The sequence below is a fragment of the Vulpes vulpes genome, chromosome 4, assembly GCF_048418805.1.
Source record: "Vulpes vulpes isolate BD-2025 chromosome 4, VulVul3, whole genome shotgun sequence".
Taxonomy (NCBI): Eukaryota; Metazoa; Chordata; class Mammalia; order Carnivora; family Canidae; genus Vulpes; species Vulpes vulpes.
Genome location: NC_132783.1, coordinates 22062587 through 22134675, shown reverse-complemented (window position 1 = coordinate 22134675; position 72089 = coordinate 22062587). Strand labels below are relative to the sequence as shown.

General features: G+C 39.0%; 1 long non-coding RNA gene across 1 annotated transcript; it reads left to right on the top strand.

Moving 5' to 3' along the window:
• The first annotated feature begins 11815 nt into the window (after window positions 1–11815).
• Window positions 11816–70773, top strand: LOC140598525 (uncharacterized). The gene is made up of 4 exons (XR_012000963.1): window positions 11816–12095; window positions 13432–13522; window positions 58664–58767; window positions 70639–70773. It is a non-coding gene; the product is annotated as an uncharacterized lncRNA (long non-coding RNA).
• The last annotated feature ends 1316 nt before the right edge of the window (window positions 70774–72089 follow it).

Sequence of the window (72089 nt, the reverse complement as noted above, 5' to 3'; positions counted from 1 at the left end):
AACAGCAGATCTCTCCACAGAGACTGGCAGGCCAGAAAGAGCTGGCAGGATATATTTAGGGTCCTAAATGAGAAAAACATGCAGCCAAGAATACTTTATCCAGGAAAGCTCTCATTCAGAATGGAAGGAGAGATAAAGATCTTCCAAGACAGGCAGGAACTGAAAGAATATGTGACCTCCAAACCAGCTCTGCAAGAAATTTTAAGGGGGCACTCTCAAAATTCCCTTTAAGAAGAAGTCCAGTGGAACAATCCACAAAAACAAGCACTGAATAAATATCGTGATGACACTAAACTCATATCTGTCAATAGTAACTCTGAACGTGAAGGGCTTAATGACCCCATCAAAAGATGCAGGGTGTCAGACTGGATAAAAAACCAGGACCCATCTATTTGCTGTCTACAAGAGACTCATTTTAGACAGAAGGACACCTACAGCATGAAAATGAAAGGTTGGAGAACCATTTACCATTCAAATGCTCCTCAAAAGAAAGCAGGGGTAGCCATCCTTATATCAGATAAACTAAAATCTACTCCGAAGACTGTAGTGAGAGATGAAGAGGGACACTATATCATACTTAAAGGATCTATCCAACAAGAGGACTTAACAATCCTCAATATATATGCCCTGAATGTGGGAGCTGCCAAATATATCAATCAATTAATAACCAAAGTTAAGACATACTAAGATAATTATACACTTATACTTCAATCTAGCGCTTTCTACACTCGATAGGTCTTCTAAACACAACATCTCCAAAGAAATGAGAGCTTTAAATGATACAGTGGACCAGATGGATTTCACAGATATCTACAGAACTTTACATCCAAACTCAACTGAATACACATTCTTCTCAAGTTCACGTGGAACTTTCTCCAGAAGAGACCACATACTGGATCAGAAATCGGGTCAGAACCGATACCAAAAGATTGGGATGGTCCCCTGTGTATTCTCAGACCATAGTGCCTTGAAATTAGAACTAAATCACAACAAGAAGTTTGGAAGGACTTCAAACACGTGGAGTTAAAGGACCATCCTGCTAAAAGATGAAAGGGTCAACCAGTAAATTAAGGAAAATTAAAAAGATTCATGGAAACTAATGAGAATGAAGATACAACCATTCAAAATCTTCGTGATGCAGCAAAAGCATTCCTGAGGGGGAAATACATTGCAATACAAGAATCCATTCAAAAACTGGAAAGGACTCAAATACAAAAGCTAACCTTACACATAAAGGAGCTAGAGAAAAAACAGCAAATAGATCCTACACCCAGCAGAAGAAGAGAGTTAATAAGGATTCGAGCAGAACTCAACGAATTTGAGATAAGAAGAACTGTGGAACAGATCAACAAAACCAGGAGTTGGTTCTTTGAAAGAATTAATAATACAGATAAACCATTAGCCAGCCTTTTTAAAAAGAAGAGAGAGAAGACTCAAATTAATAAAATCATGAATGAGAAAGGAGAGGTAGATCACTACCAACACCAAGGAAATGCCAACGATTTTAAAAACATATTATGAACAGCTATATGCCAATAAATTAGGTAATCTAGAGAACTGGACATATTTCTGGAAAGCCACAAACTACCAAAACTGGAACAGGAAGAAATAGCAAACCTGAACAGGCCAATAACCAGGGAGGAAATTGAAGCGTCATCAAAAACCTCCCAAGACACAAAAGTCCAGGGCCAGATGGCTTCCCAGGGGGATTCTATCAAACGTTTAAAGAAGAAACCATACATATTATACTAAAGCTGTTTGGAAAGATAGAAAGAGATGGAGTACTTCCAAATTCGTTCTATGAGGCCAGCATCACCTTAATACCAAAGCCAGACAAAGACCCCACGAAAAAGGAGAATTGCAGACCAATATCCCTGATGAACATGGATGCAAAAATTCTCAACAAGATAGTAGCCAATAGGATCCAAGAGTATATTAAGAAGATTATTCACCATGACCATGTAGGATTTATTCCTAGGACACAAGGCTGGTTCAACACTCATAAAACAATCAATGTGACTCATCATATCAGCAAGAGAAAACCATGAACCATATGATCCTCTCAATAGATGCAGAGAAAGCATTTGACAAAATACAGCATCCATTCCTGATCAAAACTCTTCAGAGTGTAGGGATAGAGGGAACATTCCTCAGCATCTTAAAAGCCATCTATGAAAAGCCCACGGCAAATATCATTCTCAATGGGGAAGCACTGGGAGCCTTTCCCCTAAGATCAGGAACAAGACAGGGATGTCCACTCTCACCACTGCTACTCAACATAGTACTAGAAGTCCTCGCCTCAGCAATCAGACAACAAAAATACATAAAAGGCATTCAAATTGGCAAAAAAGTAGTGAAACTCTCCCTCTTCACCGATGACATGATACTCTACATAGAAAACCCAAAAGACACCACCCCAAGATTGCTAGAAATCATACAGCAATTTGGCAGTGTGGCAGGATACAAAATCAATGCCCAGAAGTTAGTGGCATTTCTATCCACCAACAATGAGACTGAAGAAAGAGAAATTAAGTTGTCAATCCCATTTACAATTGCACCCAAAAGCATAAGATACCTAGGAATTAACCTAACTAAAGAGGTAAAGGATCTATACCCTAAAAACTATAGAACACTTCTGAAAGACGTTGAGGAAGACACAAAGAGATAGAAAAATATTCCATGCTCATGGATTGGCAGAATTAATATTGTGAAAATGTCAATGTTACCCAGGGCAATTTACACGTTTAAAGCTATCCCTATCAAAATACCATGGACTTTCTTCAGAGAGTTAGAACAAATAATTTAAAATTTGTGTGGAATCAGAAAAGACCCCGAATAGCCCGGGGGAATATATTAAAAGAAAACCATAGCTGGGGGCAGCACAATGCCAGATTTCAGGTTGGACTACAAAGCTGTGGTCATCAAGACAGTGTGGGACTGGCACAAAAACAGACACATAGAACAATGGACCAGAATAGAGAACCCAGAAGGGGACCCTGAACTTTATGGTCAACTAATATTCGATAAGGAGGAAAGACTATCCACTGGAAGAAAGCCAGTCTCTTCAATAAATGGTGCTGGGAAAATTGGACATCCACATGCAGAAGAATGAAACTAGACCACTCTCTTTCACCACACACAAAGATAAACTCAAAATGGATGAAAGATCTAATTGTGAGACAAGATTCCATCAAAATCCTAGAGGAGAACACAGGCAACACCCTTTTTGAACTCGGCCACAGAAATTTTTTGCAAGATACATCCACGAAGGTAAAAGAAACAAAAGCAAAAATGAACTATTGGGACTTCATCAAGATAAGAAGCTTTTGTACAGCAAAGGATACAGTCAACAAAACAAAAGACAACCTAGAGAATGGAAGAAGATATTTGCAAATGACATTATCAGACAAAGGGCTAGTTTCCTAGATCTATAAAGAACTTATTACACTCAACACCAAAGAAACAAACAATCCAATCATGAAATGGGCAAAAGACATGAAGAGAAATCTCACAGAGGAAGACATAGACATGGCCAACATGCACATGAGAAAATGCTCTGCATCACTGGTAATCAGGGAAATACAAATCAAAACCACAATGAGATCCCACCTCACACCAGTGAGAATGGGGAAAATTAACAAGGCAGGATACAATGAATGTTGGAGAGGATGTGGAGAAATAGGAACCCTCTTGCCCTGTTGGTGGGAATGTGAACTGGTGAAGCCACTCTGGAAAACTGTGTGGAGGTTCCTCAAGGAGTTTTAAAAATGGACCTGCCCTATGACCCAGCAATTGCACTGCTGGGGATTTTTCCCAAAGATACAGATGCAATGAAACACCGGGACACCAGCACCCCGATGTTTCTAGCAGCAATGTCCACAATAGCCAAACAGTGGAAGGAGCCTCGTGTCCATCGAAAGATGAATGGATAAAGAAGATGTGGTCTATGTATACAATGGAATATTACTCAGCCATTAGAAATGACAAATACCCACCATTTGCTTCGACGTGAATGGAACTGGAGGGTATTATGCTGAGTGCAGTAAGTCAATCCGAGAAGGACAAACATTATATGGTCTCATTCATTTGGGGAATATAAATTATAGCGAAAGGGAATAGATGGGAAGGGAGAAGAAATGGGTGGGAAATATCAGAAAGCGAGACAGAACATGGAAGACTGCTAACTCTGGGAAATAAACTAAGGGTTGTGGAAGGGGAGGAGAGCGGGGGTGGGGGTGAATGGGTGACGTGCACTGAGGGGTGCACTTGACGGGATGAGCACTGGGTGTTATTCTGTATGTTGTCAAATTGAACACCAATTAAAAATAAATTTATTATTAAAAAGTAGAAGATGTGGTTTATGTATACAAAGGAATATTACTCAGCCATTAGAAATGACAAATACCCACCATTTGCTTCGACGTGGATTGAACTGGAGGGTATTATGCTGAATGAAATAAGTCAATCGGAGAAGGACAAACATTTTATGATCTCATTCATTTGGGGAATATCAATTATAGTGAAAGGGAATAGAGGGGAAGGGAGAAGAAATGGGTGGGAAATATCAGAAAGCGAGACAGAACATGGAAGACTCCTAACTCTGGGAAATGAACTAGGGGTGGTGGAAGGGGAGGAGGGCGGGGGGTGGGGGTAACTTGGTGGCGGGCACTAGAGGGGGGCACTTGACAGGATGAGCACTGGGTGTTATTCTGTATATTGTCAAATTGGACACCAATTAAAAATAAATTTATTATTAATAAAATAAAAATAAACAAAACAAAACAAAACAAACTTTAAAATTGAAAAAAGAAAAAAAGAGTTAGCTGTGAAGGGTGACCTAATGTGCATTTATATGATTCAAGTGCAAAGGAAATGGATGTTGCACGCATACATAGAAATGTGTGAGTTTTACAGGCTCTCTCATTTTCCCCACGATTTTTTAATTGAGCCACTTTTCATTCTGATCCCTTTGGTTAAAAAAAAAGCCTCCTGGGCACATCAAATTACCAGCTCAGTAGAACACCAGAATTAATCACTGAAGATGGAGGACACTGCATATCATTAGTGCAAAGGACAAAAGGGAGGAGTGGGAGTGACTGGGAAATGGGAGACTCCTCTCACACAAACTGGCAACCCTGAACTCTCTAACCTATCAAAAATAATTAAAAGTGCCATCTTCTTAGTAATTTTAACCTTACTAACAGGTGACCTGCACAGAGAAGTTGCATGTGTCAGCTCGCATCTTGGTTTAGGAAGCATTTTCCCCCCAAGGATATAGAACTAGCAAATTACATGCTCAAAACAAAAGAAAGAAGCAACCTTACTATTTATAAATCTAGGCAGAGTAAAAATACATAAAATAAGTAGCTGGAAAAGTTTTAAATAACAGCTCATTCTTCTTTTCTTGTATCTCTCACTAAAGAAGTTCCAAGGAGCTAGGTCAATTATTTGGGGAAAAAAGAACAACTTTATGTTAATGAATCTACTAAAATCACATTTATAGTGCTATGAGCAATGATTTGCATAAAAATACTGAAGTGGCATTTTGGGGTCTTTTGATGTTTGTAAGTCCCATAGATGTATTTGTTTGTTTATTTCTGGCCATGAGTAGAATTGCAGTGTTGCGATAAAACATTTCAGGATTTCAGGATAAAGAGACACATCTTAAATCTGTTCTTAAATTATCAAGCAATCCTTCCTTACCAAATGGAAATTACTAAAGTTGTTTTCCACCTCATATTTTAGGGGAAAAAATGATGTGATATCTGTCTTCATGGAAACTACAGTATCTGCAACACATGATAAATGAGGTCATATATTTGATTACAGTGGCCCTAGTCGAGACCCTGGTTATTGACACTAGCAGCATTTTCTGCTCTTTCCACCACCTTTCCCCACAAAGTGATGTAAGTTAGATCTCAATAAAACTGTTCAATCTATGTGGCTAGAAGTTTTACATCTATGAACGTGTGTCAGTGTCTGTGTGCATGCGTACTTGTGTGTCAATGAGGACTAGTAAAGCATGATATTGGATATTGAGCCCTTGTTTTTGAAATGATTACCGATTCTCAAAATGGTCTGTGCGTTTAACACATGGGAATGTTAACATTTAGTGTAAAATTGATTGTTCCTAGATGGTTTTGTGCTGTGAATTCTTTTTGTGCTACATTCTCGATCATATGTCATTAGAGGAATGTGATTTTGGCAGTTCTCATGTCAGCGACTGTTATTTGGTGCAAGTGTTTAAATGTTTAATGGACGGGGACCTCCTCCGAAGTCTCTTAATAATTTCTTAGATTAGCAGATCATGTGAAGTTCTTTTAAATGAGCTCATAAAAATGATCTCCCAGTATTCTTGTAAAGAGATTTTCCTGCCATCTTCTGATATAGAAGTATAAATACAAGACCAACATATAAAGACTAAATGTGATTATACAAGTTATGTCAGTAAATTCTGACAGTATGGTCCTTCAGGTAAAAGAGGGTTATTATGGGTGACAATGCATGATTCATAATAATCACATTTTCTTTCCCTTGCCTTTGTCAAAGAACTAAAGAACAGTTTGGTGCATATAATGTTTCAAAGAAGTTTCCTGGAGTGTTGGGATTGATCTTCATGCCTCCAGATCTTGGTCCTTGCAAGTTTGTCCCAAGCCTGAGACACACATCTACTCATTAGGTGCAGCAAAAGCTGATTTCTGAACTCTCAAGAATGTAGGACGTAACCTGGGCTGCAGAGAATCCAATACCGTGATCCTGTTAAATCAATGATACTGCTTCAGAATGAGAGAGTAGGTACAGAACAAAGAGTGTTTTTATTCCTTTTCGAGTCCTCTTTTAGTCCACTGCAAACATTTAGTCAGGAAGCCATGCTTTGTTAAAGAACAAATGTTTTTCAATTTCAAAAGCTTCTCTTTACAATTGAAGGTGGTGGCCTTGATTCATTTAATTTCTATAGTATTGCATTTATAAGAAAACATAGTATAAAGAACAGAGACCATATTGCAAACAAAGTTTCCTTACAACAGGAAGGAAAGTTTCCTTTACTAAGAAGCATAGGATTTGGAAAGGAGAGAAAGAGGAGAAGAGTATAGGTATTAGTGACCTACCCACCTACTTGGGAACTAATGCTCCAGGGAGAGGGAAGAGGGAATGCTGTACACTCCTTTGCAAAGCCTTATATTATGCCTTTTGTTGGTGTTATATAATCCCTGGGCAGAGAAGCAATGTCTGAGGAAGTATCTGAAGCCTGCCTCTTTCAAAGAATTCTGCATACTGTGGCATGATGAGGAAAATCAGTGATAGCTTTTGGGTCTCCAGCAAGAATCACAGATTTGAGACAATCAGAAAAATGTGAAAGAGCCACTGTGGGGTCATGACAAGATCCAGAGGCATTAACAGACATGACACCACAGAATAAGCCAGACCAGTCATACCTCAGTAGGCACTCCAGTGGGCCATCCAGTGATGAGAGAAGGAAAGGAAAATTCCAGAAGACAGAATGTGGACCTCTTTATACCCACCATGCTGGCATGCACCCAGAAGCCAGTTGTACAGGAAAGAAAGTTAGAGAAGACTCTGTAGAGGGGAGAAACAGTTGTGACTAGCGTTTAATAGATTTTTTCCCCCATAGTATTTTGATGTTTTTTTTTAATTTTTATTTACTTATGATAGTCACAGAGAGAGAGAGAGAGGCAGAGACACAGGCAGAGGGAGAAGCAGGCTCCATGCACCGGGAGCCCGATGTGGGATTCGATCCCGGGTGTCCAGGATCGCGCCCTGGGCCAAAGGCAGGCGCCAAACCGTTGCGCCACCCAGGGATCCCTCCCCAAAGTATTTTGAATTCAAGTTGAATTAATCTTATTTGGCCAGTGTTACTGTATTTTTTCCTGCTAGTAAAAGGACTCAGATTCTGGAAGACTTGTGAGATTAAATAACAAAGGCAGCTAACTTTTCTTTTAACAGCTGAATTTACATTTAGTTCTATTATGTTCATGTCCGAGACAGGAAATTTCAGGATTTTCTAAAACCAACCTTCCTGCTAAATGTTGTGAGAATTTGGCCACACACAAGAGACAACAAGGATTTCAATTACCCTCCATCCATAAACAACTAGAAAACTGGACATAGTTTAGGAAGTAACTACTTTAAGAAACTTGATGGTAGGCAGTATAGGAGAATAATCTTGGAGGAAAGAGAAAGGAATGAGGTGAACTCTACCTTTGTCTAGACCTTCTGCCTAGAAGAATTTCTACTGAAGTTCAGGAAGGGGAATTCTAACAAAACTTGTGTATATGAATGAATTGAGGAGATAGAAATCATCATTTGGGGAAGCCAAGGCAATTAGAATTTGTGAGGCAGACTACCTAAGAGGAGGGAGCTATGCAGAAGTGCTCAGGATATTTTCATGGAAGTTGCATCAAGTCTTTGGCTGAAAATGAATTTGCAAACCCATCACTGGATATGAATACTTTCAGAGAACAGAACAGTTACCAGTGAGCTGAACAATTAATTCCTGGAGATTGTAAAGGTCTGAGAATCATTCAAGTTCCCATAAACCCAAGCAAAGAGACCTTCATGAATACATGGTACATTTAGTGGAGAGCCCAGAGAAGCCTCATCTTAAAAGTGGGGCTAAATGAGCATTAAAGGTATTCTAAATTCACCCAAAAAGATGTAACAAACGCAGTACTCAAGAACATAAAACCATGATGTCCCACATCACTAAAATCACTGCATATATGAAGAAGCAGAAAAATGTGACCCATAACTTGGAGAAAAGTCAATCAATGAAACAGACCCAAAATTAAACATATAATATATAAAAATATATAAAAATATAATCTTGATTAACAGACAAGAACTTTAAAACAGCACAAATCCAATATGTATCTTGGATAGTGATAGAAATGCGAGAACGAAGCCCAGAAAACTAACAAAGGCTGAAGAAAAATTAGTCTTTAGTGACCTTCTGAGACAATAACAAATGATTTGACACTTGTGCAACTGGAATTTCAGTAGGTAAGGAAAGGAAGAGAAAAAAATACTTGATGACATAATAGTACAACTTTTTTTTCAAATTTAATAAGTTATAAACTTTCAGAACCAAAAGACAAAATGAAGCCTAAGTAAAATAAACATAAATCAAATCTCTCCAAGTTTTATTGTAATCAAACTGCCAAAAAAGTGTTAAAGAGGGAATCCTAAAAGCATCAAGAAAACAGACACATTGCACGCAGAGACACAAAGTTAAACAAAACAGCAGACTTTTTGTCAGAAATCATTCAAACCACAGAAAAGAGGCTTATCTCTCTAAAATGCTGACAGAAAAAAATAAAAAATAAAAATAAAATGTTGACAGAAAAAAATTCTAAATTCTATATTCAGCAAAATATCTTTCATAAATGAGAGTAAAGAGAAATTGACAAACTTAATATATAACTGATAGGGAAATTCAAGTGATCTAGAATTTGCAAATGATTTTTAAAACTAATAAAGTTGGAGGATTTATACCATTTGATTTCAAGATTACAAAGTTAAAGTACCAAGGCACTATAGTAATGGCAGAGAATAGACAGATAAATGGAACAGAAATGACAATGCAGAAATACATCAATTATATAACCAATTGATTTTTCAACAAAGATGTCAAAAATTTACGGCTGGGGGAAAGATTGTCTTTTTAGTAAACTATGCTAGAATAATTGGATATATATATATATGTATGTGTATATATATATATGTATGTATATATGTACGTATACACACACACACACACACAAATGGATCTCAGCCTTCTCATTACACCATACATGAAAAATAATTCAAAATAAACATAGGAGCTAAATCTTTTAAAAGAAAATATAAGGGAAGATCTTTATAACCTTGATTTAGGCAGAGATTTCTTAGGCAAGACATAATCATAAGCCCATAAATGAAGATTTTGTTAATTGGACTCCACCAAAACCAAAAATTTTACTTGTCAAAGGACACTTTTGAAAATGAAAAGGCAGCCACAAAATGAGAGAAAATATTTGCAAAACATACATCTGTCTAAGGTAGATCCAGACACATAGCACAAAATATACAAAGAACTTGTATAACACAATAACAAGAGAAACTTTTCAATTAAGAAATGAGCAAAAGAAAGACACTTCATAAAAGAAGACACTCTGGCTAACAAGCTCCTGGAAAGATACTCAACATCATCAAGCATTAAGAAAATGCAAACCAAAATTATAAAATACCAGTATAGAACCATTAAAAAGCTTGAAATAAAAAGGCTGACAAATACAATTATCGACAAGGACATAGAGAACACTGGAAGTCTCCTATATCTCTGGTAGGAATGCAAAACACTGCAATCACTTTGTATAATAGTCTGGCAATTTCTTTCTTTTTTTTAAATTTATGATAGTCACACAGAGAGAGAGAGAGAGAGGCAGAGACAGAAGCAGGCTCCATGCACTGGGAGCCCGATGTGGGATTCGACCCCGAGTCTCCAGGATCACGCCCTGGGCCAAAGGCAGGCGCCAAACCGCTGGGCCACCCAGGGATCCCTAGTCTGGCGATTTCTTTAAAAGTTAAACATAGGGCACCCCGGGCGGCTCAGTCCTTTAAACATCTGCCTTCCACTCAGGTCATGATACAGGGGCCCTGGGATTCAGCCCGCATCTGACTTGTGGGCAGGTGCTCTCGCTCCCTCCCTCTCAAATAAATAAATAAACTCTTAAAGGAAAAAAAAAACCATACAGTTAACCATGTGTCTACAGAAACAATAGTAAAAAATCTTTAAAAATAAATAATAGTAATGTTTGCCAGTGTTTTTTTAAACATATGTAGAAGTAAACCGTATGCAAATTTTGGCACAAAGAATGAGACAGGGAAATGGAAAATCCACCTATGTGGATTAGCATAATACTGTTTGAAGAGGATGATAATTTATTTTATTTTTTGAAGATTTTATTTATTCATTCAGGAGAGGCAAGAGAGAGAGAGAGAGAGAGAGAGAGAGAGAGAGAGAGAGAGAGAGGCAGAGGCACAGGCAGAGGGAGAAGCCGGCTCCAGGCAGGGAGCCCGTGCCGGGCTCGATCCCGGGTCTCCAGGGTCACACCCCGGGCTGCAGGCGGCGCTAAACCGCTGGGCCCCCGGGCTGCCCTGAAGGAGATGAGCATCTAAAACCACAGCCCCTATGGACCCGTCGTGTTTCCTTTCTGGCTCCAAGAATCGTTTCATTTGTCAGCTGAGAAAGCTTTTCCTGGGCTGCTGCTGCAGGCTCCTCCGGGCCTTGGGGCGCCTGCACAGCCGCCCCGCGCGCTGGGGTGACCACCGGCTTCCGCCCCCCGCCCGCCAGGCTGGACGGCGCCTTCTGGGGCATGGCAGGTGGGGCAGCAAGTTCTCCTCCTTTCCTCCTGCTCTCCTGGGCCTCTGTCCGAGCCGCCTTCGAGGGTCCCGGGGAGCCGGACGGCCAGTTAAGGGGGTCCTGGCAGGGAGACCCCCGGACGGCGAGCTCTTCCCCGCGCGGCCGCCCCCGCGAGAGCGGCTGTTCTGTGGAACAGCACGTGCACCCCATGTCTAGGCCTCGGCCGCACCGACCCAGATCTGCGTACAGGCAGAGGCTTCTGGCCACAGGCAGGAAAGCGCCGGCTTCGAGCTTGCTTTCTACCGCACGTCAACGGCGAGCGCGGCTGCAGGCTTCGCGGGACCAGCTCCAGGCCGGGGGACGCCCGCCTGAGCGGAAGCAGCTCCGCTCCCACAGGCCTCGGGTGCTCCGGCGCCCGCTGGCTCTGAGGAGCGACTGCGCACGCGCAGGTGAGAGGCGGGCGGGAGGCCGTTGGGCGCCTGCAGTTGCCAGCACATGCGCGGTGCGGCGGCAGGGACTCCCCGAGCGAGACCAGGGTTTCGGGGCGCATCCGAGAGTCCGGGCTGCCGAGCTGGAAGCCTGCCTGAAAACACCCCGCAAGGTGCGCTCTCCCGCCGCGGCCCTGCCCGGCCACTGTCCGGGCGCCCTTGGCCGCACCGCGGAGGACGGCTCTCTGTGGAGGGCACGCGGGCTCCCGGCCCGCCGCCCCCCTCACCGGCAGGGCCTCCGCGAGGTACGTGCGCCCCCCGGGCCTGCCTTTCTGAGGGCGGGACGGGGGAAAGGGATTGGATGCGTCTTCGCAGCCCCGGGAGGAGAGGATTTTCATGCAATTTGATGACTGGATGTTCTGCGGGAGGTGGCGGAGGGTACAGCGATGGCGGTTTGTTTTTGGCGGAAGACTTTTTAAAAGTTCAGGCTATAAGAATGAATCGAGACAGGGCATTCGTATTTAGATGGAATAAATTCACCTGCCAAATCCATCACATTAAAGAAAAAATGTGGGCAGCCCGGGTGGCTCACGGTTTAGCGGGCCTGCAGCCCAGGGCCTGATCCTAGAGACTCGGGATCGAGTCCCGCTTCGGGCCCCCTGCCTGGAGCCTGCTTCTGCCCCTGCCCCTGTCTCTGCTTCTGTCTCTGTGTGTCTCATGAATAACTAAATAAAATCCTTAAAAGAAAAAACGTTAATGGTCTTTAGGGGAAGAGGAGGGAAAACTGAATTTCTGGCCAAACACCAGTTGGTCATTACTGCTGAGCTTTACCAGACAACTGTGTGTTCTGCTCTACCCTTGGTTTCAGTGCCCTCAAATACCATCACAAGTCAGGGGGTGGGCTGCAGCTCTGGGAGTGTCCCTAACAATTCCCCTGTCTTTTAGGAGTTTGATGTCTTTCAGGATTTTCCTTTTTGTCGTTTAAAGCCGCTCATGAGATGCAATGGGTGGTGGGTTAAGTGGGGAAGTCAGATTAGTGTGTCCAAATGTGGAGAAAATTCCTAAAGACAGGATGATCAACAACAAGAGAAGACACCTGGGTGACCAGTTGGTTAAGCGTTTGCCTTTGGCTCAGGTCATGATCCCAGGGTCCTGAAATGGAGCCCCGCATCAGGCTCCTTGCTCAGTGGGGAGTCTGCTTCTCCCTCTCCTCCTGAGCTTGTGCTCTCTGTCACTGTCTCTGCGTCTCTCTCAAATAAATAAAAACCCTAAATAAAAACAGACAACAAACCACAATAGCAAGACCGGGTCCCAGAGATTATTCGAAAGAGCAGCACAAAAGTCCCATTTATCTGAAGGGTGTCTTCTTATCAAATAATTTGAATTTGCTGTGGTCAGGGTCTGTGGAAGTCTTCATGGGATTATGGATTACACAGAACTGGAAGGGCCTTTAAGAAATAAAGTTGGTATTGTACTGGAATTAAAAGAAAGGAGTTAAGAGTTAACAGGGTACGATAAGGGTCTGATTTTCATCTAGATTTCACCTTCCACTCCAAAAAGTTCAAAGCCAAGGTGGCAAAAGTAACTGAGTAAAGCACACATATGAGGAATGCCTTTGCTCAATTTTTCCCTTGTTTTTAGGAAGACCAAAAGGATCCTTTGTACTCCAAGGTACTAACACTTGATATAGATGAAAATCTACATAAACCAACATGATATCTGTCTGCAACCGGTAGGTACTATTTAAATGTCTTTTAGGGGGATCCCTGGGTGGCGCAGCGGTTTGGCGCCTGCCTTTGGCCCAGGGCGCGATCCTGGAGACCCGGGATCGGGTCCCACGTCGGGCTCCCGGTGCATGGAGCCTGCTTCTCCCTCTGCCTGTGTCTCTGCCTCTCTCTCTCTCTGTGACTATCAAAAATAAATAAAAATTTAAAAAAAAATAAATGTCTTTTAGGGAGAAAGGATAAGGTCTGAAGCTTGGCCGTGTCTTTAGCGTCTTTCCCAATATCTAGGCTTTGCCATCCAGGAAAAATCCAGAGCAGTGTACTAAATCAAAGTAATTGATTGCTTTACCGAGTGGTATCTTGAAAGTTTAGAGAGTTGGACTTCTATGGTTATTGTTTGTATAAATAATGCTTTATGAACCATAGTGATATGTGATAAAATCTCATAAACACCTATAGATGTACTCAAATCACCTTAGATTAGGTAGTGGACTTTTAATAAATGTTCTGCCGTTTGCTTGTACATATCCTGGTTGATTTCTTAGAGTCCTGGCAGCTTCTGAGCTAGTGTTTTTCTAAGACTCTGAGGCAGTAGTTATATTGTTTAAGAATCCAATCAGTAGTTTTATCCTTATTCTGGATACACTTCCATTATAAACAGTTGATGGAAATACACACACACATGCGTGTGTGTGTGTGTGTGTGTGTGCATCTGCACACCCAGGTCCATACATAAAAGCCATTATCCCTCAAACGTTTTTCATCTTATTCATAAGCCAAAACTAAGTACTATTGAGGAGCATATGGTTCTTTAAAAATCTATTAAGGAAAAATTTGGATTTAAGGGAAATAATTATCCATTAAATTCTCAAAACATTCTCGAAGCACCTGCGTGGCTCAGTTGATCAAGTGTCTGACTCTTGGTATCAGCTCAAATCATGAGTTCAGGTTCTGCATTGGGCTCCATATAAATAATAATAAGTAATATTAAAATAATAATAATAATAAAATAAAAGGAAATTCTTAGAACATTTTCGATCTAGACTTTACCCTTAAGTGGAAAGAATGGAGAAATTTAATATGTCCAATTTTTTATCATTTTCCCTCTGTTCTGTGCAAGAAAAACCAATAGAATTAATGTGGTTTTGGTGTTATTTTCTTATTCTAGTTAGCTTACTTTAATAATATCACTTAATATTTTCTTTGCTTTTATACTAAGTTTCTGAGTTTTTCATGTACAATGAATGTATCTGTGTTGTGATTTCCTAGTTTCTTCATGGAATGTACTATTTTATTTCTGGATATCTGATCATATTTAAATGCCTTAAACTTTCCTGGTCAAAGAGTAACTTCTTTTCCCTTTAATATTCTGCAGAGGGATTAAGCAGATTCTTACAGGTTGAAATGTTTAAATACGTCTTCAGAACACTCATGGAAGAAAGAGTAGCTCTGTCACATTTTTAGCAACAACACACTTAAAAGAATAGCTGTCCAACTAAACTAAACCTGCTTGTGAAGTCCACTAGAGTTGATCCCATCCTAAATTACTTGGCTACATTAGTACATTCGTATAATAAAGAGCGAAACATAACAGGAAGGTAAGATAGCTGTGTCTGAAACACATGAGGTACTGATATATATTAACAGACATCAGTTTCTTTTCTTTTTTTTATAATAAATTTATTTTTTATTGGTGCTCAATTTCTAACTTGTGCTTTCAAATTATGAAGGGGAATTTGAGATGCTTTCTATCTCGTTTTTGGAAAATTTAAGATAATTTTAGAATAGGTTAGATTTAGAATAGGGTTTTTTTCTTAGTTTGAAGAAATAGTTGAAAAAGTAAATAGGAATTGTGTACCATGGCCCCTCCTCCATCAACTGGGTCTCAGAAACAGTGTTCTCTTCCTCTTGGCTTACAGAAACCAAGTTTCTGTACTTGTGCTGCTAGGTGGACACTGTGGGTGAACAGGGAGGGACAGAAGGACCAGAATGCACAGACTTCTCTTTCCATTTCAGTTTTCTATCATCTATCGGCTATGAATGACCAAGCCTTGTTTCTGTCCACTTGCAGCCCCCTTAAATGAGGCTGTAAGAGAAGACCCCCCGCCCCGGCAGCATTCACAAATTGATAGCTTCTGGGTCACATTAGAATGTTTTAATTTTTTTAAATTCAACTTTGCTTTTTTTCTTTGCTTAAGGTACTTGTCATACTTGAATACAGAATGATACACAAATTAAAGTGTATTATATTAATTGGAACTGATCACATCATGGGAAAGTTGGCTGGGGCCTGAGTGGCAGTTATAAATCCCAACTGCTTGAGTCCTTGATGAACATTGGTTTACTGAAAGGTGTTAGGACCAGGTTTTGCCAAATTCTAGAACTATTCTCAGATTGTGGTATGTGCCTTTATTCTGTAATTACATTGAGGCTGCTTCAGGTCTTTATTACTCCAGTAATATAAAATTGTGTAGTCACAGAATCTCCCAGTTACTATTTCCTGCAAATTAATTGGCTACCTTCAAAGGCTGATGAACAGGATACCTCTTATTGATTGTAGTATTGAGTATTGTGTGACTACTGAGTAATAGCTCCTGCATCCCTCCCCACTTCTTTCTAATGCTGATTTTCATTCAGGTAATATAATCTTTCACATGACCATATGCTTTCCTAATCCAATTACGGTAATTTTTTTTTAAATTGTATTTAAGTTCTACTTAACATAGATTTGCAATATTGGTTTCAGGAGTAGAATTCAGTAATTCATCACTTACATACAACACCCAGTGCTCATCCTGACAAGTGTCCTCACCACCCATCTAGCCCATCCCTGCTCATCTCCCTCCAGCAGCCCTCAGTTTGTTCTCTGTCCTTAAGTCTCTTATGGTTTTTTCCTTCTCTCTTTTTTCCCCCTTTTCCCATATGTTCATCTGTTTTGTTTCTTAAATTCCACATATGAATGTGAAATCATATAGTATTTGTCTTTTTCTTACTGACTTATTTCACTTAGTGTAATGTGCTCTAGCTCCATCCACATTGTTGCAAATGGCAAGATTTCATTCTGAGTAATACTCCATTGTATATAAAAGAATGCATATTCTACTTTGGGATGAAATGTCCTGAATATACCTGTTAAGGCCATCTGGTCGAGTGTATCATTCAAACACTTCTTACTGTCTTTGTTTTAAAATCTAGTTTGATATAAGTTTGGCAACCCTGGCTTTGTTTTGCCATCCATTAGCATGATAAGTGGTGCTCCATCTCCTTAGTTTCAATATGGGGGTGTCTTTAGGTCTAAAATGAGTCTCTTGTAGGTAGCATATAGATGTGCCTTTTTAAAAAAATCTATTCTGATACCCAATGTATTTTGATTGGAAATTTAGTTCATATACATTCAGATTGCTTATTGAAAGATATGAATTTCATGGCACTGTGTTACCTATAAACTTGGTGTTTCTGGTGATGTTCCTTTCTAGTCTTTGTTGCTTTTTTTAGAAAAGATTTTTTATTTATTAATTCAGAGAGAGAGAGAGAGAGAGAGAGAGAGAGAAGGCAGGCAGAGAGGCAGAGACACAGGCAGAGGGAGAAGCAGACTCCATGCAGGGAGCCTGACATGGGACTTGATCCTGGATCTCCAGGATCACACCTTGGGCTGCAAGCAGTGCTAAACCACTGGGCCACCGGGGCTGCCCGTCTTTGTTGCTTTTGATCTTTTTTCTCCCACTCAGTTCCTCTTAATATTTCTTGCAGGGCTGGCTTAGTGGTCTATGAACTCCTTTAGTTTTTGTTTGTGTGGGACACTCTTTATCTCTCTTCCTATTCTGAATGACAGGCTTGCCAGATAAAATATTCTTGGCTGCATATTTTCCCCATTCAGCACAATTATGGTAATCTCATTCTTCTTGGCTGCTCATATTTTAGAAACAGGTATGATGCATTTCTGGTCAATGAGCTATGAAGTGGAATATTGTGGGAGCTCAGGGAAAAACTTTGTCATAATTAAAGAGACACAAAAACACAGCATTTTTACTGGATATCATTTTGTCACATATGGTGTAAGGTAGTTAACATAAGGATAAGCCTATATCCTGAATAATGCAATATTGAAAAATGGAAAGATCCTTGATGATGTTGTCGAGGCACTGAATTAAGCAACCGTGTAGCTGCCTAACTGCAGAATTTCTCTTATGAAATGATCAATTTCTTAAGACGTCAGCTAGTGAGGCCAGGATTTTCTGTTTCTTGTAGCTGAAATCTTCCTCATTAATACACAATGGGAACCATTTCATTATTGAATAATTTATAATTATAAGATTTATCAGGCTATGTAGAAAGGTTTTTATCTCAGCCTGTTTCGCAGAATAAATTATCCTTGAAAGGAGAGGGAAAATTGGATGATGGTAGAAAGATAAAACAGAGTAAGGTTAAATGACAAAAAAGATGTGATGGTAGCCGAGACCAGGGGTCAGAATGTATTCTAACACATTCATTTAGATTAAAATGTTATATATATATATATCATAAGTCTATAGGTATATGTAAATCTTTCTTCTAAGATTGTGCAGATAGTTCATATAGTTTGTGCTTCTGATGAATCTTGAGTACTTTCATGTTTCTTAAATTGCTAAACCTAAATTATGAATGTTGTGTTTACTCAACAAAGTCCTCTTATCTACCATTTATTGAGCTTAGCTTCAATAAACTTTGAACATAAATTAAAGGTTTCTATGAACTAAGCTTCTCTTCTGAAACTGATTTATGATCTCAGTATAAGCAGGAACAAAGAATACTGGCTTAAGTAAAAGGCAGGTAGGGATCCCCTCCTCTAGCCATCTCCCACCAATGTGTCCCAGAGCCCTGAGAGTGGGGCAAAGCTCTTTTTTTTTTCTGGATGGAGAACCCTCTCTGGCAGTTCCTTCTCAGTTGCTTGTGATCTACTAGCCTCTGGAAGGGGAAGGGCAAGGGCAAGATGTGCAGACTTCCTATGTTACTTTCCAATAGCTTCAGACTACTTGAAGAGTCAAGGAGAAGGATATTGTGGATCAAATAGACACAAATCCTGAGTATATATTTAGAAATGCTCAGCATACTTGGTTTGAATTTAGAGACAAAGAGTTTTTCATTGTGATCAGGTTCCTATTCCTTTGGAGGCAGGTATCTTATCTGTCCACCTGTCTGTCTATTCACCTATAGCTTCCTAGTTCAGCCTCTCTGGTATGTTCTATTTAATCTGCCAAAGAAAAGGAAACAGTTACACCATCACATCATTTGATAGGAACTTTATATTACAAGTTAGAAGTCATAAAGGAGGAACAGAAATATTTTTTAGGATAAGTTAGATGAGTAGAAGATAACTTCTCTAAAGTCACATGTGCCAGAAAATACACATAGGTTTTTAGAGTCCTGGGGAGAGTATGGGAGGAGGGGTAACCTGCTGGCTAAACAGTGATGTGGCTTTAGCCTAGATTAAGACTACTGACTCTGATCTACAGGCCAGATCCTACCTGCTGCCTGTTGTTTTTTTTTTTTTAATGATTTTATTTATTTATTTATTTATTTATTTATTTATTTATTTATTTATTTATTTATTCTTGAGACACATAGAGAGGCAGAGACACAGGCAGAGAGAGAAGCAGGCCCCATGCAGGGAGCCTGATGTGGGACTCGATCCCGGGTCTCCAGGACCATGCCCCGGGCTGAAGGTGGCACTAAACTGCTGAGCCATCCGGGCTGCCCTGCTGCCTGTTTTTGTATGGTACACAAGCTAAGGGAAGGTTTCAACATTTTTAAATGGTTGAAAAAAATTAAAAGAATATTTTGTGATACATGAAAATTGTATAAAATTGAAACTTCAGGTTCCATACTTGGTTTTATTGGCATGGAACCGTGCCCATTTATTTACATATTTTTTTCTGGCTGCTTTTGAGATAGGAAGGCAGATTTGAACAGATATTATAGTCCTGCAACAAAGGCTTAAATATTTACTCTCTCTCCCTTTACAGAAATTTTGTTAACCTCTGACCTAGACCACTGTTTCTCAACCCTTAATGTTTGTAAATCATTTGAAGATTTTGTGAAAATATATAGTTTCTGATTCAGTAGGTCAAGGGAGCCTACGTGTCTGTATTTCTTTTTTTTAAAGATTTTGTTTATTTCTACATGAGAGACACACAGAGAGAGGCAGAGACACAGGCAGCGGGAGAAGCAGGCTCCATGCAGGGAGCCTGATGCAGGAATTGATCCCCGGCCTCCAGGATCACGCTCTAGGCGGAAGGCAGGTGCTAAACCACTGAGCCACCCAGGGATCCCAGTGTCTGTATTTCTAATGAGCTGAGGACCACATAGTAAGTGGCGATGCTCTAGTGCAGGATTAACACACTTATTGTTTAAAGAGCCAAGTAATAAATGGTTCACAGTCTGCAGCCTATTCAGTCCTTTTGTTACAACTATGTACATCTGCTGGGTAACGTAGACATAGACAACATATAAAAGATCAGGAGTGGCTGTGTTCCAATAAACATTTACAGAAGTAGGCTTTGGGCTGGAATTGGCACGAAGATTTACTTTAGCATTCACTGGTCTCAGCTGTTCAGTGTGGGTGTCCATTAAGTAATAGGCACAGTCCTACCCTCAACTTGCTTACTAGTTTTATAACATATTCCAGTAATGATGATAAAGACAGCAGTTAACTTGTATTGGGTAATTATCATATGCCAGGCTCTATGTGAAGTCCTATGAGCCATCTCTTATTTAATTACCACAACAAATCCTAGGAAGCAGATACCATCATTATCCTTGCTTACAGATGAGAATACTGAGCTTCAGAAAAAAAAAATTAATCAAAGCTGCCAACAGCAAATCAGTGGTGAGCCTAGGGTAAGGCATAACTCATGATTATTGAATGACTGTTGGATTATAGATGACTGGATCAAATCTGTGCATTCTTGGGAGTTCCAGAAGCTGGAGAACCAGACTGTGACTATACTGACTTCCTTCATTGTGAGGCCTGGTTCTCAAGGACCTGAGCAGTGAAAGACAAGACATCTCTTTAGAGGCAACATTGAATGTAGGTGTCAGAAACTGGATGTTTGACTCATGCCAGAGCATTCTTTTTCTTGAAATATTTATTTAGTACCTTCACTGCATGTTTTTGAAGTTAAGGCTCTTAGAGATCTCAGAAAGCACATTTTTCATAGTTTTGGGATTTTCCATGCTCCAAAAATGAAATTGCTTTACTTTATAATAACATGTTATTTTAGGCACCAAATAAGTATGGCATTTTGCCTTCCTTGTGTACTTTGGATTTTTTAATATAAATTTATTTTTTATTGGTGTTCAATTTGCAAACATATAGAATAAACCCAGTGCTCATCCCATCAAGTGCCCCCCTCAGTGCCTATCACCGAGTCACCCCACCCCCCGCCCACCTCACCTTCCACCCCCCGCCCAGTTTGTTCCCAGAGTTAGGAGTCTCTCATGTTCTGTCTCCCTTTCTGATGTTTCCCACTCATTTTTTCTCCTTTCCCCTTTATTCCCTTTCACTATTTTTTATATTCCCCAAATGAATGAGACCATTTAATGTTTGTCATTCTCCTATTGACTTATTTCAATCATACAATAAATGTCCCTTCTAACCACAGTGACTGAAATTACATTTCTCCTTCCAAATTCTATATTTTTTCCTTCCTTCTTAGCTGCAATTACTAACGTAAAGAGTAGATAGACCTTGATTCTGGCCTAAATATAAGACTACTTTTATCTGTCTTTACACTGTTATTTCCATGTAAATGAATGTTTTTAGGTAAGATGCCTATCAGTATAACTACATTATAATAAATTAATAGGTCCCTGAGAGCAAACATGTTGTTAATAAAAATGCTTTGGAAAAAACTTTCTGGAGTCTCAGACACAATCTCCTTGGACTATAGATACCATATAAAGATGAATAAGTATGCCATTTTTTATGAATCACCTGTTGAAAAACTTTTATGTCATTGCTCTGATGAATAAGACTAGGTTTCATTTTATAAGCAGTCAGTGTAGGTACAGGGCAAGGAGGAATATGTCAACATTTTCTAAGTCTTAAGTATCAATCTTGATATGCCTAGGTGGATCAGTGATTTGGCACCTGCCTTTGGCCCAGGGCAAGATCCTGGAGACCCAGGATTGAGTCCCGCATCGGGCTCCCTGCATGGAGCCTTCTTCTCCCTCTGACTGTGTCTCTGCCTCTTTCTCTCTCTTTCAGTGTCTCTCTGAGGCAGAGACACAGGCAGAGGGAGAAGCAGGGTCCATGCAGGGAGCCCGATGCGGGACTCGATCCTGGGTCTCCAGGATCATGTCTTGGGCCAAAGGCAGATACTCAACCACTGAGTCACCCGGGGATCCCATGAATAAAAAAATCTTAAAAGAAAAAGCATCAATAACCTTAATTTTTTAGGTGGGCAAGGAAGTTAAATATGATACTTAAATAGGAAATCAGGTACTTACAGATTCTTAAAGCCAGAATTTAGGATGGTCTAATCTAGCCATCTCTGTACACTCCTATTTTTCTATGTAAGTCCCAATTGATTAAGTAAAATTCTTAAAGTCATTTGCTTCTTTAACACAAATATGTTAGTTTTTCCCCCTGAATCTGGGAACATGTATTGGTTTCCTCGGGCTGTTATAATGAAGTACCATAAGTTGCTGGCTTAAAACAACGGAAATTTATTATCTCGCAATTCTGTAGTTTAGAAGTCTGAAATCAATGTTTTGGTCGGGCCACAGTCCTTCTGAAGGATCTGGGGCAGAATTCTTTGCCTCTTCATAGGTTCTGATGAAGGCCAGCAATTCTTAGCACTCTTTGGCTTGAGATATATATCACTCCAATCTCTGCCTCTGGCTTCATATGGTGCTTGTGACTCTGTGTCTTCACATTGCTGTCTTCTTAAAAGTATATCATTTGTTTTGGATTAGGGCTCCACTCTACTCCAGTATGATCTTAACTAATGATATCTGCAACAACTCTGTTTTCAAATAGGTCACATTTTGAGGTACTGGGTATTAGGACTTTACTATATCTTTCTTGGGTGAGGGATGGTACAGTGTACCCATAACCGAGTATGGGGATGTCAAGATATTATTGTTTTCCATGCAGATCTTACACTATAGGAAGAACACATATATAGAGATTTATGAAGATGCAGGTTGTAATATACAATATTCACAAAATGCTGTAAGCGTATTGCAGTGGGGAAAGCTACCTTTTCCCAAGTGAAATGGTAAAGGAAGGCTTTCAAAGGCAGGTGCCATTTGAACTAATCTTTGAGGGACATATAGGAGTTCATTGAGAAAAGGATGCCAGATGGGAGGACACATCAGCCAGAAAGTTTGGGGTAAAGGCATGGATTAAGTGTTTGTTTGCTGTGATTATTACTAGCTACTCTTTCTTTCTTTTCTTTCTTTCTTTCATTCTTTCTTTCTTTCTTTCCTTTTCTTTTCTTTTCTTTTTGTTCTTTTCTTTTCTTTCATAATAAATTTATTTTTTATTGGTATTCAATTTGCCAACATACAGAGTAACACCCAGTGCTCATCCCGTCAAGTGCCCCCCTCAGTGCCCGTCACCCACTAACCACCCCCCCTCCTCCTCCCCCTCCACATCCCCTAGTTCATTTCCCCGAATTAGGAGTCTTCATGTTCTGTGCTACTCTTTATTTAATATTAGTGTGTGTCATTTAATTAACAACAACCTTTTGATCCCAATTGTACAGATGGGAAAACTGAAATTTCAAAAAATAAAGTATTTGGTCTCCCGCTAACACATTTTGAAGGTGATACTATTGAGATTAGAACCCAGGGAGCCTGATTATATAGTCTATAATTTGCCATTGTGATGAAAACTACAGTTTAGGATATATGGGAGCGCATATGGATAGTTAGACATAAGGCCAAAGAGATAGGTTAGAGACAAATTGTGAAGAGGTTGGTTTATCAATTGATTTGCTTAACAGAAAATTGTTGACTTACTAGAGTTTGAACTTTAAGGGCTATTGACATTTGAACAATTTCCAAAGCTCTGTTAGGACAGGTGTCAAATGGCCACATTCCTATGGAGTGTAGGGTAGTTTGGAGGCCCAGATGCTAGAGAGGAGGTTACTGTCATGGACCATTTTAGAATTAATGAAGGTTGGAACTAAACAAGACAATGGAACCGGAGGGGTGATAAAGTCAGAGATACTTGTGAGTCAAGGTCAGTGAGGTGTTGAAGTCATTGCCTCTGTTGTGTGGCCATTCCTGATCCTTTGGCTCAAGTGCTGAAAGTAGAGCTGTCTCCACTAATGTGGTTAAACACAATAATTTAATTCATACCCCTAACTTAGGAAGAGTCTAGTATGTGGAAGTGTGATGGTTGTATTAGTACACATATAAATGATTATATTAGAGAAGATATAAAAATGTCTTTAAAATTCCAAAGACTGAGTTGACATATTTTAAAACAAACTACATAAAAGTGGTAAAAAATATTTTGCCATGTGCTCTGATGAAATCTCATCTATCTGTATTTTTTTTTAAAGATTTTATCTATTTATTCATGAGAGATTAATAGAAAGAGGCAGAGACATAGGCAGAGGGAGAAACAGGCTCCCTAAGGGGAACCTGATGCAGAACTCCATCCTAGGACCCCAGGATCATTACCTGATCCAAAGTCAGACACTCAACTACTGAGCCACCCAGATATCCCTCATCTATTTGTATTAAGTTGTAATTCCTTTAGGTTAAATTCATCCAAGTGTTATTGGAGGTATAGCCACACTTCAGCTCAGCTTATTCAACTAAAGCCTGGTTATTGTAAAAAATATATTATTTCTTTAAAATAGCTTAATTGATTCCTGGGTTAATGTAATAACATTTTGCATTAATTTGAAAGCAAGGCATTATTTAAGAGTCCCAAGTTGTCTTTGTGTGGGACAGAGGGAACCAAAACTGTGTCTCCCTGTTAATTATGGCCCTCGTGAGAAAAGCTGCCCAAACAATCATAAATATCCAGCAGGATATTTATGGTATTTCCTAAAAAGATAACAATTACTGGAGGAAAGTTAATTAAAAGAAGCTGCATTTCTCTTAAGTGAATTTTCTCTTATTTTGAGAAATTATTTTATGCAGGTATCTGGTGCCACCACAGATGGTGCATTGTGACTTGCTCATCTTTAGTGACTTTTGGCTTGTCTCTGTGTACTTGGCTGCTTTCCCCAAGTGTTGGCCAAGGCCTTCTGATATAACTGCCATTAATCAGGCAAAAGCAAATATAAGCAATGTGAATCTTTTTCCATTTTTAGCCCATAAGTTAAAAGTGTGGAAATGTTATGTCTTCTTGTGGTTGATTTTCAACTTGATACTTTGCATCATTGCAAGATTTAAAAAATTCCTGGAATGTTGATTTAGAATGTTGAGGCACTAAATTAGAATTCAGTTTTAAGATTTGAAACACACAGTGCAATTAAGGGGTTTAAAATTCTTGTACTTCATCTCTTGTAAGAGACCATTCTTTTATAAATTAGGATGTTTTGTAAAATAGCAGCCAAAGGACAGGGAGGTGGAAAAGGAAAATAGAAAAACAGGAAGAATTATCCTTCTTTGTTCCATTCAAAAACACACCCAAGAGAAATATTAAGTATAGATAGTGAGGGAAAAGGCTGACAGTGCCAACTTACTAGCATTGATTAAGCAGTTCAAATGTGTTAATATAGTGATTTTCAGATTACTGATAAAATATGTAACACAACAGGAGGAAAAAACCCACAACCGTATTCTCAGTATCCAAACTATTGCTGCCAACGTGAAGAAAGACTGTGCGTCATATAATGTTCTGCTGGACTTAACTGTTGTTTAGGTCTGTGGGGATATATCAATACCTAGAACTATATGCCAGCATGTGAAGTGAGATCAACTGTGAAGGGCTTCTTCCTTTGCTTAATAAAACTCCTGGAATCTAACAGGGAACCAACCTGGATTCAGATGCCTATGTGAGATTTGCAATGCCTTTTTCATAGTAAAGAATCTAAACACATCCAGAGAGTGATTATATAAATATGCAGTTCATATAGGTATATGGTCTACCCAGAGTTTCCTAGCAGTTTAAAAATGGTTCCGTAGATAAGAGGGATAGACCTAGAGTCTAGAACTAGAGCTGAAGCTGGAGCTGGAGTGCTTTCCAAGACCACCACCAGTTCTTCCATCCCTGGGAAAAAGGACAGAAAGGGGTGGTTCTGCTTGGCCCATTCAGAGATTTACTTGATTAGGATTCAGTCTGGACTAGACCACCTCATCCTTTGACACTCTTAAGTTCTAGTGTTATAATACGTGGCCTCAAATTATTCAGAATCAGTGGGACATGGTCAGGGAACCCTTGCATTTCTGTCCCTCCTGTAGAGAGAATTCAGCATTTTCCCAGTGCCCTCCAAGACAATAAAAAGTAGTGGACACAGCCAGATCCACACCAACCAGCTTATATCCTATTCTTATGGATTCTTAAGTGATGACACATTGATCAAGTTCATGAATATCACTGTTGCATGGAAACAGCAATATCTCTGATACCTGGTACGTTCTAAGAAAAAACATTGTCATTTTACTTTTCAGAGTTAAAGTCACTGAAGTAGGATTTTAATAAAGAAAATTAATACTGATATAATGTCTACATTATACAGTTTTACAAAGATACTTGATTTCTTTAATACAAATTTAGAGAAAAACTATAAGTAATGGTGATGATGTGAATAAAAGAGATAAGAGTAACCGATCTGGAGGGCTTGCCCTGCCTGAACTAGAAGACTTTGTTCTTTTTCTTTTTTAAGATTCTATTTATTTATTCATGAGAGATAGAGAGGCAGAGACATAGGCAGAGGGAGAAGCAGGCTCCCTATGGGGAACCCAATGTGGGACTCAATCCCCGGACCCTGGATCATGACCTGAGCCATTGAGCCACCAAGGTGCCCCTGGAAGACTTTGTTCTTATGTGTTGTATGGATTGTAGACAAGTGATCTGGAGGGCTCGAGTCTGAATCTGCTGCCCTAAATTTGGTAGTGAGTTTAGAATATTTGTTTAAAGCAGTTATTTAAAATGAGACAACATTTACAAAGAGATATTAGAACTGTGGCTAAAGTTTCTGGAAAAACCATGGAATAAGACAATTTAATGAACAGAATAAGTAGTGGGGATTTGGAATGATCTTTACGAATCGATAACAAGTGGCAGAGAAAAATGAGTTACCAATTTTCCAGCTATGTGGAATGAAACTGCACTTTCTGGGATTCACATTTCATATCAGAATTGTTTAACTAGCAAAATGCTGAAATGATTAAATATAAAACCATGAAGTTAAAGCTCGAGAAAACTTTGGTCAGAGATGTTTCTGGAATGAGCCTTCAGCTTTCGTAGTTGTTTCTGTTCTGTTGGTCAGTGATGAAATGTGCTCTAATCAACCTACTAAATTATCCACAATGGAACGTTTACTTTGGTGTATATTTGTATACAGATACAGCCATCTGTATCTCCTTTCAGAGCTGTGATTCACAGAGCAGCGCATCCCTTAACAGCTCATTTCCTCAGGGATACTAAGCAAGATCCACACCCAGGAAAAGAGAAAAGTTTAAGATCTCTTCCCTTACTGTGAACCCTTTCCATGTTTAAACACAGATGGCTCTCTTATTTGCAGTCTGGCTTAAACTGAACACTGCCACAAAGGCGCTAAATACTTCCTGTGCAGAGACCCAGGGTCCATTTTTCACCAGGAAAATAAGAGCTGTCTTTACCAGCAGTGTGCTTTGCCCAGATGTGAAACTGAAGCCGAAATGAATGAAACAACTTTATTTTTCCTATGACAATTTAGATGGAGAACACTGTAATAAGTTGATATACAAAGTTTATTTTTTTATTTTTTATTTTTTAAATTTTATTTATGATAGTCCCAGAGAGATAGAGAGAGAGGCAGAGGAAGAAGCAAGCTCCATGCACCAGGAGCCCGACGTGGGATTCGATCCCGGGTCTCCAGGATCGCGCCCTGGGCCAAAGGCAGGCGCCAAACCGCTGCGCCACCCAGGGATCCCTACAAACAGTTTAATATGTGTTGGTTGCCTGTTAGAAACTGCCAAGAGTTCAGGTCTTATTTAGTAAAGCATGGTGCTGATTTAGGTCTCAATCTGGTCCTTCCTCTGTCTTGGAAGTCCTCCCTGGCCATCACAGTAAACCAATAATGTTGGGCCTGGGAAGCTGTCTCCTCCTAAGGTTTTTTTACATTTTAATTGGTGTTTATTCTAATTTCTATTGATTTGACCATTGCCTTCTGACTTTTTTGTCTTACTTCAGCAGAGTAATGTCAAATGACTATGTAAACATACATATTTCATTTATATAGTTACTTATAAAATAATGTGTTCTTTGGATGTCCAATTGCTGTATCAGCAGAGTTAACTCCTCAAAACAGGTGGGACAGCAGGAAGAGACTACAGTGAATGGAGAAATTCACTAACTTACTGTGTCTGAGTAAAATGAATATATATCTTTGAAGGACATCATTTCCAACTTTAAAATCAAAACAGAGAAGCCTAATCTAATGTGATTTGACTGGCCCATATTTTTTAAGCTTAGTAGTACCAATTCTTGAAATTTTGAAATTATTAATACAAAAAATAAACATAAAATATTTTAGAAGGCATTTTGGTCAAAGTTGTATTATATAGTAGGCTTTATTTTCCTTGGCATATTATGAAAAAGTCAAAGAATAGCTCTGACCAACGGTGTACTTATACTTACTGGTAAATATTTATTAACTAGCTCTGGATATGGGGTTAGAGAAGTCCTGATTCGTAGCATTTGACAATTAACATGATGTAAATACTCCTACATGGGGCCAGTTTCAGACTACCCCTGGGATGTCAATTGGCTTGAAAACCTCTTGAAAGTTTAATAATTAATTCTTACAATGCATAATAAGTCCACTCCAGCATATTGGCCAAGGATGAATTTATACAAACCTTAAAATGATCTTCACAAGTTAAGAGTTTGTCAAATCAGTTATCTAATGGGGACATGGAACCTCAAATATCTGTCTTATGATCCTCCAAATACCTCTAGAAAAAAAGAATAAAAACATAATAGGGATAAGAATGGGAAAATTCTACTATATTTGCTATATTTAGAATCTTACATCAAATATATTGGAAAAGTGTATTAAATGGAATGAATAGTTCCTTAAGCCTTTGAGATAAATAAATGTTTCTCTAAAAATAAAGATTTTAGTATTACTTTAGCATGCTGTTGGAAGTATAGTATCAATAAATGGCCATGAATAAATGATTTACTGTCAGTCATGAAACCTTTTCCTCATGTTACTTTTTAATTTATTTTCTTGCATTGTGTCTTCTTTGGTATCCCTTTTCCCTCAAATCAGTTTCTATGCATCAGTGCCGATTTATTTCACCAAAAAAAATATCCCTACAAAAGCTCTTTATTGTTTTTTTTATAATTTATTTTTTTTTTTTTTGGTGTTCAATTTGCTAACATATAGCATACCACCCAGTGCTCATCCCATCAAGTGCGCCCCTTAGTGCCCATCACCCAGTCACCCCTACCCTCTGCCCACCTCACCTTCCACCACCCCTAGTTGGTTTCCCAGAAAAAAAAAAAACCTTTATTGAATTCTGTCTTTATTTTACATGATACTGGAAGCAATTTTGGGGTAGTTTTAAATTGTGAGGACAAAAAAATTGTACTTAAAATAATTATTTATTTTTCCTTAAAGTTCGAATGAATTTTTCAAACATATATTTCTGTATAGAGTCTCAGTTATGAAAATTTGTTCCAGGTCTTAGATAATATTATACATTTGTATGTAATTTTGCTATATAAACATTTTATGTTAATTATACATAATTAAATAATAAGACAAACTAAAAAAAACAAAAGCTCTTTATCAGCTAGACTGTTTACAATGCTTAATGATTTTATTCCCCCCTCCTTCCCACCATTATTTAAATTAAAAGAATTAGAAGGATGTTGCTAATCCTGTGCTAGAGTATGGGAATTATATGAAAAATAACCTCTGAATAATCCCACCTTACCTGGAAATATTAATAATTTAGGAAAAAGAGACTTAGTTGTTTAATCTGCCAGAATGAAAAGTTACAAGTAAAAGCTTCTTAACTTTATTCATTCCTTTCAGCATCTCAGGCCTGGGACTCAGAAGGTCTATGTTGATTAAATTCATTGCTGCTTGAGAATTTTTTTAATTGGCAGCTGATAAGGAGTGTTTTCAAATAAATGTATTCTAATGTGGTCCTTGGGTGTGATCTTTTCTTTTTAGGAATAGCCAAGAAATAGATTTACCAAAGAACATAATCCAATAATCTTTACTGAGTTGTCATCTTTTTTTTAAAGGGCTTATATCAGCACTGGGGGTTATATGCAACTGTGAATTATTAAAAACGACATCTGAAACTAATGTTGTACTATATGTTGGCAAATTGAAGTTAAGTAAAAATACATAGATAGATAGACAGACAGACAGACAGACTGATATTTTTAACTTGCCTAGTCCTCTCTCATCTGTTCTTGTTTGCTCAAATACAGGAGAAGCATAATGGCAGTGCTCTAGAACAATGAAGAAGAAATTGTTCCAAAGTGTTTGATTTCATCAGGACCAGAATAAGATTAGGTGTTTGTAATACAGTTTGACTCACAGATTAGATCATCTTCTGACAGAAAGTGGTAAGAAAGTCATAGCTTCGAGATATGCCTGCAAACTAACACATCTGCTCATAAATAATAGTTTCTGGGAGAAGGAAGACCAAAACAAATGTAAAACAAAAGACATAACAATGTCAACAGCAACAGAAAATAAAAATTTGATATAAACCAGGAGTCAGATTTTGTAGCATACCAGTAAAATTCCCCTGAGTTACCAAGGGAAATGCTATTTCATCAGTTTTGAAATGACTTTCCACTAGACCATTGACAAGTACTTCCAATGCCGGCTTCCAGTCTAGCTTAGTGGAACATATTACTCTTCTGTGAAGGTTTGAGGGACTGTGTACAGCATTGCTGTTAATATTCCCATTTCATGTGTGAAACTGGGGTATGAAGGGTTAGTCTGTTTCTCTGGGCTTGCACAGCTCTCTGAAGCAAGAATATCCAGAGGAATTATAGAAGTATGATTATATTGAAGCTTATTTTAAAAATTGTATACTATTTTGAAACATAAGTTAATTGGAAAATTGGGCTGTTATCAATTATAATTTAACTTGAATGTCTGAAAATAGTTCATAAGTAGGCTTTACTTTCTATAATTGAGGTTTCCATGTAAAACATGTTTTATTTATAACATGCTGTACCTTATTTTTTTACATGGTTACTAACCATGTACCTTTTGAAATAGTTATGATTTTAAAAATGATAATTCTGAAAGGTCTATTTCTATGCCTAAGAAAATATTTGAATACTCTTGCTGTGTCATTTAATTTTGTATTGACTCCAGCTGCTGGTTGCAATCTATTTTCTTCCAGCCAGTGGCCATGAAGATGACTTTCTAAGGTGCCTCAAATCCATATTTTATTTAAGATGTATGCTTTCAAAGGTGATCATCCACTTTAAAAGTAAGAAACACCAAAAATAAATAAAGATACTAAGTCCTTTATTCCATTGAATATTCAAGCTAGAGGGAGTGTGTGAGGTCCTGCAGCCAGGGCTCCTCATCTTCTCTTTTTTAAAGATAAGGATACTAAGCCTAGTGAGATGGTGCAGCTTGCCAAGGCCACACAGCTAGTTAAGGAGGAGCCAGCACTGGAGCCCACATCTCTTGGCTTGCAGTTGAGACCTATTTCAAGGAGACCATATTTAGCAAAGATTAAAATGCTGAAATTTTGTCTCCACATCTGTATTTTTCAGTAAATCAATCTTGGACATGAATCATACTCACCATTTCCAGTATTTATCTGAAAAGTCCTAGAGCTCTGAACATTTTGGGGTTTGCCTTTCATTAGCTACAGTGAAAATAGTGAAAGAGCCAGTCCCACCTCCTGTCCTGAATATACTGTTCCTCTCTGATATATTGGGTTTGCAGCTACTTTTTGAGCCTCTCTCTTGAACACCATCCTCTTTACCTTATTGAAAAGTTATTGGGAATTTGGGAATCAAGTGAAATATTTCATAGTTTACAACAATGTAATTTAATGTTCACCATTAAAAATCACAAACATAATGATACTCATTTATAGTCTGCCTTCCCTCTGGCTATTATTAATAATTTAAATAATGTTAAGATATTGTTTCAAAGGAATATTTCCATTTTCACCATATGTGACATTTAACATCTTAATGCATAGAAATAAATGCTTAGGGGTATCCCTGGGTGGCTCAGCGGTTGAGCGTCTGCCTTCAGCCCAGGATGTGATCCTGGAGACCTAGGATCGAGTCCTGCGTCGGGCTTCCTGCGTGGAGTCTGCTTCTGCATCTGCCTGTGTCTCTGCCTCTGTCTTCCTTTCTGTCTCTCATGAATACTTAAATAGAAAGAGAGAAAGAAAGAAAGAAAGAAAGAAAGAAAGAAAGAAAGAAAGAAAGAGAAAAAGAAAGCTCGATTTGAGGAATTTTTTTTTTTAACTATAGGAAGTGCATTAACTGAAGTATTTGTATCTGCTTTACTTCCCTTGAGGACCAGAATAATAGTAATCACATTTTTCCTGAGTGCTTACAAGCTGCCAGTTCTGGGAATAAACACTTTATTTGCATCATCTTATTGAATTCTTATGGCTACCCTGTGAGATGGTTATTATGGACCCCATTTTAGAGATGAAGTAACTGAGGCTAAGGGATTAAGATCACAAAGTTGATAAATGGCAGAACTGTGGAAAAATCCAAGCAGTCTCAATTCAGTTCCCAGTTCTGTGCTAGAATATAAAACCCTCTGGAGAGGGGACAGCTTCCTAGGCCCAGCATTGTTTGGTTGCTTCTGTGAGCATGGAGGGCCTCTGGGAGTGGGAAATGATTGGGTTCAGACTGAAGAAACATCATGGAATAGTGGTTGAAAACCTGGGCTCTAGACAAACAGTGTGCTGAGGGTGGCATCCCTGCTTTGCTACCTACCAGGCTTTAATTACCCTGTCTGTATAATGAGGAAAATATTACTACACATGTCTGTAGGTCTGCTGTGAGCACGGGACAAGATAATCCATGGAAAATACTTTACACAATGCTGGGCATGTAATATACACTCAGAAAAGTTTAGCTATACTTACACTTGACTGATAACAAAAAAAAAAAAGAATTCCTAGACCATTGTCCATATCTCCAAACCATAAAAATACCCCATGAAAAAGGAAGATCTGAAGAGTGGTCTGGGGGCTCTGGGTGAGAACTTTCATTCTCCTTTGAATAGCTCAGATGTCATTAAGCCTTGCTCACAAGAAAGTAAAGCAGCCAGGCAGCAGTTATGATATGATAACAAGTGAAAACAAGACAAAACATCAACCAGACATGGCCCTAACCTTGGAAAAGTTGAAGAAGAGACTACGTAGCCAGGGATACTGTGAACAGAGGTGCACACGGGTATTACAAAGTGCACTGCTGTTGGGAGTGAGGCATGGGGTCTTTGTAGAGACTAAGGAAGTACTATATGATAGCATCCTAGAGATGATAAAGCCCTTGTTATGTGAAACACATGAGGCAGACCTGTTGTTGAGTCAAAGAAGCTGTTCTCTGCACCTAGGATATTTAATTTGGCAAAATTTCTGGGATAGGAGTTGCAAAATAAACGCACAGATCTTTCCTAGCACCAATGAAGGTTTTTGGCTAAAGCATAGAATGGGATGGGAGTGGTTGGGCAGGGTAAAAACCTAGTGTGAAGAGTCCTAAAGAATGTGGTTTGAGTATGGTTTAGAGTCAAGGTAATTTGCAAACTACTAGAGGTTTAAAGAAGAAGAGTTTATGGACTGTGTTCCTCTTTCTCCCTCTTTCCCTCTGTCTCCCCCTCTACTCCACCACACTTCCTGGATTATGTATCTGGAATACCTCTCTATCCTTCCTCTCCCCATTCCCCTCCTGTTTGCTTAAACTAACTCCTGCAGTCTTCATGTCTCAGTTTAGGACTTTCTTAAAAAGCCATCCCTGACCATAGAGTGGTTAGGTCTATTCCTGCGTGTACTACTAATATCCTCCTCTTACCCGTCAAGTTTGTTTTCTTTATGTATTGCTTTGTAACATATCACCACAAATGTAGCAGCTTGAAACAAAATTTATTTTCTCACAGTTTTTGTGCCTTAGGTATCCTGGACACTCTGCTCAGGAACTAAGGCTAAGATCAGGATGTTGGCCAGCTGTGTCTTCATCTGGAGACTTGACCAGGGAAAATTAAGCTTCCAGGCTTCTGTAGCTTGTTGGAGGAATTTGTTTCCTTGCAGCTGTAGAACTGAGGTTCCTATTTCTTTAATAGCTGTAGGCGGGGACCTACTCTCAACTCAGGTCCTTACCATGTGACCCTCTCTACAACATGGTAGTCTGGCACTTCAGGGCCAGCAGGGAATCTGCTAAAATAGGAGCTTATGTAACATACATAATCATGGGAGTAACTTTCCCATCATATTCACAAATTCTGCCCATACTTAAGCGGGAGGGGATCATCCTGTTTGTGTATACCAAGGGTAGGGGATCTAGGGAGTCATCTCAACATTCTGCCATTTTTGCTTTATGACTGAGACATCAGTCATCTCAAAATATCCTTTATCACATTGCATTATAATTGCCAAATTGCTGAGATCCTAGAAGGATTATCTCTTGGTGGACCTGGCTTGTGCTTTGCATAGTGCTTGGCAGATATTGGACTCTCAATAAATACTTGCTCAGTCACTTAATAAATGTTGACAGTTGTGTTTGGGTGGTAGAAAGCATGGAGGCCAAAAGAGAAAAAAATCTTAATAATCAATACATTCAGTAGAGTCCTAGGTGAAAAAATGTTTCTGAATTGAATTGTTTCTGAATTGAATGAAGGACAGAGAAATTTTGAACTAAATCTGGAAACTACAGAATCTATTAATGAGGTGTTAGGGAGCAAGAATTTTCTGTTCCCTAGTAGGTCATTCTAGGTGGGCTAAAATCAAATTGACGTGAGACAGATTAATAGAAGAAAACAAAATTTAATTTCCTACATATGGAGAATCCACACACTCAGAAATACACCAAAGATAGTCAAACCAAGGGAGGTATATATATGTCATTCTGAACTAATAAAAAAGAGATAGGGATCTGGTACTTCAAAGGTAAGGAATGCAATTGTCAGGAAGACATAAAAGAATTAATGTTTGGTAAAATGTTGTTTACCACTCAGAAACAATGGGAGAGAAAGGACTTTGATCAAACAGGCCCTGCTATGTTCTTTCCTCTCTACCGTATCTAGTTTGTAGTGTACTATAGTTAGCTCTGATGATAGCTCTCTTCCTGGAGCAGGGTGTCTATCTAAACTATTTTTAGTCAGTTGTGGGGGAGATGAACTTTTCCTGAATCTTCTAAGTTTTGATTACTTTTTAACTCAAAGTAGCTATCCATCCTGGGGTGGTCTGCCTTTTGGCCCCTGAGAGGATGGTACCAGCATTGTGGTGATGGGGAAACTTGACACTGTATTTTTGGAGGTGGTGATTAAGTGATACTCAGTCAACACTGTTTGGTTGATTATGTTGCATGGGGTGTTGAATAAGTAAGAATGAACAGTTCCCACTAATTTGCTGACGTGTGGGAGGCTGTCCATGATAATCATTGCTTAAAAAAATATTTTAGCTTTTCCTCTGATTGAGGCACAAGGATAAATACTATAGGAGAGTTATCAGGGCTGAACCAAGAAAATATAGGAAATTTAAAGCAGGGAATTCGTTTACTCAGTGATGGGAATGCTGAGAAGACAAAGGAGGGACCGTGAGACTAACCAGAGATCAGTAGACCCAGGAAGCCTCTACCATCTAGGGTTCTAGGTCATTCTAGGGAGGAGGTGATCACATAGGAGCTTGGAGGTCAGGGTTAGGGAATTCATATGATAAAAGAAAACAAAACACAAAAAAGAGTCAATACTTATAATGTGCCTACCAAGTAAGAAAAAGACAACTAACCAAATAGAAAAGTACGCAAATGTATTAGCAATTCATGCAGCAAAGTAAGATAATATAGTTCAGTTTTTATAAAGCAAGACATTAAACAACAGTCCTCCATGGATGATTTCTGAAATGGAGAGAAATGTGAAAGGTTGCATAAATGGCTGGCTTCTTACATTGGTTACTGGAAAGGAGGAGTGTGGAGTGTGGGATGGAGGACTAGGGAATGGGAAAATAAAAGAAAAAATGAGTACACAAGAAAAGTTTAAAGAACACATTCAGCATATACCTAGTCCCATTCATGTAAAATTATTGAAGTATATGTCTATGTATAGGTCTGTGTATATACTACTTCCACTGCTCCCACCCAAGTCCAAACATCAGCTCTTCACCCGGATTCCCTTTAGAATCTTCTTTCTCATTTCCCTCTTCCATGCTTGCCTTCTTGCAGCACTCTGCACACAGCCAGAGTGATTATTTGAAAAGCTAAATCAGATCCTTCTCTGATGAGTACTGTCATGATAGTACTCTCTGAGTACATGATAGTCCATGGTAGTACATGATAGTACTTTCCATCTCACTCAGAGTAGAATGTGGCCCCTGTAGCTTCTCTAACCTCAGGTCATTCTCTCCCTTCCCTCAGGACACTCCAGCTACACTTGTCTTCACTATTCCTCGGATGTGCTGAATGCCATGTCACCTTACAAATTTAGTACTTTTGCAATCCCCTTTGCCATCTCCATCTTCCTGCCCTCTCCTCCATACTTCTGCTTAAATGTCACTTCTTTAAAAAGGATTTTCCTGACAACCCTACCCAAAATAACATCTCTGGCACTAATACCCTTCTTTACTTTTCTTTAGAGCATATTACCACCTGACATATGACTAGAATATAAACATCTTGAGGACATAAGCTTTGTGTCCCATGGCACACAGTAGGCACTCAAAAATTATTTGCTGAATGAATGAATAAATGGAGATATTTGGACAAGGATAGTCACCAAAATATTAACACTTATAGGTTTCATGTGCTTTTTGTTTCTTCTTTATAATCTTCTCTATTGCTTGAGTAACAAAATTCTTTTTTTTTATTTTTATTTATTTATGAGAGAGAGAGAGAGAGAGAGAGAGGCAGAGACATAGGCAGAGGGAGAAGCAGGCTCCATGCACCGGGAGCCCGACATGGGATTCGATCCCGGTTCTCCAGGATCGCGCCCTGGGCCAAAGGCAGGCGCTAAACTGCTGCGCCACCCAGGGATCCCGAGTAGCAAAATTCTTAAACATTATTTTTCCTCAGTGACAAATCAGAGGTTTGGCTTGTTTATAGGAGTCTCTGATAGTTTTAGATGAAGAAATCTTAAGGAAAAATGAACTTATTACTTATTATTATCAATAATAATCTCTGTAGCTTTCATTTTCCCACAGAACCTCAAGATGTTACTTAGCTATTGCCTTATTTTCTAGACATGAGTAGGAAGTCATATATTCAGGGTCCTAGTTCCTATACTAGTATATGTGCCTTGCATCTTCCTGCTTATTGTAGTGGAGATAAATGTATCTTGTCTGTGTCAAAAGCTACAGCACTAGTGTTTGCTGTAGTACTTAAGAAAAAGGAGATTGTTGTTTCCATTTACTTTGAAGTTCATAAAGAAAGACCAAGATAGGGGATCCCTGGGTGGCTCAGTGGTTTAGCGCCTGCCTTCAGCCCAGGGTGTGATCCTGGAGTCCCAGGATCGAGTCCCACATCAAGCTCCCTGCATGGGGCCTGCTTCTCCCTCTGCCTGTGTCTCTGCCTCTCTCTCTCTCTCTCTCTCTCTCTCTCTCTCTGTGCGTCTGTCATGACTAAATAAATAAAATCTTAAAAAAAAAGAAAGACCAAGATGTATTAATGGATGGAGAGTTGGATAGATATAGAATGAAACAAGATAGTGAGATATTAATGTTAGAATCTAAGGGGTGAGGGATGCCTGGGTGGCTCAGTGGTTTGGTGCCTTCCTTCGGGCCAGGGCATGATCCTCGAGTGCCAGGATCGAGTCCCACATTGGGCTCTCTGCCTGGAGCCTTCTTTTCCCTCTGCCTATGTCCCTGCCTCTGTCTCTCTGTGTCTCTCATGAATAAATAAATAAAATCTAAAAAAAAAAAGATTCTAAAGGGTGAGTATGTAGGTCTTCACAGTTTCACTGTGAAATTCTTTCAACTTATAAATATTTGAAAAATTTTATAATAGAATTTCTTTTTTCAATAATAAATTCATTTTTTATTGGTGTTCAATTTGCCAACATACAGAATAACACCCTGTGCTCATCCCGTCAAGTGCCCCCCTCAGTCCCCGTCACCCATTCACCCCCACCCCCCGCCCTTCTCCCCTTCCACCACCCGTAGTTTGTTTCCCAGCGTTAGGAGTCTTTATGTTCTGTCTCCCTTTCTGATAATAGAATTTCTGAAAAGTTAAATGACTAGATATAATGGAATGTAGTATAATATTATTTATTTCTTTTTGATGAGAGAACAAAATGAAATTTAGATACTCTGATGAAAGCATTTAACAATATTCTTAGAAATAATAAATATTATAGTCCATGTATTGTGTTACTGAGATTTATGGTCGTGTTAACTACATTTATTTCATTGGGAAAAGTCCATTTTGATCATTTGGTAATGTAGTTTCATCAAGCATCTTTGGTACTTTAAGCATGTATAGAAGAAGCAGTGAGAGTCTGGTCTTTTCCATTAATTAGGGCTTTCAGAAGCTTACTGAAAAACACCCTCTAAACATGACAAGCATTGAGAGCTGTTGCACTGAACTACAATTAGCACAGTTAATAATAGCTTTTCCAGGAAAAGAATTTAAGGACTGTGCAGAACCAAAAAATCTAAATTAAGCATCATTATGTATATCACTTCAGGGTGTTCTTTGCTTTTCATGTGATAAATAGGCAGAAAAGTTTGTCTCGATGCTAAATACTATTACCTTCTAAACCTCTAAAAACACATTCATTCATTTCAATGTGTCACGCTGTTCATTACACAGAAGCCATAGAGAGGCAGGGACAGAATTTCAACTCATGGTCTCCCCCTCCCTTTCCCCTGATCCTCTCTCTCTGTCTCCTTCTTGTTCTTTACCCTCTTCTCTCTTTTTTTTCCTCCCTCCCTCTTCCTTATCTCCTAGTCCTTCTTTTCCCCCTCCTGTCTCTTTCTTTTTCTGTTCCCTTTCTCCTTCTCCCTTAGGCTGCCAGAGAGAGGCAGTAGGCCATTTCTGCACACTCATTTCTCCTCTAATAAGACTATGCTGAGTTAGAGTGTGGAGAGATACTAGATTCTCTATTTAAGATATATAAGCTATGTATTTATAATTGTGGGTTATACTTTTCAAATTCTCTGTTTTTTTTTTCTGACTAGGGCTCTGATTTGAAAAGAGATGTATTTCAATTTCAAGCTGTAAATACATTTTTAGTCAGATTCCCCTTCTATTATAATAGTTTTTGCTTTATATGGTTAGCACCTGTGTTGACTGGTACATTCATACAGTGCATTCTTTTGTGCCTTTTATGAGGATATGACTTCCCTTTTTATCTAGTTTAGTGCTTTTCCCTGTCTATTGAATTTAATATAATACTTAAGTTATATATTGTCTGCTATTAACCTTGCTATTTGTCTTTTTTACTTTGCTTGGATTTACCTGGTATTTTTTTCCTATTTCTTTATTTTCAGTTTTCAAATTACTTTATATTTAATAATATTCTCTAATTTCTTCTTTTATTAATCCAATATGACTGACTTAATGGAAGCATATAGTCCATTAACACTGAGCATATTGACTGATCTGCTTTCCTTAATTTTTTTCTTATTTTACATTATTGTTTGCAATTTATTCTTATTTCTCTGGTTTATTCAAGTTACTATTCATTCTATTCCCCTTTACCTTTATGTACCCCTCTTCTGCTCTAAGTCAGACACACATTTCTCTCCTACTGTTTAAAAGCAAGATATATATATTTTTAAACCCATACTTAAAGGAACTATACTGATTCACAGAAGATGAAGTCCAAGAGGTATAGCAGGATGAAGAAATTCAAAACTTCACTAGACTTATTTTCTCTATCTTGTTCCTCCCTGCTCTCTTCCATCTTTTCAGTTTTATTGAGGTATAACTGACAATAAAATTGTGATATATTTAAAATGCACAATGTGATGATTTGATGTACATACTCATTGTGAAAAGAGAGAACAGTTGCCTCCCCACCACCCCCCCAACACCCTGGAGGCTTCCCTCCTAATTATCATAACACTCAAACCAATAAGATGAGTCCTTTAGCAAACTTTCACTTGCTGCTTTTCTGTGTTTCATCCCATCAGATGAGAGGTTTGGAATGTGGGGTTTTAAAAATCATTTTTTTATATATTCATTCATTCATTCATTCATTCATTCATTCATTCATTCATGAGAGACACAGAGAGAGAGGCAGAGACTCAGGCGGGGGAGAAGCGAGAAGTAGGTTACCTGTGGGGAGCCCCATATGGGACTGAATCCCAGAACTCTAGGATCATGTCCTGAGCCAAAGGCAGATCCTCAACCACTGAGCCACCCAGGTGCCCCAAGGAATGTTTTTATCACCTAATCACTCCACTCTAATCCAACCCTGCCACCATCTTCAACTTCTGGGTTTTGCTGAGATAATTAAATACTTTTATTCTAAACCAATTCCACTTTCATTTCAAGAATTCTTATTTAGTACTTTTAAAAACACATTCCCAGACAGTCTACCAATATCTACTTAGACTTAAATATATATTTAGATTGTGTGTGTGTGTACTCTACTAAAATGCTCTTCAAGTTTTTTGTACAACTTGTCATAAATCTGTCCAGCAGCACTATTTCACTGGATACCTATATCCTTTGATCTTGCTCTTTCTCTTTCAGATTCTTATTCTAAAAGGTCGTTATTTTTTTGATGTAGACCTGGGTACAAATATTGAAGGTTCCCTAAGTGATGGGAAGCAAAGCATCACCTGCCTAACTCCCTGGGGAATTGCATAGAAGGTAGACAGTTAGACTATCTAGACAGCAGAGAGTCTTCCTGTCCCTTTTCCTACTCATACCTTCCTGCCCTCAGAAAAAGGGATGTTTAGCCTTCTAGATATGCTTTTTCAGCTTTGTAGGGGTCAGACTAAGAGCCCTTCACAAGAGACCAAGTCATCCTTAGATGCTTGGAGTGTACAGAACTTTGAAGCTATCCCTAGTATTCATCAAATGCAAACTTAATCTTGAGTCTCTGAATTTGGCTTTCAAACTCATGCCTCACCCATGTTGGAAAAGGCCCCACATTTTCTCCTCTGCCAAGATCTTTTCATAACTCAACATCTTACTTATACTCAGTGGCTCACCACCACCAACTGCTGCTTGGCTCAAGGTAGACAAATATATTTAAGCCAGAAATGGATAGGAAATAAGACATTCAAATTTGATCACTGTTGTCCCAGAATTCTCTTAAAACAGATTCTAGCTTTTAACAATTAATTATTTTATACATCATTAGAATGCCTTCAGAATGGGGACGTAGAAATGAAAATGATCAGGATTTGGTCATGTATAGATTGTGATAGGAGTTTTTATTGACTGTGCAAAATTCCTCCAGGAAACACTACCCTTTCCCTCAGCCAGTTCATGCAGTTTCAGCCTTGGTAAATTGAACTATTAGTTAAGGATATTTGTTTTGCAAATAACAGAAAAATATAATAAGGCTTATGTAAAAATGGTATTTTTTTGCTAGTATAACTATCTTGAGATAAACAGACTTTGAGGAAATTAAATAGAGATATATTGAACTTTGGGTAGCTGGATAATTACTTCTGTCATCATCAACTGGTTTCTGCTTAGCTTCTATTCCTTCTGTGCCAAAACTGTTCTTTTTCAAGACTGAAGATGTCTGCTAACAATTCCCAGGGATAGCGATCTTGGTCACATCCAGTGGCAGAACGTATGTCTTTCCATTAGCTATCTGAGAAGCCCCCAGAAAATATCACGTTCCTTATTTGGATCATATGCAGTAATGGACAAAAATCTGCCTCAGTGGCTTGGACATAAATCATCAAAGTTACATACATGTGCTAACATAGAGACACAAACAGTGTCCACCAGCCTTCTCCTGTCAAGGTCACCAAAGATTTCTGGTTTTTTTTCCCTGCTAAATCCAGTGATCAATACTCAGTCTTCATTTTACTTGACTTATTAGTATCATTTGACTCAATCGATCATTCCTGAAACACTTTCCATTGCTCCCATGACTTTGTTCTCCTACTTTTGCTCCTACCTCACTGCTCCAATTTAGTCTCCTCTGTTGGTTCTTTCTCAAAATCCTAATATCTTATATGCCAGAAGACTCTTTAGACCTCTTCTCTTTTCTGTCTCTACTCCCTGCCTTCATGGTCTCATCCAGTTCCATAGTTCTTCATATGAGCTATACTGTGTATAATCAATATCCTCATCTTCATTAGCAAAATATACCAAATTAGCATTATCATTCTTATCACTAAGTGTCAGAGAAATGTTATCTCATTTACTCCTGACAGAACTTCATGATGTAGATGAGTTATTATCTCCATTTCACAGGTGAGAAAACAGAGACTGAAGACCACCTCACTCTGGCACAGTCACAAAGTGGTATAGAGCCAGGCCTTGAATATGGATAGGTGATTCCAGAACTTTTTTTAAAGATTTATTTCTTTATTTTAGAGAGAGAGGAAGAGAGGGCAAGAGGATGTGATTGGGGGCAGGGAGAGAGAGAGAGAGAGAAAGAGAAAGAGAATCTTAAGCAGACTTCCTGCTAAACACAGAGCCCAGCTTGGGGCTACATCTCACGATCCATGAGATCATGACTTGAACTGAAACCATGAGCTGGATGTTTAACTGACTGAGCCACCAAGGCACCCGCAGAACCATTCTTCCGAGATCAGACGAGATCGGGCGTGTTCAGGGTGGTATGGCCGTAGACCGCAGAACCATTCTTAACCACCATGCATTACCGCCTCTACAGTGCCAATAGCTTTTTGATGTGTAGGATCTCTGAAAGACATTCCTTTGCTCTTTATGCCAGTATCTGACATTATGGTGCCCTGCTTTTAGAAGGTTGTTTCTCTGTTGCCAAGGATTTCCAAAATGTTAAAATTTCTGTTGTTTCAAATGACTTCAAAATTTTTAGTAGTGAATTTTCTGGCTACCAGGAAAATTTTAGAGGCCAAACTGCTAGTGATCCTATTTTCTTAAAAGGAAGACAATGAACTGACATTAAAAAGAAGTCTAACAGGGACGCCTGGGTGGCTCAGAGGCTGAGCATTTGCCTTTGGCTCAGGGTGTGATCCTGGGAGTCCAGGATTGAGTCCCCACATTGGGCTTCCTGCATGGAGCCTGTTTATCCCTCTGCCTATGTCTCTGACCCCCGCCCACGGTGTCTCTCATGAATAAATAAATAAATCTTAAAAAAAAAAGAAGTCTAACATACTCTTTGAAACTTTTTTTCCCCTGGCTAATGCCTTTTTTTATGTTTGTCTTCTCCACCATCTTTCTGGAATAATAGCTTTATAAAATAAAACATAAAAAATTGAATAAAATAAATAAAATAATAAATACATCACAAAATAAAAGAAAATACCTTTGTTTTATTGCCCTCCATTTGAAATCTGAATTCTAACTTCCCAATTCCACTGAAATTACCACTGTGTTATTTTTACCTCAATTGCCAAATCCAATGAACATTTTTCAGTCACTATTTCACTTGGGTTTTCTGTGGTACTTAACAGTGTTGATTATTTCTTTCAACTATTTTCTCACTTGAGTTCCATGACAACATAGTCTGGATTTCTTTGTATTTCTGTGACCTCTTCTTTAGAGCACCCCTTACTTGAATGTATGATTAACTTTGTTTTTCTCCAGGGTTATTATTCCTCTTCTCATTATATTCTCTCCCTGGATAACATCATTTGTCTCTGGGTATAATTTAAAAACGGATAACCCTAAATATGTACCTTCAGCTGGAGGTCTTATAAGTCCCTTAGTCAACATCCCCAGAGTTTAGTAATGCGGTTCCTCTTTCTTTACTCTGAAACGATTCCACTTTTCTTGTCACTGTCTGCATTAGTGATATGGCACCACTGCTATCTGAAGTCCATAACATTCTAAGCTATCCAGTGCTTCCTTTCTTCTCTCACCTTCAATACCCATGTGCTCACTCAAGTGATCTGTCAGGCCTGTCTTCTCTGCAGCATCACCAGTAGCCTTGTGTTAGTTCAAGCACATCACCTCCAGCCTGAATTATAATAATAGGCTGCTTTTTGGTCTTCCTGGTTTCCTTCTTGCCCATGCAGTTTTTTCTTTTTGTATATTGTTACTGGAGTGACCTTTCCAAATTTCAAATCTGACTATATTGTTCTCCAGATGAATTCCTTCAGTGACTTCCTGATGCCTAAAAGAGGAGGTTCCAGCTCAACAAAATCCTTTCTAATCTGTTCCCAGCCTACTTCTCCAGCCTCCTTTCCTTCTACTTCTTTTTTTATTTTTTTAAAGATTTTATTTATTTATTCATGAGAGACACAGAGAGAGAGGCAGAGACACAGGCAGAGGGAGAAGCAGGCTCCGTGCAGGGAGCCTTATGTGGGACTCGATCCCAGGACTCCAGGATCAAGCCCTGGGCTGAAGGCGGGCGCTAAACCGCTGAGCCACCCAGGGATCCCCTACTTTTTACTTCTTGTCTTCTTCCTTCTCTTTCTCTTTCTCCTTTTTTGATCATCTTCCCCTCCCCTTCTTTTTCTTCTTTTTCTCTCCATACCCTCCTTTTCTTCCTTTTAGCATTAAATTGTTTGTAGTTCTCTGAAGATGACAAGGTTGTTTTATAGGTCTGGGCCATTTGAAACACTTTCACCACCCATTGAACTGCTACTTATCCTACGAAGGCCAGTTTCCATATTATTCCTTCTAGTTTCTCCAAACTGAATTCATTATTGCCTTCTTTGTACTACTTTTGTAATTTGCCTTTACTTCAGTATACATAAAGCTCCCTAGTTACATCTGTTTAAATTCTGTGGCTCTGTCAGATTGAAAGTTTCTTAAAGGTAGTAATTCTGCTTTTATTATCTTTTTATCTCCTGTTAGAATGTTCAGCATATAACAGAGTGGCAGCATTTGTTGAGCTGGCTTAACTGAAACCATAGCTAGACAATTTATCTTGGGATATTAATAATTCTATTAGAAATGATATTATATATTTTAATAACACCTTACTGTGTACTATGAATTTCTGTGCAACCTTCTATTAAGCCTAAGCAATTTTCACCATAAATTAAGCATATAAGGAATCACATCTGTTATTCCATGTCAGTAAGATAACCATTTATTATTTTTAACAAAATACATATGTTATTTTATGCTAAAAATCTGTAAAATTTTCCAAATGGAAAAATCATTTCTGTTTTCTCATAGAAATGACAGCAAAGGCAGTACCATCTGGGATAACATTAATAGCTGAATCCAAATTGATTACATCATTCTCAAAGAGTTTAAGTCTCATATTCTTAAGTCATCTATTTTTGCAGTTTCAAATTTATGACACATATTGAGATAGATTATTTATTTTATTAAATTTATTTTTTATTTGTGTTCAATTTGCCAACATACAGAATAACACCCAGTGCTCATCCCTTCAAGTGCCCCCCTCAGTGCCCGTCAAACATTCACCCCCACCCCCCGCCCTCCTCCCTTTCCACTATCCCTAGTTCATTTCGCACAGTTAGGAGTCTTTATGTTCTGTCTCCCTTTCTGATATTTCCCACACATTTCTTCTCCCTTGCCTTATATTCCCTTTCACTATTATTTATATTCCCCAAATGAAAGAGAACATATAATGTTTGTCTTTCTCCGATTGACTTACTTCACTCAGCATAATACCCTCGAGTTCCATCCACGTCAAAGCATATGGTGGGTATTTGTCATTTCTAATGGCTGAGTAAATTCCATTGTATAAATAAACCATATCTTCTGTATCCATTCATCTTTCGATGGACACCGAGGCTCCTTTCCAGATTGGCTATTGTGGACATTGCTGCTAGAAACATCGGGGTGCCAGGGTCCTGGCGTTTCAATGCATCTGCATATTTGGGGTAAATCCCCAGCAGTGCAATTGCGGGGTCGTAGGGCAGGTCTATTTTTAACTCTTTCAGGAACCTCCACAGAGTTTTCCAGAGTGGCGGCACCAGTTCACGTTGCCACCAGCAGTGTAAGAGGGTTCCCTTTTCTCCTCATCCTCTCCAACATTTGTGGTTTCCTGCCTTGTTAATTTTCCCCATTCTCACTGGTGTGAGGTGGTATCTCATTGTGGTTTTGATTTGTATTTCCCTGATGGCAAGTGATGCAGAGCATTTTCTCATGTGCGTGTTGGCCATGTCCATATCTTCCTCTGTGAGATGTCTGTTCATGTCTTTTGCCCATTTCATGATTGGATTGTTTCTTTGGTGTTGAGTTTAATAAATTCTTTATAGATTTTGGAAACTAGCCCTTTATCTGATATGTCATTTGCAAATATTTTCTCCCATTCTGTAGGTTGTCTTTGAGTTTTGTTGACTGTATCCTTTGCTGTGCAAAAGCTTCTTATCTTGATGAAGTCCCAATAGTTCATTTATGCTTTTGTTTCTTTTGCCTTCATGGATGTATCTTGCAAGAAGTTACTGTGGTCAAGTTCAAAAAGGGTGTTACCTGTGTTCCCCTCTAGGATTTTGATGGAATCTTGTCTCACATTTAGATCTCTCATCCATTTTTAGTTTACCTTTGTGTATGGTGAAAGAGAGTGGTCTATTTTCATTCTTCTGCATGTGGATGTCCAATTTTCCCAACACCATTCATTGAAGAGACTGTCTTTCTTCCAATGGATAGTCTTTCCTCCTTTATCGAATATTAGATGACCATAAAGTTCAGGGTCTACTTCTGGATTGTCTATTCTGTTCCATTGATCTATGTGTCTGTTTTTGTGCCAGTACCACACTGTCTTGATGACCACAGCTTTAGAGTACACCTGAAATCTGGCATTGTGCTGCCCCCAGCTATGGTTTTCTTTTTTAAAATTCCCCTGGCTATTCGGGGTCTTTTCTGATTCCACACAAATCTTAAAATAATTTGTTCTAACTCTGAAGAAAGTCCATGGTATTTTGATAGGGATTGCATTAAACGTGTACATTGCCCTGGGTAACATTGACATTTTCACAATATTAATTCTGCCAATCCATGAGCATGGAATATTTTTCCATCTCTTTGTGTCTTCCTCAATTGCTTTCAGAAATGTTCTATACTTTTTAGGGTATAGATTCTTTACCTCTTTGGTTAGGTTTATTCCTAGGTATCTTATGCTTTGGGGTGCAAATTGTAAATGGGATGGACTCCTTAAATTCTCTTTCTTCAGTCTCATTGTTAGTGTATAGAAATGCCACTGACTTCTGGGCATTGATTTTGTCTCCTGTCACACTGCTGAATTTCTGTATGAGTTCTAGCAATCTTGGGGTGGAGGCTTTTGGGTTTTCTATGTAGAGTATCATGTCATCGGCGAAGAGGGAGAGTTTGACTTCTTCTTTGACAATTTGAATGCCTTTAATGTCTTTTTGTTGTCTGATTGCTGAGGCGAGGACTTCCAGTACTATGTTGAATAGCAGTGGTGAGAGTGGACATCCCTGTCTTGTTCCTGATCTTAGGGGAAAGGCTCCCAGTGCTTCCCCATGGAGAATGGTATCATGGTATCTGCTGTGGGCTTTTCGTAGATTGCTTTTAAGATGTTGAGGAATGTTCCCTCTATCTCTACACTCTGAAGAGTTTTGATCAGGAATGGATGCTGTATTTTGTCAAATCCTTTCTCTGCATCTAATGAGAGGATCATATGGTTCTTGGTTTTTCTCTTGCTGATATGATGAATCACATTAATTGTTTTACGAGTGTTGAACCACCCTTGTGTCCCAGGGATAAATCCTACTTGGTCATGGTGAAAAATTTTCTTAATGTCCTGTTGGATCCTATTGCCTAGTATCTTGTTGAGAACTTTTGCATCCATGTTCATCAGGGATATTGGTCTGTAATTCTCCTTTTTGGTGGGGTCTTTGTTTGGTTTCGGAATTAAGGTGATGCTGGCCTCATAGAACGAATTTGGAAGTACTCCATCTCTTTCTATCTTTCCAAACAGCTTTAGTGGAATAGGTATGGTTTCTTCTTTAAACATTTGATAGAATTCCCCTGGGAAGCCATCTGTCACTGAACTTTTGTGTCTTGGGAGGTTTTTGATGACTCCTTCAATTTCCTCCCTGGTTATTGGCAGTTCAGATTTTCAATTTCTTCCTGTTCCAGTTTTGGTAGTTTGTGGCTTTCGAGGAATGCGTCCATTTCTCCCAGATTGCCTAATTTATTGGTGTATAGCTGTTCATAATATGTTTTTAAAATCGTTTGTATTTCCTTGGTGTTGGTAGTGATCTCTCCTTTCTCATTCATGATTTTATTAATTTGAGTCTTCTCTCTCTTCTTTTTAATAAGGCTGGCTAATGGTTTATCTGTATTACTAATTCTTTCAAAGAACCAACTCCTGGTTTTGTTGATCTATTCCACAGTTCTTCTGGTCTCGATTTCATTGAGTTCTGCTCGAATCTTTATTAACTCTCTTCTTCTGCTGGGTGTAGGATCTATTTGCTGTTTTTTCTCTAGCTCCTTTATGTGTAAGGTTAGCCTTTGTATTTGAGTTCTTTCCAGTTTTTGAATGGATGCTTGTATTGCGATGTATTTCCCCCTTAGGACTGTGTTTGTTGTATCCCAAAGATTTTGAACGGTTGTATCTTCATTCTCATTAGTTTCCATGAATCTTTTTAACTCTTCCTTAATTTCCTGGTTGACCCTTTCATCTTTTAGCAAGATGGTCCTTAACCTCCACGTGTTTGAGGACCTTCCAAACTTCTTGTTGTGATTTAGTTCTAATTTCTAGGCATTAGGGTCTGAGAATACAGGGGACGATCCCTTTCTTTTCGTATCGGTTCAGACCCGATTTGTGTCCCAGTATGTGGTCTATTCTGGAGAAAGTTCCATGTGCACTTGAGAAGAATGTGTACTCAGTTGAGTTTGGATGTAAAGTTTTATAGATATCTGTGAAATCCATCTGGTCCAGTGTATCATTTAAAGCTCTCATTTCTTTGGAGATGTTGTGTTTAGAGGACCTATCGAGGGTAGAAAGAGCTAGATTGAAGTCACCAATGTAAGTGTATTATTATCTAAGTATGTCTTATCTTTGGTTATTAATTGATTTAAATATTTGGCAGCTCCCACATTGGGGGCATATATATTGAGGATTGTTTAGTCCTCTTGTTGGATAGATCCTTTAAGTATGATATAGTGTCCCTCTTCATCTCTCAGTACAGTCAACGGGGTAAATTTTAGTTTATATGATATAAGGATGGTACCCCTGCTTTCTTTTGAGGACCATTTGAATGGTAAATTGTTCTCCAACCTTTTATTTTCAGGCTGTAGGTGTCCTCCTGTCTAAAATGAGTCTCCTGTAGACAGCAAATAGATGGGTCCTGCTCTTTTATCCAGTCTGACACCCTGCCCCTTTTGATGGGGTCTTTAAGCCCGTTCACGTTCAGAGTTATATTGAAAGATAATGAGTTTAGTGTCATCATGATATCTATTCAGTCCTTGTTTTTTGTGGATTGTTCCACTTAACTTCTTCTTAAAGGGGAATTTTAAGAGTCCCCCTTAAAATTGCTTTCGTAGCTGGTTTGGAGGCCACATATTCTTTCAGTTCCTGCCTGTCTTGGAAGCTCTTTATGTCTCCTTCCATTCTGAATGAGAGCCTTGCTGGATAAAGTATTCTTGGTTGCATGTTCTTCTCATTTCGGACCCTGAATATATCCTGCCAGCCCTTTCTGGCCTTCCAGGTGTCTGTGGAGAGGTCTGCTGTTACCCTAATACTTCTTCCCATAAAAGTCAGGGATTTCTTGTCCCTTGCTGCTTTAAGGATCTTCTCTTTATCTTTGGAATTTGCAAGCTTAACTATTAAATATCGAAGGTGTTGAACGGTTTTTATTGATTTTAGGGGGGGGGGAATCTCTCTATTTCCTGGATCTGAATGTCTGTTTCCCTTCCCAGATTAGGAAAGTTATCAGCTAGGATTTGTTCAAATACATATTCTGATCCTCTGGCCCTTTCGGCGCCCTCGGGAACCCCAATTAAACGTAGGTTTTTCTTCCTCAGGCTGTTGTTTATTTCCCTTAATGTATCTTCATGGTCTTTTAATTGTTTGTCTCTTTTTTCCTCAGTTTCCCTCTTTGCCATCAACTTGTCTTCTATGTCACTCACACATTCTTCCACCTCGATAACCCTCTTATTTAGGACTTCTAGTTTGGATTGCATCTCATTGAATTGATTTTTAATTTCTGCCTGATTGGATCTAAATTCTGCAGTCATGAAGTCTCTTGAGTCCTTTATGCTTTTTTCTAGAGCCACCAGTAGCTGTATAATGGTGCTTCTGAATTGCCTTTCTGACATTGAACTGTAATCCAGATTTTGTAACTCTGTGGGAGAGAGAACTCTTTCTGATTCTTTCTTTTGAGGTGAGGTTTTCCTTCTAGTCATTTTGCTCAGTGCAGAGTGGCGAAAAACAAGTTGTATTGGGAAAGGGAGAAAAAGAGAGGAAAGAAGGAAAGAAAAGAGAAAAAGAAAAAAAAGGAAGAAAAAAAAAGAAAAAGAGAAAAAGAAAGAAAGTAAAAAAAGGGTGGGGAAAGCAAACAGACATTAAAAAGCAAAAAAAAAAAAAAAAAAAAAAAAAACCAGAAAAACACGGGGGAGTATCTTCTCTTTCTGTATACTTTAAGTCCCTTGACTTCCCCTGGAAGTTGTCAGTCTAGCTGGTCTTCTGGGGGAGGGGCCTGTTGTGCTGATTTTCAGGTGTTAGCACTTGGGTTTGCTGCTCTGCCCCCTGCCTGGTGCTGGGCTCAGTGGGGGTTGTTTACCCCGTGAGGCCCCTGGAGGAACAACCCTGGTGGTGGCGGCCAGCTCCAGAGCCCTGGATTCAACTCCCGCAGTAACTACGGAGCTCTCAGTCCGCAGGGTCTGATGCCCCGGGGCGGGGCCGGTGATCTGCTCAGCTTGGGTCAGAAGCGTCCTTGCTGTCCTGTGCCCTCCCGGCCTCTGCCTGTCCTGGGGGGAAGCCGGATCCTGGGCTGTGTCCCACACGCAGTGCTCCCAGGCCTGCGCTGTTGGATTCGTGCTCCTGGCCGCACAGCCCCCTCCGCGGAGCCGCCGCCTGAGCTTCTCCTACCTGCTCCCGGAGCCGTGCAGCCCACTCTGCACGGAGACTCTTCCTCGCCCGAGCCCCTTCGAGGTGCTCCAGGTCCCGCCGTGCGCGCTGCAGCCCTTAGGGAGCTCGGCGCACTCTCCCGGGGCGCAGGTGTCTGTTAGTGTCCCAGGGAGCCCGAGGGCATCCCCGCCCTCCTGGGTCCTGCTCTAACTCCCTGCGGGCCCCTCTTTGCCCGGGAAGGTTGGTGCAGCTCTTGCTTCTCCGGGCCGGGGCTCTCCTGTCCTGGGGACACTCGCCCCAGCCTCAGCCCAGGTCCTCGCCGGGCCCCTCCCCCTTGGAGGCCTTTTGTTTCTTTATTTCTTTTTCCCCGTCTTCCTATCTTGAGAGAATCGAGAACTCTTCTCACTGTAGCGTTTCAGCTGTTCTCTCTTTAATCTCAGGCCGAATTCGTAGGTTATCAGGATGATTTGAAGGTTATCTAGGTAATTTGTTGGGCTCAGGTGATTTGGGGACTCTACTCCTCCGCCATCTTGCCCCTCCCTCCCGGTATATAAACTTATTGTTAGTATCCCCATAACTTAGATGAAAACAGAGGCCAGTCATGTGGCTAATAAGTGGAAGTCCCCCAACTTAACCACCACTCTAAATTACTGCCACTAAAAGAAAATTCTCCAGAAAAAACATGTGAGATTTTTCCCAAAGTAAGAAAAAGAAGGGTAAACAAAAGAACATAGTCAAAGAAAAGGAGTTAAAATCACTGTAGCTGTTTTACAAAATTATCAGTATTATTGTGAGATTTTTATCTTATTTTACTTATATGGAGAAAAGAATAAAATAAAGATGAACTAAAATAAAGATGATTAATGTAAATTTATCACATTAAAATCAAGAAGAAACATAGTACTTAGTGTGCAAGTTCTCAATGTTTTGGTATTATCATTGAAACAATTTTTTAATTTTATGAGTCTCTAGAACAGGGCCATATACTAATGTGTATTTCATTAAATATAGCTTAATTAAATACATTTTTGTGTGTAAGATTGTATAAACCAAATATAACATTGCTTTCACCTTAGGACCAACAGTGACACATCCAAAATATTTACAAATTCAACTCCAAGAGCCTGGAAGAAAGATGCAGCCCTTCACAGACATTCTCAAGAAGCAGTTAAGAGACTTTACCCCCATATAACACAGTATTCCCTCAGTCCCATTTCACATGGCAGCTGCTGTTTCTATAATATTTCTTTTTGTCTCTTCTGCCTATTTTGGAAGAGACACCCTATGACCTTACTTATATAGGACTATTTACTTCCTCTTCTAGGCTTCCTCTGAATCGTGGCACATTTCTCCACCTGTATATTAAAGGCCCTTCCTATCTTCCCACGAAAGAAAGGACCTTCGTTCAAACAAAAGAATAGGGAGAAAGGCTGATAAAGGTCAAATGATAGCAATGCCATATTCTAGGCAAGTACTTACTTAATATAGCTTCATGAAAATGAAGTTTCCCATACATAGAAAACCCAAAAGACTCCACCCCAGGATTGCTAGAACTCATACAGCAATTCGGTAGTATGGCAGAATACAAAATGAATGCTCAGAAGTCAGAAGCATTTCTATACAATGAGACTAAAGAAAGAGAAATTAAGGAGTCAATCTCATTTACAATTGCACCCAAAAGCATAAAATACCCAGGAATAAACCTAACCAAAGAGGTAAAGGATCAATACCCTAAAAACTACAGAACATTTCTTGAAACAAATTGAGATAGACACAAAGAGATGGAAAAATATACCATGCGCATGGATTGGAAGAATTAATATTGTGAAAATGTCAATGTTACCCAGGGCAATTTATACGTTTAATGCAATCCCTATCAAAATACCATGGACTTTCTTCACAGAGTTGGAACAAATTATTTTAACATTTGTGTGGAATCAGAAAAGACCCCAAATAGCCAGGGGAATATTAAAAAAGAAAACCATATCTGGGGGCATCACAATGCCAGATTTCAGGTTGTACTACAAAGCTGTTGTAATCCAGACAGTGTGGTACTGGCACAGAAACAGACACATAGATCAGTGGAACAGAATAGAGAATCCAGAAGTGGACCCTGAACTTTATGGTCAACTAATATTCGACAAAGCAGGAAAGACTATCCACTGGAAAAAAGACAGTCTCTTCAATAAATGGTGCTGGGAAAATTGGACATCCACATGCAGAAGAATGAAACCGGACCATTCTCTTACACCGTACACAAAGATAAACTCAAAATGGATGAAAGATCTAAATGCAAGACAAGGTTCCATCAAAATCCTAGAGGAGAACACAGGCAACACCCTTTTTGAACTCAGCCACAGCAACTTCTTGCAAGATACATCCAAGAAGGCAAAAGAAACAAAGGCAAAAATGAATTATTGGGGCTTCATCAAGACAAGAAGCTTCTACACAGCAAAAAAACCAGTCAACAAAACAAAGGCAACCTACGGAATGGGAGATGATATTTGCAAATGACTTATCAGATAAAGGGCTAGCATCCAAGATCTATAAAGAACTTATTAAACTCAAAAGAAAAGAAACAAACAATCCAACCATGAAATGGGCAAAAGACATGAACAGGAATCTCACAGAGGAAGACATAGATATGGCCAACAAGCACATGAGAAAATGCTCTGCATCACTTGCCATCAGGGAAATACAAAACCACAATGAGATCCCAACTCACACCAGTGAGAATGGTGAAAATTAAAAAGGCAGGAAACAATGAATGTTGGAGAGGATGTGGAGAAAGGGGAACCCTCTTGCCCTGTTGGTGGGAATGTGAACTGGTGCAGCCACTCTGGAAAACTGTGTGGAGGTTCCTCAAAGGGTTAAAAATAGATCTGCCCTAACAACCCAGGAATTGCACTGCTGGGGATTTACCCCAAAGATACAGATGCAGTGAAATGCTGAAACACCTGAACCCCGATGTTTCTAGCAGCAATGTCCACAATAGCCAAACTGTGGAAGTAGCCTCGGTGTCCAGCAAAGGATGAATGGATAAAAGAGCTGTGGTATATGTATACAATGGAATATTACTCACCCATTAGAAACGGCAAATACCCACCATTTGCTTCGTCGTGAATGGAACTGGAGGGTGTTATGCTGAGTGAAATAAATCAATTGGAAAAGGACAAACATTATATGGTCTCCTTCATTTGGGAAATATAAAAAACAATGAAAGGGAATAAAGGGGAAAGGAGAGAAAATGAGTGAAAATATCAGTGACAGTGACAAAACATGAGAGAGACTTAACACTGGGAGATGAACAAGGGGTAGTGGAAGAGGAGGTGGGCGGAGGGTTGGGGTGACTGGGCGATGGGCACTGAGGGGGGCACTTGGTGGGATGAGCACTGGAGGTTATGCTATATGTTGGCAAATTGAACTCCAATAAAAAGTAAATTAATTAAAAAATGAAACTTCCCACCTTTGATAAATAATAAAAGAATTGGAGCAAAATCCTATTGATAATTTATTTTCCTATGGCAACATATGGCAAAAATAACAGTCACTGATTTCACAGATCTTTACTGTGAAACAGAGGCAGGAAAGTGAAAGATAAAGATAATGACTAAAAAGACATAAAGCAACAGCAATAGTTACATTTTTGTTAGCAGACCATGTGGAACTGGAAAGGCACTGCTGGAAATAGGAATTTAAAAGTAGAAGAAGAAACACAGTATTAAACTATTTAAACTTAGTAGTTTTTCCTTCAATTATTTATTTTACTGACAGCGTTGTGATGTTAGAGGAGGATAGAAGAGGAGGGAATTTGACAGTCACACTAATTTTGAAATGCTTATTGGACATACAAGTAGAGATGTGAAGTAAACTGTTGGATAAATGTAACTCAAACTCAGAGGAAAAGTCTAGACTTTAGATATAAATTTGGAGATCATCATGAAACAATGGTGTTAAGTCATGAAATTGGCTGGTATTACCTCAGAAGATGATAGAGAAAGAGAAGGAAAATTTATATTAGGGTAAGAGGAGAATAAAAAAAAAGAGGTAGAAAAATAAGTCAGTGAAATAAGAATAAATGGATGAGTGTGTGGTGCTGGGAAAACAAGGAAAAAGTCAGAGTGGTCAGATATGCTTAAGGTTAGATCATTTGGAAGAAAAATTTCACTGATTTGGCAATGTCAAAGTCAACGGTGAACTTAGCATGAGCAATTTCAGTGGAATGTGGAAAAAGAATCAGGATTGAAGTGGATGTAAATATTAAGGGGAAGTGATTGTGAGTAGAAAGAGCCTTCAAAAGAAAAGAAAAAAGAAAGAGCCTTCATAGGATAATTCCGCTAAACTTCTTGTTATTCTCATCAGGCAAAACCCAACTTTAATTACTGCCCTCCTTACCTCTATGGTAGCATCGTCCAGTGATGCCCTCATTTTCTGTATGTTTGTTTATCTCTTATTTATCCCTCTACTTCATCTTACCTTTCAAAATTTCTTCACTGTGTCTCAGGGAATTCATTTTCTAAGGTAAAAAGACTCCCCTAATATCCTCAACCATATTTAAAATGTTATCTTGGGGACGTCCGGGTGGTTCAGTGGTTAAGCTGAGCCTTTGGCTCAGGGCTTGATCCTGGAGTCCCGGGATCGAGTCCCACATTGGGCTCCCTGCATGGACCCTTCTTCTTCCCCTGCTTGTGTCTCTGCCTCCCTCTCTGTCTGTCTCATGAATAAATAAATAAAATCTTTTTAAAAAGTTATCTCAGCTTCCTTATTTTATTTTTGCCTTGACTGGAACATTGTTTGTCTCCCCTCACATGCTATAGTGGCCAGGAGTGGGAGCATTATTGTTGCTCACTTTTGCTATTTCCATGCAATACTCCTCCTCTCTTGAGAGTTTCCCCAAAAGGTTGAGTAGGCTTGTTAGTTATCTTTAAAGTAGGAAAGTTCTAAGACAGTATTACAAATAGCCTTTCTGTTGCTGATGACATCCAGGGCTCTTACTAGCGTTTGTTTATTCTCCATAATTATTATTTGGTGTCAGAATATAACTCAAAGAAATACTGTTTCAGTTATGTCAGAGGGCAAGGATTTTGATCATGAAGTTTTTAGCTGCTTTAACTCCCTCTGGATGTTATCTCTGAATAATAAGCTAACATATTTTTCGAAGTATAAAATACCAAAAATAGTCATGTGTGGAAGAATATTGTGAAATAATGTGAGTTGAGAAAACCCAGGAGCTAATACAGTGCACGAGAGAGTAGATAGAAACTTTGTTGTAACTGTATGATAATGAAAATATTCCATATGCTAATTTCCATTCTAATTTCAAAATTAGGTTATAAAATGCTTTGGCAAAGCAAGATTTTTCTCTGAGTGTATGATCCATTTTGTTTTCATGAAACGTTCATCAGCCTTTAACCCTAAGAAACATTTGAACCTAGGAAGATTATCTCTTTGGTGCAAGAATTTTCCTATTAAATGGCTCATTATTCAGTTTTTATTAACTGAATTTGATCAAAAAGATCAAGTGCCCAAGAAGTTGTATAATCTGTAATTTTAGATAATCTTTTAATAATCAAATACGTTTCTTTCATATGCTCATAATTAAACCCATGGTTCATTAAATGACATTAATTTTTAAATTTTCTATAACATTCACTCATCATCTCAAATCCCTTAAGTATTTCCTTAGTAAGGATAAATGATATATTGGATCATGACTAGTTTCATTGTTTAGCATAACAACTTGGAAATGAATCTACCTTCAGGATTATTTTCCACCTATGAATAGGCCTCAGTGGAGATAATAAACCCTTGGATACCAGAGAGATTAATTAGTGTGATGGTCTCCAGAGGTCCTCACTGTCAGTTCTCTGCTTTATCTTGGGATAAAGCCTTCTTAGTGAAAACTTTCCTCTGCTTTGTGAGTGTAATGTGGTTTTTCTTTTAGAAAGTGGTCACGTATCCCAAGAGTCTAATTTAATGTATTTGCTGGTCAGTTTGACTTTTCCTTCTCATAGTGTTCTCATAGAACATAGTTCAAGGTAGAGACTGAATTCTCTAGCTGAACTTTTCAAACTAGTGTTGCAATCATTAAAATAACAACAAATAGGAAATCTGTGGTTACGTAGACTGTCAGTTCCTTGATTGCAGATAAAACATAACTGTGAATGTAGATTGCTTTCCAAATTTCTTAAGACAATTTTTTTTGTAAAAACACTTCCAATTGCCTATTCCCAGAAAATACCATTGACTCTGTCAAAACCATAGGTTAGTATTAAATACACACACCTGTAGATTTTTTTCACATAAAAAATATGTATATGTCATTTTGTTTTTGCTTCCTGTTTGTAGCAATCACACTGTTTTTCTTACACTGAATATGAAATGCTTTCCTTTTATGAATTAAACAATTACCAGTAGAGTACATTTGGAGATGTACAAAGTGATCTGATATGTTTATCTTTGAGTATAAGAGAGAATTTGCAAGTGAGAGCTAAGTATTATGCCTTACTTTACAAGTTCTTGGGGCTTAATTTACCTCATCTATGAAGTTAAAAACTTGTACTAAATTATAAATCCTTGAAGAGCTGAAGGGTTAGTAATTGTTAATAGATGGCCATGAGCCCGTCTAAGATTAAAAATTAAAAGTTGAACAATGGATATTTAATAATCATAAAAGAATTATTAAGCACTAAATTTATGCATGACATTTAATTTCTTCAAGAAAATGTAAAGAATAAAGTCTCTTGCCTTAAATTGGCTTATTTTATAAAGAAAGAATCACACAGGCAACCAGATACATTAAAGAAGACGTTCTATATATCTTGATTTTTTTTCTTCATCCAATCTATTTACTTAAGTCTCTTAGCTACACCTTGTGCAATGAACAGTGGATTGAAAGATGAATAAAACATAGCCTCTTACCTCAAGGAATTTGTAGTAAATATGTTTAAAAATCACAGCAAAGGGGCTGGGTGACTCAGTTCATTAAGGGTCTGACTTTGGCTGAGATCATGATCTCAGGGACCTAGGCTTGAGCCTCCCGTCAGGTTCCCCACTCAACGGAGAGTCTGTTTCTCCCTCTACCTCTCTCTCTCTGCCCCTCCTTCTATTCATGCTCTTTGTTTCTCTCAAATAAATAAATAAAATATTTTTAAAAATCACAGCAAAAATATGACCATGGAAAAGGAAATATTAAATTTATAAATTTATAACTTAGGCTGTAGAACTTACCATTCCGAACTGATATGATTTCTTTATTAAATCAGTGGCTTTCAATGTAAGTGCTAAAGTCTTGAATTTTCCTAGTATGGCGTTTCTTAATGCCATATTTTTCCTAGATAGTAAGCTTGATGAAATTAGGGATGTGTGTGTGTCTCTCTCTTTTTTTGTTTTTGTTCTTGTTTCTATACATAAGTTTATTTTAAAAAAATGTATGGCCTTTTTACAAAATTTTTCCTTAAATTCCAGTTAGTTAACAGACAGTACAATACTGGTTTCAGGTGTAGAATTTAGTGATTCAACAGTTACAAACAACACCCAGTGCTTATCACAAGCGCACTTCTCGATCCCCATCACCTATTTAACCCATCCTGCTGGGCACCTCCCCTCTGGTAACCATCATTTTGTTCTCTATGGATAAGAGTCTGTTTCTTGGTTTTCCTCTCCCTCTCCCATGTTGTTTGCTTTTTTTCTTAAATTCCACACATGAATAAAATCATATGGTATTTGTCTTTTATTTAGAGTTGCGAGGCTAACACAGCATCATGGCTGGCATGAGAAGATGCTCAATGTGTTTACTGGAGTGAATTTAAGGGTGTAAGCATGAGTTGACGTTTCTTATCGTGGTAAGTTTTTACTGTCTACTTTGAAGTACAACACACAGAGAAGTGCACAAAATACTAATGTGCAGCTTGATGAGTTAGGGCAAAGTAACACGTGTATAATGACCACTAAGAAAAAAAGAAAGATCATCATCCTTTCTTAATCCTTACTCCCTCCTTCCTTCCAATAAGCCACTATTCTGAATTCTTACACTGTCTACTGTGGCCCCAAGGCTGTCAAAAGCACTGCTCATCTTCTAATCACCTTTAAGAGAATCAGGAGACACTACAATGGGAAATGCTAGACTCCCCTCCTGTGTTTCTTTTTTCTCCTGAATCTTGGTCCTTAACATTTGGTCTACCATAGCTGGAAATTCATGACAATACTTTAAATAAAGATTAGAGGTCATATTGAAAATTATGGCTGTTTTTTACAACAGAAATACAAATACACATGTTAATTTGTTGGTTTTCAAGTTATCTTTATTCCTATTTACCAATATTTGTTCTTCAGGTGTGATTCTTAGACTTAAATACGTAAATATTGTCATATACAAAGAATATGTTCAGTCAGATGCACATGAAGTAGGTAGAGTTGGATAGGTTTGAATGTGAAAGTAATACTTTTGAGGTGTATTTTCTATAGAATTAGCTTTTCTTCAAGCCAAGAGGACAATATAGAAGATACATATTTAATTGTATATTTACTTAGGTTCTAATTATAGGACAGTTTTCTCCTTTCATATTTATTCCAGGTAGTCCTAGAAAATTTTTATAATAATCTAATCACAGCTCAATATACATTATATATATTGAGGATATATATTATATTATCTTCTTCCAACAAATTAATTTATCATAGTTATTTAAGTGTTAGTTTCTTCATAGAATATTTAAATATGATTGAATTTGGGAAGAAGGTATTCACATATGCATTTTCAGGATCACAGACTTAGGAAAAACATACTCATATTTTATAATTGGACAGTAATTTCAATTATTATGTCCCTCACATTCCTGGAAATTTAATGGATACATATAGGAAGAGAACCTGGAATACACAGTATAACACTAAGACATGGATTAAATTCCTCTCAGGAATCCTTTTTGCCCTTATGAAGTCTGTCCTACTCTCTTTTCTGTCACTTCACTTTCTTGTTTGATTATCTGTATTTAAAATTGCAGTTAGTCAGTTGCCTTTTTGTTACAATTTACATGTGGCAAACCTCTTGCTCTCATCATAAAGAAGGGTCACTGAAAGTTAGGGAAAATCAGCACGTATCCACAATAATAGGCTGAAGTTCCTATTGTCTGATAGGCTTGTACTAGACACATTTTCCCATCCATTTCACAACACCTGATTTCTTGTCTCTGCCTGTCTATAGATGGAATGTTCTTTCAGCCAACCCTTGAATAGACCAATTCCTACTGAGAGTAGGGTAAGACTAGATTCAGATCTAATTTCTCCTACCTTCAAGCAGGCTGAGGTCTCTATGTATTTAATCCCATTCACTTTCCTCTATGTATTCAATCCCATTCACTTTCCTCATACCTATTTACTACACTGAGCTAAATAAATAGCTCTGTCAGTTTTCTGTGGACAAGGATGATTTCTTATTCGTTACATCCACTAACAATTATCCCAGGAGTAGTACATGGCAGATGCTCAATAATGTACGCATACTGAGTGCCTGATTTAAAATAGAGCTACTGAAAACTGACAAAATCTAGGTGATCTTGGAATGTCTAAAATTGGGGGAGGGTTTAGTGGTCTGCCTATCTATTTACCTACCTACCTATCAGTTTCCCTGCCCACTTATTTATGTATCACTGAAAACCTTCAATAGTATGATAACTAAAATTAATAAACAATTGCTCTAAGTCAATGGAATTGAAATGGGGGATGAAATCACCAAGTCACTGCAACCTTAAATAAATGTTTTACTTCACCTGTCATCAATTTCTTCATTTGTAAATTGAATGGCTTTAATAGATCCCCTCTGAGGACTTCTTTTACTCATTTTGTGATTTAAAAAATTTTCAGTTCTGTCTACATTTTGATCCAGTTGTTAATTAACAGGGATATAACTAGTTAATAGAAAAAATCAGAAGGAAAATTTGGGAATTATCATAATCGACAAACAGGGAGATAAGTCCTTTAATAGTCAGTGATCTATGTAGTTTCTTATTAAGTCATTTTCATTCTGTTGATATTTCTATTTTCATGATTTCTTTGTTTTTATATTTCTGAGCAGATTTCAGTCATATAAAACTTTAGGGATTTTTCCAAAGAAGTATTGCAAATTCTTTTAATAAGTTGTTTGTGAAAAACAGCATTTAAAACTGGAATTATTAGAATTAATGTTAATCCTCTCTAGGTATATTTCTCAGCAGATGGGAGAATACTTAGGCTATTAAACCTAATTCATGAATCACTATCTAGGGTAATGAGACTTTAATATTCATTTCAATTTTTTCATTAATTCAAAGTGTCCAGGGCTTTCAGATAAGCCCGAATGAATAGATAAATAAAAATATTAAAAAACAAACAGTTTAATGTACCTTTATTTTATTATTTTTAAAGATTTTATTTATTTATTCATGAGAGAGAGAGAGAGAGAGAGAGAGAGAGAGAGAGAGGCAGGCACAGACACAGGCAGAGGGAGAAGCAGGCTCCATGCAGGGACCCCGATGTGGGACTTGATCCTGGGACTCTGGGATCATGCCCTGAGCCGAAGGCAGACACTCAACCCCTGAACCATTCAGGCATCCCTGAATGTACCTTTAAAAGGTGAACAAGTAGAATTATATCTCTGTTTCTTACCTGGCAATTATACAGTATGAATGGCTTCCAAAAATACAGCCAGAAGATTGAACGTAATTTTTTTCTGAGGATAAATTGACAATGGTGGATTTGGTAAACTGAAATAGCCTCCCAATAAAAATTCCATAAAAAATTTGGAAACCATTTATCTGATAAAGGGTTAACAACCCTAATATATGAGAAACTCCCACAACTCAATAGCAAAACAAAAACAAGCAAAACAATCTGATTTAAAGATAGACAAGACAACTGAATATTTTTCCAAAGAAGACATACAGATAGCCAACAAGCCACATGAAAAGATGCTCAACATCACTAGTCATTAGATAAATGCAAATCAAAACCACAATGAGATATCATCTCATGTCTGTTATAATGGCTATTATCAAAAAGACAAGATATAATAAGTGCTGGCACAGATGTGGAGAAAAGGCAATGTTTGTGGCTATTGGTGGAAATGTAAATTGGTATAGCCACTATGGAAAACCCCCACTGTCGATGTTTCTTGAAAAATTAAAAATAAAACTACCATATCATCCAAGAAATCAACTTCTGGACATTTATCTGAAGAAAATGAAAGCAGCATATCTGCACTCTCATGTTTATCACAGCATTATTTATCGTAGCCAAGACATAGAAACATCCTAAATGTCTAACAATGGACAAATGAAAAAAGAAAATGTAGTGCATGTATATTGTGTATATATACACATTATATTCCATATATAATAATGCATTATTAATCAGCCATGAGAAAAACCAAAGAAAATCCTTCCCATTGTGACAGCGTTGATGAAATTGAAGGTATTATGCTAAGTGAAATAAATCAGAGAAAGACAAATACTATATATTACTTACATGTGGAATAAAAAAAAGAATTCATAGGAGCAGAGAATATATGTATTTATTCATGAGAGACACAGAATGAAAGAGATAGAGGCAGAGACACAGGCAGAGGGAGAAGCAGGCTCCATGCAGGACTCCATCCCCGGTCTCCAGGATCATGCTCTGGGCTAAAGGCAGCGTTAAACCGCTGAGCCACCCGGGCTGCCCTAGGGTCTGTTTTCATCTATTTCACCGAACACCTATATTTTCACCCTAAATATCAAATAGAAGGGATACTGTAAGGTGATCTTTATGCCCATAATACCATACCATTGATCAATTGTCTGTTTTTGTCAATACCATACTGTTTTGATTATTACAGCTTTGTAATATATCTTGAAATCTGGGACTGTGATACCTCCAGTTTTTTTCTTTTTCAGATTGCTTTGGCTATTTGGGGTCTTTTGTGGTTCCATACATGCTTATGAATTACTTGTTTTAGTTCTGTGAAAAATACTACTGGTATTTAATAGGGATTCCATCAAATCTGTAGATTTTTTTTGAGCATGGGATATTTTATTAATACTTGTTCTCTCATCTATAAACATGGAATATTTTTTCATTTGGTCTTCAATTTTTTTCATCAATGTTTTATAGTTTTTCAGTATCTTTCACTTCCTTGTTTATGTTTATTCCTAGGTATCTTATTCTTTTTGGCGCAATTGTTAATGGAACTGTTTCTTAATTTCTCTTTTTGCTTCTTCATTATTAGTGTATAGAAATGCAGTGGATTTCTGTATATTGGTTTGTATCCTGTGACTTTCCTGAACTCATTTATCAGGTCTAGTCAATTTTTGGTAGAATCCTGAGGGTTTTCTACATATAGTATCATGGCACCTGCAAATAGTGAAAGTTTTACCTCTTCCTTACCCATTTGGATGCCATTTATTTCTTTTTCTTTTCTTATTGCTGGGGATAGGACTTCCAGTACTATGCTGAATAAAAGTAGTCAGGTGGAAATCCTTGTCTTGCTCTTGATCTTGGGGAAAAGCTCTCACTTTTTTCACCATTGAGTATGATATTAGCTGTTATTTTTTCATATATTGTCTTCATTCTGTTGAGTTATGTTCCCTCCAAACTTATTTTGTTGAGAGTTTTTATCATGAATGGATGTTGTACTTTTAAATGCTTTTCTGCATCCATTGAAGCAATCATGGTGTTTTACACTTCTCTTGTTGATGGGATGTATGATGTTAATTGATTTGTGAATATTGAATCACATTTGAATACTAAGAATAAATCCCACTTGATCATGGTAAATGATTTTTTTAGTGTATTTTTGGATTTGGTTGGCTAATATTTTGTTGAGGATTTTTGCATCTATGTTCATCAGAGACATGGGCCTGTAGTTCTCTCTCTCTCTTTCTCCCTCCCTCCCTCCCTCCCTCCCTCCCTCCCTCTCTGTAGTGTCTTTATCTGGTTTTGGTATCAGGGTGATGCTGGCCTCATAGAATACATAGGAGCTTTCCTTCTGTTTTTCAAGTAGTTTAAGAAGAGTAGGTATTAACTCTTCTTTAAATGCTTGTTAAAAAGAAATATTTAAGAACTTATTTATTTATCCATGACAGAGAGAGACAGAGGCAGAGACACAGGCAGAAGGAGAAGCAGGCTGCATGCAAGGAGCCCAATGTAGGACTCGATCCCGGGACTCCAGGATCACACCCTGAGCTGAAAGCAGATGTTCAACCACTGAGCCACCCAGACATCCCCCCTCTTTCTCCTTTTTATGAGTCTGGCTAAATGTTTATCAATTTAGTTTATTTTTAAATTGGATTTCAATTTTCCAACATATAGCATACCACCCAGTCCTCATCCCACCAAGTTCCCCTCAATGCCCATCACACAGTCACCCCAACATCCCGCCCACTTCCCCTTCCACTGCCCCTTGTCCATTTCACAGAGTTAAATGTCTCTCATGTTTTGTCACCCTTACTGATGTTTTCACTCATTTTCTCTCCTTTCCCTTTATTAGCTTTCACTAATCTTTATATTCCTCGGATGAATGAGACCATATAATATTTCTCCCATTCCGATTGACTTACTTCACTCAGCACAATACCCTCCAGGTCCCTCCACATTGAAGCAAATGGGGCTATTTGTCTTTGCTAATGGCTGAGTAATATTCCATTGTATACATATAACACATCTTTTTTTTAAATTTTTTTAATTTATTTATAATAGTCACAGAGAGAGAGAAAGAGAGAGAGAGAGAGAGAGAGAGAGAGAGAGAGAGAGAGAGAGGCAGAGACACAGGCAGAGGGAGAAGCAGGCTCCATGCACCGGGAGCCTGACGTGGGATTCGATCCCGGGTCTCCAGGATCGCGCCCTGGGCCAAAGGCAGGCGCTAAGCCGCTGCGCCACCCAGGGATCCCCCATATACCACATCTTTATCCATTCATCTTTCGATGGACACCGAGGCTCCTTCCACAGTTTGGCTATTGTGGATATTGCTGCTATAAACATTGGGGTTCAATTGCTGGGTCATAGGGCAGATCTATTTTTAACTGTTTGAGGAACCTCTACAGTTTTCCAGAGGGGCTGTACCAGTTCACATTCCCACAAACAGTGCAAGAGGGTTCCCCTTTCTCCACATTCTCTCCAACATTTGTTGTTTCCTGCCTTGTTAATTCTCCCCATTCTCACTGATGTTAGGTGGTATCTCATTGTGGTTTTGATTTGTATTTCCCTGGTGGCAAGTGATGCGGAGCATATTCTCAAGTGCTTGTTGGCTACACCTATGTCTTCCTCTGGGAAATTTCTGTTCATGTCTTTTGCCCATTTCATGATTGGATAGTTTATATCTTTGCTGTTGAGTTCAAATAAGTTCTTTATAGATTTTGGATACTAGCCCTTTATCTGATAAGTCATTTGCAAATATCTTCTCCCATTCTGTAGGTTGTCTTTTAGTTTTGTTGACTGTTTCTTTTGCTGTGCAGAAGCTTCTTATTTTGATGAAGTCCCAATAATTCTTTTTTGCCTTTGTTTCTCTTGCCTTCATGGATGTATCTTGCAAGAAGTTGCTGTGGCCAAGTTCAAAAAGGGTGTTGCTTGTGTTCTCCTCCAGGATTTTGATGGAATCTTGTCTCACATTTAGATCTTTCATCAATTTTGAGGTTGTGTGTGTGTGTGTGTGTGTGTGTGTGTGTGTGTGTATGGTGTAAGAGAATGGTCTAGTTTCATTCTTCTGCATGTGGATGTCCAATTTTCCCAGCACCATTTATTGAAGAGACTGTCTTTTTTCCAGGGGATAGTCTTTCCTCCTTTATCGAATATTAGTTGACCATAAAGTTGAGGGTCCACTTCTGGATTCTCTATTCTGTTCCACTGATCTATGTGTCTGTTTTTGTGCCAGTACCACATTGTCTTGATGACCACAGCTTTGTAGTACAACCTGAAATCTGGCATTGTGATGCCCCCAGCTATGATTTTCTTCTTTAGTATTCCCCTGGCTATTGGGGTCTTTTCGGATTCCACACAAATCTTAAAATAATTCATTCCAACTCTCTCAAGAAAATTCATGGTATTTTGATAGGGATTGCATTAAACGTGTAAATTGCCCTGGGTAACATTGACATTTTCACAATATTAATTCTTCCAATCCATGAGCATGGAATATTTTTCCATCTCTTTGTGTCTTCCTCAATTTCTTTCAGAAGTGTTCTGTAGTTTTTAGGGTGTAGATCCTTTACCTTTTGGTTAGGTTTATTCCTAGGTTTCTTTTTTTTAATTATTTTTCTTTTTTCATTCATTTTTTATTGAAGTTTGATTTGCCAACGTATAATATAATGCCCAGTTCTCATCCCATGAAATGCGCTCCTCAGTGCCTGTCACCCAGTCACCCCAACCCTCTGCCCACCTCCCCTTCCACCACCCCTAGTTCGTTTCCCAGAGTTAGGAGTCTTAGTTTTCTTATGATTTTGGGTGCAATTGTAAATGGGACTGACTCCTTAATTTCTCTTTCTTCAGTCTCATTGTTAGTGTATAGAAATGCCACTGACTGCCACACTGCTGAATTGCTGTATGTCTGGCACTCTTGGGGTAGAGTCTTTTGGGTTTTCTATGTACAGTATCCTGCCATCTGCGAAGAGGGAGAGTTTGAATTCTTTGCCAATTTGAATGCCTTTTATTTCTTTTTTGTTGCCTGATTGCTGAGGCTAGGCCTTCTAGTACTATGTTGAATAGCAGTGGTGAGAGTGGACATCCCTGTCTTCTTCCTGATCTTAGGGGAAAGGCTCCCAGTGCTTCCCCACTGAGAATGATATTTGTTGTGGGCTTTTCGTAGATGGCTTTTAAGATGCTGAGGAGTATTCCCTCTATCCCTACACTCTGAAGAGTTTTGATCAGGAATGGATGCTGTATTTTGTCAAATGCTTTCTCTGCATCTATTGAGAGGATCATATGGTTCTTGTTTTTTTCTCTTGCTGATATGATAAATCACGTTCATTGCGTTACGAGTGTTGAACCAGCCTTGTATCCCGGGGATAAATCCTACTTGGTCATGGGGAATAATCTTCTTAATGTAATGTTGCATCCTATTGGCTAGTATCTTGTTGAGATTTTTTGCATCTGTGTTCATCAGGGATCCTAGTCTATAATTCTCCTTTTTGGTGGGGTCTCTGTCTGGCTTAGGAATTCAGGTGATGCTGGCCTCATAGAAGGAGTTTGGAAGTACTCCATGTCTTTCTATCTTTCCAAACAGCTTTAGTAGAAGAGGTATGGTTTCTTCTTTAAACGTTAGATAGAATTCCCCAGGGAAGCCATCTGGCCCTGGACTTTTGTGTCTTGGGAGGTTTTTGATGACTGCTTCAATTTCCTCCCTGGTTATTGGTCTGTTCAGGTTTTCATTTTCTTCCTGTTCTAGTTTTGGTTGTTTGTGGCTTTCCAGAAAAGCATCCGTTTCTTCTAGATTGCCTATTTTATTGGCATAAAGCTGCTCGTTATACGTTTTTAAGATTGTTTGTATTTCCTTGGTATTGGTCATGATCTCTCCTATATTATTCATGATTTTTTAAATTTGAATCTTTTCTCTCTTCTTTTTAATAAGGCTGGCTAATGGTTTATCTATCTTAATTCTTTCAAAGAACCAACTCCTGGTTTTGTTAATCTGTTCCACAGTTCTTCTTGTCTCGATTTCATTGAGTTCTGCTCGAATATTTATTAACTCCCTTCTTCTGCTGTGTATAGGATCTATTTGCTGTTTTATTTCTCCAGCTCCTTCAGGTGCTAGGTTGGCTTTCATTTTTGAATTCCTTCCAGTTTTTGGATGGATGCTTGTATTGCGATGTATTTCCCCCTCCGGACTGCTTTTGCTGCATCCCAAAGATTTTGAACGGTTGTATCTTCATTCTCATTAGTTTCCATGAATCTTTTTAATTCTGCCCTAATTTCCTGGTTGACCCTTTCATCTTTTTGCAGTTTGGTCCTTTAACTCCTGGTGTTTGAAATCCTTCCAAATTTCTTATGATTTAGTTCTGATTTTAAAGCATTATGGTCTGAAAATATGCAGGGGACGATCCCAATCTTTTGGTACCAGTTAAGACCTGATTTGTGACCCAATATGTCATCTATTCTGGAGAAAGTTCCATGTGCACTTGAGAAGAATGTGTATTCAGTTGCATTTGGATGTAAAGTTCTGTAAATATCTATGAAATCCATCTGGTCCAGTGTATCATTTAAAGCTCTTGTTTCTTTGGAGATGTTGTGCTTAGAATATCTGTCGATTGTAGAAAGCACTACCTGAAGTCACCAAGTATAAGTGTATTATTATCTAAGTATGACTTCACTTTGTTTATTAATTGACTGATATACTTAGCAGCTCCCACATTTGGGGCAAAAATATTCATGATTGTTAGGTCCTCTTGTTGGATAGATCCTTTTTATTTTTTTATTTTTTATTTTTTTGGATAGATCTTTTGAGTACGATATAGTGTCCCTCTTCATCTCTTACTACAGTCTTTGGGATAAGCTTTATCTAATATAAGGATGGCTACCCCTGCTTTCTTTTGAGGACCATTTGAATGGTACATGGTTCTCCAACCTTTTATTTTCAGGCTGTAGGTGTCTTGGAGAGCTGGTTTAGTGGTTACATATTCTTTTTGTTCCTGCTTACCTTGGAAGCTCTTTATTTCTCCTTCTATTCTGAATGAGAGCCTTGCTGGATAAAGTATTCTTGGCTGCATGTTCTTCTCATTTAGGACCCTGAATATACCCTGCCAGCCCTTTCTGGCCTGCCAGGTCTCTGTGGAGAGGTCTGCTGTTATCCTAATGCTTCTCCCCATAAAAGTTAAGGATTTCTTGTTTCTTGCTTCCTTAAGGATCTCTTTTTCTTTGGAATTTGCAAGTTTCACTATTAAAGGTCGAGGTTTTGAGCGGTTTTTTATTGACTTTAGAGGGGGGAGGGGATCTCTCTATCTCCTGGATCTGAATGCCTGTTCCCTTCCCAAGTTAGGGAAGTTCTCAGCTATGATTTGTTCAAATACACATTCTGGACCTCTGTCCTTTTCAGCGCCCTTGGGAACCCCAATTAAACGTATATTTTTCCTTCTGAGCCTGTCATTTGTTTCCCTTTCCCTTAACCTATCCTATGAGCTTTTAATTGTTTTTCTCTTTTTTTCCTCAGTTTCATTCCTTGCCATCAGCTTTTCTCCAGTGTCAGTCACTCACTCTTCTACCTCATTAAACCTCATTGTTATGACCTCCAGTTTGGATTGCACCTCATTTAATTGATTTTTAATTTAGGCCTGATTAGATCTAAATTCTGCAGTCATGAAGTCTCTTGAATCCTTTATGCCTTTTTCTAGAGCCACCAGTAGCTTTATAATTGTGCTTGTGAACTGGCTTTCTGATATTGAATTGTAATCCAAATTTTATAACTCTGTGGGTGAGAGGACTGTCTCTGATTCTTTCTTTAGAGGTGAGTTTTTCCTTCTAGTCATTTTGCTCAGTGCATCGTGGCCAAAAACAAGTTGTACTGGAAAAAGGAGAAAAAGAGAGAAAAAAAAGAAAAGAATAAAAGCGGGGGGGGGGGGAACAAACGGAAAACAAAAATCAAGGGGGAGTGTCCTCTGATTCTATACACTGTAAATCCCTCGACTGCTCTTGAACTTTCTAGTGCTGCTTGGTCAATAACTTTATTTCCCCCTGTCCTTCTAGCTGTTCTTCACCTGGGGAGGGGCCTGCTGGGCCTGCTGTGCTGATTCTCAGGTGTGTGCACCTGGTGGAGATGCCCAGCCCCCTGCCAGGTGCATTGCTCCATGGGAGCTGTTTATCCTGTGAGGCGCCTGCTCAGTCCGGGGTAAAAGGTGACACCAGTAGGAACAACAGTGGCAGCGGCCAGCTCTCCAGCCCTAGAGTCAAGTCCCGCAGTAATACCGGGAGCTCCCAGTCCACAGGGACCTGGATGCTCCCTGGGCAGGGGCACCAATCTGTACAGCTGGGGGCGGCAGCAGGAGCGTCCTTGCTCTCCTGTGTCCTCCCAGCCTCTGCCTGTCCTGGGGGGTGCCGGATCTTGGGCTGTGTCCCCCGTGCCCTGGGCTCTGGGGTCCTAACCGTTGGAATCCCGCTCCTGGGCTCGCAGCCACCTCCGTGCATCGCCGCCACCTGAACTGCTCCAGGGCCATAGTGGACGCATGCTCCAGGCCTTTAGGGAGCTCTACCTGGGGTGTGTGGCTCGCTCTCCCCCAGGGTGCACTTCCTCCATTACTGCACCTGGGAGCCTGAAGGCATCACCACCCCTCTTGGGATCCTGCCCGAGCTCCCTCCCAGCGCCTTTCCATCTGGAAAGTTTGGTAAAGCTCCCGCTTCTCCGGGCCTGTGCTTTCCTGTCTTGGGGGCACTTGCTGCGTGGCCTTAGCCTGGCTCCTCACGGGGCCCCTCCCGCTTGGCTGCTGTTTTCTTTATTTTTTGTTTCCATCTTCCTACCTTGATAGAAGTGCCAACTCTTCTCACTGTAGCATTCCAGCTGTTCTCTTTTTAAATCTCAGACTGAATTCGTAGGTTTTCAGGATGATTTGAAAGTTATCTAGGTAAGTTGGTGGGGACAGGTGCCTTGGGGACCCTACTCTTCCGCCATCTTGCCCCGCCTGGCCACGCTCAAAATTTTTAATGATTCTTAGAACCTGGATGTCCTGACTGATGCAGCAAGAGGGCAACAATCCATGTATATTCAACTGTTGTCTTTCTTCCAGGGCAAAAGCCAAGTCAGAAGAGTTAGAGGCCATGCAGTCCCATTGTTTGAAGAATGGAGTCACCGACCTCTCCATGCCCAGGATTGGATGTGGTCTTGATGTCCAGAGCGTGTGAAGGATATCTGAGGCTCTCAGAACGCCTCTTCATCCAGAATGGACCGGCAGGGCCCCTTCTCTCCAGAGCAGCCTCCGGGAATTGCCCCACAGAGGGGAAGCGGTGAGTTGGGGGGCACGTCCAGCAGGGGCTGAGCAGGCGCCCACCTGCGGTCTTCACCAAGTGCACGATGCCTTCCCAGAGCCTGATAGTCCTTCCTTGGCTGGACGGCCAAAAGGAGTAGCCAAAAAGGACTATCAACGGGTTACAGCCTCTTTTCCCCCAACGGGCTGCTGAGGGGCAGCAGCACCGGGTGCCCACCCACCTGGGGGCATGGAGCCGCATGTGGCCCCTGCAGGCCCTTAGCCCCAAGGACAGCTCCCCTGGAGGGCCGGCAGTGGGGCAAGGCCAAGCTGGGGACCCTCTGCAGGGCTGCATCTGCCCAACAGTGGCTGACAGGGTCGGCCAGGGAGGGCGGCATGCAGGGCAGGAGGCAGAGGCTGCTGGGGCCCTGGTATAGGCTGGTTGATCTTCTTAAAGAACCAGCTCCTGGTTTCATTGATCTGTTCTATTGTTTTCTTAGTTTCTATTTCATTTATTTCTGCTCTATGCTTTATTATTTTCTTTCTTTTGCTAGTTTGGGGTTTTATTTGTTCTTCTTTTTCTAGCCTCTGTAGGTGTAAGTTTAGGTTGTTTATTTGATATTTTTCTTGCTTCTTGAGGTAGGGCTGGATTGCTCTAAACTTCCCTCTTAGAAAGGTTTCTGCTGGATTGCAAAGTTTTTGGACCACTGTGTTTTCATTTTCATTGGTCTGCAAGTGTCTTTAAATTGCTTCTTTGATTTCTTCTCTTACAATTTTAAATATTTGATTACATGTGTATATTGGAAAACATTATGTAATGTCAAGAGCATGAGGTCTGGAATCCCATTACGTAGTTTTAATCCTTCCTCATAATTTACTACCTACATGACACTGGATAGACTAGTTACACTTCTGAAGCCTCACTGTTGTCATTTATAAAATCAGGATGGTGATAAAAGCACCTGCTTCCAGAGAAGGATAGAGTCAACAAAACTAAAAGACAACCTACAGAATGGGAGAAGATATTTGCAAATGACATATCAGATAAAGGGCCAGTTTCCAAGATCTATAAAGAACTTATTAAACTCCACAGCAAAGAAACAAACAATCCAATCATGAAATGGGCAAAAGACATGAACAGAAATCTCACAGAGGAAGACATAGACATGGCCAACATGCACATGAGAAAATGCTCTGCATCACTTGCCATCAGGGAAATACAAATCAAAACCACAATGAGATACCACCTCACACCAGTGAGAATGGGGAAAATT